Source organism: Hevea brasiliensis, unplaced genomic scaffold (assembly GCF_030052815.1).
Source record: "Hevea brasiliensis isolate MT/VB/25A 57/8 unplaced genomic scaffold, ASM3005281v1 Scaf81, whole genome shotgun sequence".
NCBI lineage: Eukaryota > Viridiplantae > Streptophyta > Magnoliopsida > Malpighiales > Euphorbiaceae > Hevea > Hevea brasiliensis.
This window is the reverse complement of record NW_026615301.1, coordinates 1-72,089: the sequence shown is the minus strand read 5'-3', so window position 1 is coordinate 72,089 and position 72,089 is coordinate 1. Positions and strand designations below refer to the sequence as shown.

Sequence of the window (72,089 nt, the reverse complement as noted above, 5' to 3'; positions counted from 1 at the left end):
ATCACCTGTATACATCTGTCAGGCACGAGGCCAGCTGTCGGGCACGAGACCCGCTGTCAGGCTTGTAAAGCCAGAAATAAAGTAGGCACAATGGCCAGTAAATAGGCATATAGCCTGTAGAACAATCATATCAGACATATATTGTCAGTTCATGATTTGCTCTGTAAGCAGTACTGCTATCTGTGGTCCCTAATTGGTATACCAATTTATCCAAACTAAATAAATAAGTCTAGGTATACTATGGGCAATTAAACATTTTTAATTATTTTAGCACTATTCACTATTACTATTTTCTAGTACTGTTCATTGGTACCATTAATTTCATATTAATGAGACATTAGTCCCAATTTACATATTCATATCATTTTTAATATTTAATTATCCTTATGAGTATTTTAATTATCATATATAGCATTTTTCCCATGAACCTTTCTTTAGGTTCATGTTGATGTGTTATCTTTATCTAGGAATTTGACTAGGTTAGGATGTCTATTTAGTCACACTTCCTTCATAACAATTGTTCCTCTATGTTTAAACTTGAATTTCAGTTTTGAATCACTGAATTTGGAGTTATAGAACTCAAGTTATGGTCAAAATACCATAACTGGTCCCTTTGCCTCTAAGCTGTCCAGAATTTACAATTTCTAGTCAATAAACTTTGACCAGTCATTTGATCATTTTATTGTCATTTTTAGACTTAGGTTCCTCCACAAGATATGTTCCTCTATGTCTTAGGGACTCTCAGGTACAATTTCATAATTTTTCAAGCTTGGTATAGTGAGTTATGGTCAATGTATTAACCTGGACTCTCAGTCCTATAAGGGCAAAAATCAACTTCAGGGCAGTATGTTTGACCCTCTTTTTAGGGTCTTTACACTTAGAATTTGGCAAAGGTGTCTAAATCAATATTGTAGCCCTAAGTATCATGTTTCTAGATCATATTGGCAAATCTCAAATGGAATTTCCTAGTGGGAGTTATGGCCAAATGAACACACAGGTATCAAATGGCATTCTGGGTTCAACTTAACATTTTCTAGATTTCAATTCCTAAATTTGGCTAATATTTTCCCTAGGATGCAATGGTTTCTAGAGCTTGGTCAAAACATAAAAATTGTTGTGCTATGTCTTATAAAACTTTTGGCACTAGTTTCACTCAATTTGCAGCTTTGGAGACCAAGTTATGGCATTTTTGCCAAAACTGGTCAAGCATACCAAAGGAACAGTATTTTAGACAATTTCTGGGTTGGCAGTTTTAGTGACTCAACTTGTGCTAACAATTTGATTTGGTTAAAAGCCAAACTGAGTTAAGTGGTCTTCATGAAAAATGTAGCCCTATGTCTAAACTTTCCATGGTTAAAATTTTAGGTCAATTGGACCAGTATAGAGAGAGTTATGACCAAATGAACACGTACTGTTCATTTGGTCATTTTCTGGGTTGGCAGTTTCAGTGACCCAACTTGTGCTAACAATTTGAATTTGTTAAAGGCAAAACTGGGTTAAGTGGTCTTCATGAAAAATGTAGCCCTATGTCTAAACTTTCCATGGTTAAAATTTTAGGTCAATTGGACCAGTATAGAGATAGTTATGACCAAATGAACACGTACTGTTCATTTGGTCATTTTTCTGGGTTGCCAGTTTCAGTGACCCAACTTGTGCTAACAATTTGAATTTGTTAAAGGCAAAACTGGGTTAAGTGGTCTTCATGAAAAATGTAGCCCTATGTCTAAACTTTCCATGGTTAAAATTTTACGTCAATTGGACCAGTATAGAGAGAGTTATGACCAAATGAACATGTACTGTTCATTTGGTCATTTTCTAGGTTGGGTTGCAGGGAAATCCGAATTTGGGCAGTATTTAGGTCAAGTTTTGGACAGAATTTGGGCATGGTTTCTTCATGGAAAATGGGCTATTTTGGGTCTAGTTTCACCTCCAATTGGCCTCATACCAATTGGGGTCACACAATTTTATTTATGGCCTAAAATGTACACTGCCCTCAACAAACACAACCTGCAGAAAATTGACACTTCCAAAACTCAATCTCCTCCAACTTCCTTACTTCAATTTGCATGCAATACACTTCTATAAGCAACAATCTCATCCCAATAGGTCAATTTCAACATTTTACATAAAGTTCTCAACATTTACACAAACCCTAGTTTTCAAAGTTTCAAATTTACAAAAACACTACACAATCAAACACCCAAACATTTCAACTAATTACACATTCTCATGGAACCATTTTTCATCACTTAAAAGCAATAAACTTCAAGTTCCATGGCTGCCAAAAATTCAAGGGTTCTTTCCTCTAGATTTTCTTTTTGTTTTAATGGTATTTATGCTTAGCTAAACATGCTTTTCATGTTTAATAAAGAGAAGAAGAGGGATTAGTGCACTAACCTCTTGTGACCCACTTCAAACTTTAATCTTTCTTCTTCTTATGGGTATCTAAAGCTTCCTTATGGTGTGGGCTAAATTTTTTGTGAAGGGGTCTATGGGTTTTGGTGAGGAGAAAGCTTGGAAAATCAAGCTTTAAGAAGAACAAAAATGGAGGGAGAGAGCTCCCATGGTGGACGGTTTCCAAGAGAGGGAGAGAGAGAGAGAAGAGGGAAGAAGAAGATGGAAGCTTGGGGTTGGTGGGGTTTGTCTTCTTGTGTCTATTTATATACTTTTTTTTTTTTTGAATTTTCCTAAGCCTTTCCTTTCCTTTTCTTTTCTTTTCCTTTCCTTTCTTTTCCTTTCTTTCCTTTTCTCTTTTTCCTAATCTATTTCATAAATTTTAATTAATGTTAATTATTCTATTTTCAAATTTTAATTTGACATTTAAGTCAAAATTCACCTCTAGGGGTGAAATGACCAAAATGCCTTTCATGGTGCTCATCGGGTTATTTTTTTATTATTTTATACCAATTTATAAATTCTCTAAACTTTAATTTATTTTTTTTTCTATTATTCCTATGTTTTTTTAATATTTATTTCATTAATTTATGTCTCCTCACTATAGTTTAAGTGTAGTTCCAGACATCCTGACTGTCCGAACAGACATTAGTCGTCAGAACAGTAAAATGTACGGACTACCTACGGTGAGGGCGTTACAATTCTTCCCCTCTAAATAAAATTTCGTCCTCGAAATTTACTCAGTGTAATTAATCGAGGGACCGCTATCTCCTTGTCTTTTCACCTTTTTGTGTTATAATACTTTACTTTTTTTTTTTTTTTGTCTATCTTATTAATCCTAGTTCTACAATCTTATCCTTATCTCGATTTACTATTGGAAATACGTAGCTCTACACAATAGTCCCAAGTCGATACTGTAATCTGCAGCTTACAGCACAAACATCAAGAGCATTGCATAGTCACCACGGTATAATCCCAATAGACTAACTCTTTTTTTCAACCAGTTCTGTACTCATCTTCTTTCATCTCATATAGAACTTCCTTCTCATTTCCATCTGTTATCTTTAACACAATCCTTTTTTGTTGATAATCTATAATTCACCTGGTGACCTAAAGGGTTGGTGGTGGCATAGCTCCAGTGACTTGATGGAGCAATTGAGTCATTTGCTCTAGGAAGGCCTGTTGTGTCCTTACTAAAGTACCCAACGATGGTTCTGCTCTACTGCTACTGTGCCCCTGACTAAACGCAAGTGCAGGTGCATGACTCTCTACTTCCTCCTCTATCGGTCCTGGAGGTCCGTGCTCTGAAGGATCAGATGCCATCGATCCTATAAAACAGATAAAGAACAAATCTACATTAATGTCACCTCAACTCTATCTAAAGGCCCATGCATGTGATGCAACTATTTCTTTCTATCTATCTAGGTCTAGGACCGCCTAAACCTCTGCTCTGATACCACTAAATGTGACGCCCCTTACCCGTCTATTGTATAGCCGAGCAAGAAGTGCCACATTCGGTGCCGGAGCACCCTATCTTGTCTTGTCATGTCTATTATAAATTTTAATGTCATTTAAATCAGGTAATTTCTGTGTAGAAATTTTTTTTTTTTTTTTATATCTTATTTCTGTGGAGACCCGGACAGAGCCTTCCCTATTTTATTAGCATCATGCGGGTTCCACTATCACCTATTAACATGTCCATATTCATTTCACACATTTCCATATCATATTCTCTTGTATCATATCATTTTCAATTATTTATGAGATCTAAAAATGAAGTATTATCTATTGCATTCATATAGAAATTCATAGATAATAAATTACAAGTTTTCATTTCAATCTCAAAGTTTAATTACAAGTCCAAAATAAAATACATCATGACTAGACATAATGAACCAAAATACTAGTCTATACATGGGCCCTACCAAAATACAAAAGACTGGTGAGGTGACTCTGATCGGTGGCAGATCTGGTCGGAACTCTGTCCGAATACTACTGTGGCGGCTGCTGATCTTCAGTACCTACGCGATGGAAAACCAACGCGCTAAGCATAACGCTTAGTGGTGCATAATTTATAATAACAATAATTAAACAATTGAATTAATATTTACAAATCATAAATTTTGGGTCTTTTACATTTTTTTTTTATTACACTTTGGAATCAATTAAAATTATTGAGATCTTTCCTATTTACTTATTGTATATTCAGTATTAATTAATTATTATCAATGCCCAAGAAACCTATAACAAATTATAAAAGCTGGATACACGGGAGTATACGGGTTAGACAGCCATATGTCTACCCTGTATACATCTGTCAGGCACGAGGCCAGCTGTCGGGCACGAGACCCGCTGTCAGGCTTGTAAAGCCAGAAATAAAGTAGGCACAATGGCCAGTAAATAGGCATATAGCCTGTAGAACAATCATATCAGACATATATTGTCAGTTCATGATTTGCTCTGTAAGCAGTACTGCTATCTGTGGTCCCTAATTGGTATACCAATTTATCCAAACTAAATAAATAAGTCTAGGTATACTATGGGCAATTAAACATTTTTAATTATTTTAGCACTATTCACTGTTACTATTTTCTAGTACTGTTCATTGGTACCATTAATTTCATATTAATGAGACATTAGTCCCAATTTACATATTCATATCATTTTTAATATTTAATTATCCTTATGAGTATTTTAATTATCATATATAGCATTTTTCCCATGAACCTTTCTTTAGGTTCATGTTGATGTGTTATCTTTATCTAGGAATTTGACTAGGTTAGGATGTCTATTTAGTCACACTTCCTTCATAACAATTGTTCCTCTATGTTTAAACTTGAATTTCAGTTTTTGAATCACTGAATTTGGAGTTATAGAACTCAAGTTATGGTCAAAATACCATAACTGGTCCCTTTGCCTCTAAGCTGTCCAGAATTTACAATTTCTAGTCAATAAACTTTGACCAGTCATTTGATCATTTTATTGTCATTTTTAGACTTAGGTTCCTCCACAAGATATGTTCCTCTATGTCTTAGGGACTCTCAGGTACAATTTCATAATTTTTCAAGCTTGGTATAGTGAGTTATGGTCAATGTATTAACCTGGACTCTCAGTCCTATAAGGGCAAAAATCAACTTCAGGGCAGTATGTTTGACCCTCTTTTTAGGGTCTTTACACTTAGAATTTGGCAAAGGTGTCTAAATCAATATTGTAGCCCTAAGTATCATGTTTCTAGATCATATTGGCAAATCTCAAATGGAATTTCCTAGTGGGAGTTATGGCCAAATGAACACACAGGTATCAAATGGCATTCTGGGTTCAACTTAACATTTTCTAGATTTCAATTCCTAAATTTGGCTAATATTTTCCCTAGGATGCAATGGTTTCTAGAGCTTGGTCAAAACATAAAAATTGTTGTGCTATGTCTTATAAAACTTTTGGCACTAGTTTCACTCAATTTGCAGCTTTGGAGACCAAGTTATGGCATTTTTGCCAAAACTGGTCAAGCATACCAAAGGAACAGTATTTTAGACAATTTATGGGTTGGCAGTTTTAGTGACTCAACTTGTGCTAGCAATTTGATTTGGTTAAAAGCCAAACTGAGTTAAGTGGTCCTCATGAAAAATGTAGCCCTATGTCTAAACTTTCCATGGTTAAAATTTTACGTCAATTGGACCAGTATAGAGAGAGTTATGACCAAATGAACACGTACTGTTCATTTGGTCATTTTCTGGGTTGGCAGTTTCAGTGACCCAACTTGTGCTAACAATTTGAATTTGTTAAAGGCAAAACTGGGTTAAGTGGTCCTCATGAAAAATGTAGCCCTATGTCTAAACTTTCCATGGTTAAAATTTTAGGTCAATTGGACCAGTATAGAGAGAGTTATGACCAAATGAACACGTACTGTTCATTTGGTCATTTTTCTGGGTTGGCAGTTTCAGTGACCCAACTTGTGCTAACAATTTGAATTTGTTAAAGGAAAAACTGGGTTAAGTGGTCTTCATGAAAAATGTAGCCCTATGTCTAAGCTTTCCATGGTTAAAATTTTACGTCAATTGGACCAGTATAGAGAGAGTTATGACCAAATGAACATGTACTGTTCATTTGGTCATTTTCTGGGTTGGGTTGCAGGGAAATCCGAATTTGGGCAGTATTTAGGTCAAGTTTTGGACAGAATTTGGGCATGGTTTCTTCATGGAAAATGGGCTATTTTGGGTCTAGTTTCACCTCCAATTGGCCTCATACCAATTGGGGTCACACAATTTTATTTATGGCCTAAAATGTACACTGCCCTCAACAAACACAACCTGCAGAAAATTGACACTTCCAAAACTCAATCTCCTCCAACTTCCTTACTTCAATTTGCATGCAATACACTTCTATAAGCAACAATCTCATCCCAATAGGTCAATTTCAACATTTTACACAAAGTCCTCAACATTTACACAAACCCTAGTTTTCAAAGTTTCAAATTTACAAAAACACTACACAATCAAACACCCAAACATTTCAACTAATTACACATTCTCATGGAACCATTTTTCATCACTTAAAAGCAATAAACTTCAAGTTCCATGGCTGCCAAAAATTCAAGGGTTCTTTCCTCTAGATTTTCTTTTTGTTTTAATGGTATTTATGCTTAGCTAAACATGCTTTTCATGTTTAATAAAGAGAAGAAGAGGGATTAGTGCACTAACCTCTTGTGACCCACTTCAAACTTTAATCTTTCTTCTTCTTATGGGTATCTAAAGCTTCCTTATGGTGTGGGCTAAATTTTTTGTGAAGGGGTCTATGGGTTTTGGGGAGGAGAAAGCTTGGAAAATCAAGCTTTAAGAAGAACAAAAATGGAGGGAGAGAGCTCCCACGGTGGACGGTTTCCAAGAGAGGGAGAGAGAGAGAGAAGAGGGAAGAAGAAGATGGAAGCTTGGGGTTGGTGGGGTTTGTCTTCTTGTGTCTATTTATATACTTTTTTTTTTTTGAATTTTCCTAAGCCTTTCCTTTCCTTTTCTTTTCTTTTCCTTTCCTTTCTTTTCCTTTCTTTCCTTTTCTCTTTTTCCTAATCTATTTCATAAATTTTAATTAATGTTAATTATTCTATTTTCAAATTTTAATTTGACATTTAAGTCAAAATTCACCTCTAGGGGTGAAATGACCAAAATGCCTTTCATGGTGCTCATCGGGTTATTTTTTTATTATTTTATACCAATTTATAAATTCTCTAAACTTTAATTTATTTTTTTTTCTATTATTCCTATGTTTTTTTAATATTTATTTCATTAATTTATGTCTCCACACTATAGTTTAAGTTTAGTTCGGACATCCCGGTGTCCGAAACAGGACATTAGTCGTCAGAACAGTAAAATGTACGGACTACCTACGGTGAGGGCGTTACATGTTCACCTATTTTTCTAGGCTACAGGAGGAGTTCCTTTACAGAGCAACCTGCTTTCTTCCTTGCAGGTTTAACGTCGGCTATTTAATTGTTTTATTATTTTTCAAAATTTGAAATCTAGAACTCCGCATGTGTTAGTAATAGTGTGAACCTTATTAGAAATCGTGTTAATTTAAAATTTTGAGATTAATAAATGAAGATTTGTGTGGTAATTAAACAATTTGTAAGTAGTGGTAACAGGGTTGAGCGAGGCTCCCCTTATTTCAGTTTTTGATGGTTATCGGGTTGGGTTGACCCGAATAAAAATATTTTATTTTATTTACATGTTGGGCCTAAGTTTTTGGGCCTTGGTTATAGATTTAAGAACAGTAAGGCTTACTACGGGCCTCGAGGGCTTTATGCCGGCCCAGGTCCTAGTGCCGGTCCGGCCCATAGGTTGGGTCGTGACAATTAATAAAATTACAATGAACCCACAATTATACAAAATTGGTTTGATTCCTAAAAAAATCATAAAATGAATTTTAATATTAGTGATTATTGTGGTTTGATTCTTTTTATAATACAAGTTGGACCTCACCCGCAAATATAAAATATATACTACGATTTTAAACATATAAAATATAAAAAATATTAAAATTATGTTATTAAAATAAAAAATAATGCAAAACAACTAGTTAATTTTATAAATTTAATGATGATATGTAATAAATATATTTCTATTATTATTATTGCTATAATGAGATGAGATATACACGAAACTATTGTACATATAATAAATATATTTTTATTATTATCATGATAAAATTTACATAAAATTCGTGATAATCAATTGTCAATATTAATTGTTTTAATTTTATAAATTTAAAATTGATAAATTACATGCTAAAATTTTTAACATAATTAATAGTTAATTTTACAAAATTGTATAAATTGTATTCATGTTTTATCTTATATAAGGATAAATTTGTAATTAAGAAAAATATAAGAATCTTAAAGTAATTAATTCATACTTTAATAATTATAACTATTTAAAAACTAATCCTTATATGTTTATTAATTATCAAAAATATTAGGGCTTATTTGTAAATAATTAAATATTTAAGAATTATTTTGTGAAATATTTGGATAATTTTATAATTAATTAAAATTTTTAAGGGCCTTAAAATAATTAATCTATATTTTTAATGATTATAATTTATAGAGATTAACATGTAAATTTTATCAAATTTCAAAAATTAAATTATTTTACATAAAAAATATAATAAAAGGCATTTTAATCACTTTCATTAAAATTAATGGTGACTTAACTATAATTTTAATAGTATAGACTAACTTGTAAATTTATTAAAAAATTAAAAATTAAATAAATAAATTTTAAAATTATAAAAGTTAATTTATAAATTTTACTAAATTTTAAAAATTAAATTATAATTTAATCAACCCATCATCTTTTTATCTGTTTCTTTTTTGTCTATGGATCTTTGTACAAGTCATCCCAAGCCAATTATAAAAGCAGAATATTGACACCGATAAATAATTACAAATACTTAAATTTTCTTGTCCAATAACTAATTAAAAAAATAGAAATACTTTAACTGGGCAGGGTAGGTAGGTAAGCTGTCCATTGTTTCTCTTTATAATAATAATAATAATAATAATAATAATAATAATTTATAACAATAATAATAATGATGTCTCTGTATCTATAATATATTTAAAAATGAAAAAGACGGAGAATAGTGGAATGAACAAAAAAGACAGAATTGAACCTCAAATTTTATCAATTTAACCTCAAACTTTCACATACTAGTTTTAATTTTAATAATTAGTTTAATTTGATTATTGAATTCACAAAAATAATTTAAATTTTTGCCCACATTATTAATGTTAGCCAATATTTTTTTATATCAATTTTAATTAACATCTATTCTCAAATCAATAAAAATATCATTTTAATTAATTTCTCTATCATTTTGAAAGTTGTAATTACATCTATTTTATTTTGATTATATTATTTATTTATATTTTATGTTTAACATTTGATTTTTTTTTCTTTAAATTTGAATTAAAATAATGAAAAAGAAGTGAATTGAAAAGTATAAATAGAAAGGGACAGAAGAAAATAAAAATTAAGTTAATAATATTAAATTTATTATTCATTTATTATATTTTTTTAGTTCATTGAAATTAATGAAAATACTAAAGTGATTGAATAAATTAATAAATTTAAAAAGAGTAGCTAAAATTAATAATAAATAAAAAATTTGTATTATTTCTATCAATTAAAAAATTTAATTATTTTTAATTAAATTTATTGTTAAAATTAAAAACAATTAGTTAAAGATTTATAATTAAATTGATAAAATTAAAAGTTTGGCTAAAATTAATAATTGACATAAGGATTTTTTTTCTCATTTAACCAAATAAATTTGGCTACTAAAATTACCTACTATTTTGGGAGGATTTTAGTTAGTAATTTTATTTACTGATGAAATACTGACTAATTAAGTTGTAAGTCAATTTTATCTACACACAATTATACTTGGTAAATTTACCTACGAAATTATAAATTAATTTATTAGTTATTAAAATTATTGACTAAATTTTTAGTAGTTACTTGGTGGAGATATGGTTTATATTACTGCAGGCAAATTGTACAAAATTAGAGATTTAATGACCATTTATCAGTAATTACCGACTAATATATTTTAGTCAATAACTGCCGTCTAAATACAAAGTAGATAATTTTTTTATATAATTTTATTTTAAATAATATAATATTAAAATAAAATACATACCATACAATTTGGTTGGTATTTTTTTATGATTTTTAATTAATTATTGAACAATTTAAATGGTTAATATTTTTTTTTTGGTAATTTCTTTTAAAAATTTTAAAATTAGGATTAATTGACTTGAAAGTTAAAAATTCATTAAAAATACTAATAGTATCCATGTAATAATAATAATAATAATAATAATAATAATAATAATAATAATACTTCATGTCACCTTTGCTCTGGTTAGCAACTCCCAAATTATGCTTAGCTGAAGTTTTGACTTGATCTTCAACGGTTTGGACCTGAAAATAATTGAATTAATTCACAATAAAATGTCAAGAAAACATACATCACATATTAAGGAAAAATTTAGATTTAACGATCATAACAGAATGAAACAACACTGCATCTAATGAACTATCTCAGTGTCACAAATTTATATCCTTCACCAATCTTACTTGTTTACTCCAACTTCCAATTATTCAAAATGCTGAATTCTAATCTTGAAATCAAGATTTTATTCTTTAAAGCTCATTATAAATATGCAAAATTCTCAAATTGTTATACATAAAAAAAAAAATCTCAATGGAACTAAAAAATAATTATAAATCCACAGGTTAAAAAAAGTTTAGTTCAAAAACAAAAGCTTAAAAAGAGAAGAAAAATAACGAGGCAAATCACATCTCACACACAACAGTCCAAAGACAATGTGAGCAATGAGTGTAATTTTGTGAGTGATGGCAGAGCTGAGAAGGAATGAGCGCAAATGGGGCAGAGCAAGCAGCAGAAGCGTTGAGCTGCTATTCGAAGAAATCTATGTGGGTTTGCAGGGACCAGTGGAGATGGTTACTTGGTTCTGTTCGTGGGTCTTGCGAAGATTTTGGAGAAAAAGGCTTTTTGTGTAGACGTATTGAGTTGGGTTTTAATGGAGAAAAGGGGAACACTAAAATGAAGAAATGGGTGAAGAGTGAGGAGCTGAAGCTGGGGTGTTGTCTGTGCAGGTTATGCTTTGCGGCGAGGAAACGTGAAGACGAAAAATGAATCAGCGAAAGGCTTTTAGAAAGCTAGAAAAATGTTGATTTAATGGAGGGATAATTGAATTTTTTTGAAGGGAAATGAAAATGAAATTTAACAGAAAAATTGCATCGCGTGTTTAGATCAGATTACCTTTTTGCATTAAAAAAATTTAAAAATTTATTTTTTTAACAAATTAAATCAAATTACACTAAATTAATAAATTTAAATTAAATTGAATTAAATTGATTTGGTTTAATTTGATTTAACTTCATCTTAAGTTTTTTACTTACTTCAAATATATTTAAGACCTAATATTAATAATATTTTTTAATCTCAATTTTAAGAAATTAACAAGGAATTTGATAACTTTGGCTTATGGTTGCAGAAAAGCTTCTGAAGGAGATAAAAATTTATACATATAAATATTTATTTATATAATTCATCAAAATTATAATTTTTTTATATTCTCATTCACTTTTCTAAGAGATAAAAATTAATTATAATTAGTAAGACTAACTGCACTCCTAAGAGAAATACATAAATTTAATTATTTAAGAAAATATTATTAGGAGAGACAGTTATAAATCTCAAAAGGATTAATTTTTTATAGACAGTAAAATTGATATATGAATATTTAATTAAAAAAAAAATTGTTGTTAAAATAATAACTTTATCTTCCTTTTCTATTAAATTATTGCTAAAAATAAATTTGAATTTTAGATAAGGATTTGGTAAAAATATTTCATTTACTATTTTTGTATTATTAATTATGTCAAACTCACTTTATTATGAATTCGTTGAGCTACTTATCTAATGTTTATGCATATTTGTATACAAAAATATTCATGTTAAGAAAAGACATTTTTCCCTTAGTCCTTTTTTTCTTTTTTATTTTTTTAAAAAACCTCTTTAATTAAGAAATCAATAATTATTTTACTAATTAAAACATATTCTTTTTAAATTGGTTTATTGTTTTCTGATATTCTACTAATTATGTATTTTTTTTTCTCTTCTAATTTTTATATTGTTTGATCTTAACAACATATAATAGTTGCAAACATGCTCATCTTAAATTGGCTTTTCTTTTTAATAAAATCCTTCAATTAACAATTAAATTTTCTGTAACATCCTGAATTTTTAAATAATTATTTTATGTGGGAATTGATTGTTTTGACAAGTCCATGAGGGGTATTGTATAATTGTTGCATTATGGGCCTGAGGCCTTTTGAATTGAGAAGTGTTAGTTAAGTTATTTTGCAGGTTAGATAAATCCTAAATGTTGGAAAAACTCTAATGAATTTTCGGCATAAATCTAAGGTGTCTTAGACTTTTTAGTTCTTTGTTTTGAATTAATATTGACAATTTTCTTGAATATGATTGTTTAGGTGATCCGAGTCAATCTTCCTCATCTTCTCAACCGCTCCAGCGACATTTGGCTAATCTATGAGTATATATTGATTTTATTTATAATTTCAATATTATTATATATTCAAGACATACCCATGTATTCACTTATAAATATATGTACATAGTTAAATACTAGGCACGCCTTGTATTACATATTTATTTGATGAAATTATTGTGGATGTCGCCTTAAGGTAATTTGGAGTTGTGTGGGTGTTGTGTTATTATGGATATGGGTAGGATGGGTAGACGCAGCTAGAACTTGACTCGCTGGGACTCAATCCTTGTATATAGATAAGTCGGGATGAGTATGGTTTTAAGTTGATCTCGCTGACTACCTCATTTGGATTATTAAGAGAAAATTCGGCTAGAATTGATCTCACTGGTAGGTGTTAGAATCTAAGAGAGCTATATAGAGGATTAGCATAATATATATATATATATATATATATATATATATATATATATTGATGTGACACATAGGTGTGTGAGTGTTTCAAATTATCTTTTGTGCAAATATTGTTTGAATTATTTGAAAGTATATGCGTATGTTGCATTTTATACATAGGAATGCATTAGGCTTAGATAGTTATAAAAATTATATTTAAAATCAATATTTTACTCTATGAGTCGAACACTCACTCCTGTTCAACTATTTTTTCTCAGGTAATAAGAGGGCTCTTTGAGATTAACCTGCTTTCTTTCTCACAGGTTTACCAGAAGCAGATTAATTATGTTTTTATTTCCTTGTTCTATATTCTAGAACTCCGCATGTACTAGTAGTGTGTTAAAATTTTCTAGAACTGTAATAACCTATTTTGTTGGATGTTGTAAAAGTTATTATGTGATTGTGTTTGGATGAGGGAGCTAAGCTCCCATTAGATTATTTGGATTTGTTTGAGGATTATGAGGGTGAGCTGAGTTTCTCAATTTGATGTATATTTTGTGATTACAGGTCGAGTGAACTACTCCTCTCTATTGGATAGTCCAATTTATGGCCGAACTTTATTTGCTTATTTTCTTAAAATTAGACTGTCGTGTTGGGCTTTACAGTTGAGCTAAGAATAATTAGGCTTACCATGGGCTTTGGGGGCCTTATACTGATCCATGTCCTAGTGTCGGTCCGGCCTAGATTTTGGGTCATGACAAAGTTAGTATCAGAGCTTAGGCTCTAGATTCATGAGAAAGTGTACATTTAAGATTTTAAAAAGAGTCTTGTTAGGAGGTCACATAAGGAGTATAAGATCTTGTTTTGTCTTCTTCTGTAATTCCTTATTTCTAGTCTCTACGTTATTCCTTGGATAGTATAAGAGTGCTTTAGTTTAGTGTCTCGATTTTTGTGGAGTACATGGTGATGTGAACTACAACTAGCAGACGTGTTGAGGTCTGCCATGGGGATACATATTCCTAAAAGTTCTGTGTTTTTATCAGTATGGGGCTAGGTGGCGTATCTATCTAGCACAAGGCATGAGTACATAAAGGTGCTCCCTATTGGATAGTCTAATTTATGGCCAAACTTTATCTGCTTATTTTCTTAAAATTAGACTGTCGTGTTGGGCTTTACAGTTGAGCTAAGAATAATTAGGCTTACCACGGGCTTTGAGAGCCTTATACTGACCCATGTCCTAGTGTCGATCCGGCCTAGATTTTGGATCATGACAAAGTTGGTATCAGAGCTTAGGCTCTAGATTCATGAGAAAGTGTACATTTAAGATTTTAAAAAGAGTCTTATTAGGAGGTCACATGAGGAGTATAGGATCCTGTTTCATCTTCTTCTGTAATTCCTTATTTCTAGTCTTTGCGCTATTTCTTAGATAGTATAAGAGTGCTTTAGTTTAGCGTCTTGATTTTTATGGAGTACATGGTGATGTGAACTACAGCTAGAAGACGTGTTGAGGTCTTCCATGGGGATACATATTCCTAAAAGTTCTGTGTTTTTATCAGTATGAGGCTAGGTGGCGTATCTATCTAGCACAAGGCATGAGTACATGAAAGTGAGTTATAGCAGTACAGCTACTCTAGATAGGGGTGAGGATATTATTTCTAGCAGTTGTTAGGGGATAGCCCAGTTAGAGTAAGTTTCTGGTATCTGTGGGTTCAAAAGAGAAAAGAGATTGAGAGACCTAGTCTGTTGGGATGTACTGTAGTAACTATACAATATTCTCAATATTTGTGCTGTAACCTGTAGATTACAGTACCGACATGGGATTATTGTGTAGGGCTGCATGTATCCCCGTGTTGCTCTATGATAAAGGTGGTTATAGACAGCCTCTGTTTTGGTGCAGTTATGCTAGAACAGAGTTATATTTTTGCAGAAGAGTTTGAAACTCCTAGTTAGGGGTTTAAATCCTTGAGCTAAAGTATCAAAGATCACAACTGGGTGGTAGCTAAAGTCAATGACTTAGTTACTCTCACATGAGCTAGAGTTATATCAGGAGTTACCATAAGACTAAAGGTTTCAATTTAGTTGCAAAGTAAAGATAACATCTATAGAGTGAGACCAGATATGGGATCTTGAACAGTTTTTGCATTATAATAGATGTTTTGCCTAAAGTTTAGTAAGAATAGTATATCCTTTGTGTATCAACGAGGTACAAAATACAACCTTGTTGCCTAAAGGAGATCAAAGGCTAGGAATAATGTTCATAGCCCATGAGATGATGTTTTAGGAAATTTTAAAATATGATAAGAGAGCAGATAGCCTTATATAATTGTGCTAATAAAGTTCATGTAATACCTCTCTTGCTGTCAAATGTGTAACAAAGTATGATAATGTCCCTCAAGTGAGATAGTAGATTGCTATTGGTGTTGGTGACTAACTAAATGGCATCCTAGTTAGGACTGTAAGCTGTGATAGAGAGTTGTTAGTTCAGATACCATAAAGAGGACACAAATCCCACTATGGGAATCATAAGTGATAAGATCATGAAGTACGTAAAGCTTTTGAGTTAATGATAGGTTTGGGTACATAGTACCTTAAGTTGGCTATTTAAGTTGAAATGAGAAAATAGAATCCCTGCAAATCTCCATCTCGAGGTAGTAGATGATAGTCTATAGTCTAATGGGCAGGAATAGAGATTACACAGTGAATGTTCAACTACTATTCCTTAAGTTTCTTCTTAGCTTCTTATTGCTCAAGAAAAGAGTATACTCTAAATAGAATAATGTTAAGGGCAGTAAGTCAGCAAAGACAAATTACAAAATACCAATAAATATAGGAAGTATGTAAATGAAAATTTTGATAGTTGGTTGCAAATATAACATAACTCGAATGCTAGTGGAAGTACTAGCTGGAGTGGTTAAAGGACCAATTCTGAGTAACATCGAAGTGTAGATAAGTTGGTAGAGACAGTGAAAAGGTATAAGTTTCTAACATGATAGCCAGGTCAAGAAAAATAATAGAGCTAAAGAATAAAATAGTTAAAGTTCGAATTTGGGTAAGATAAAAGGAGTTGGCTAAAAAACAAATTGAAAGGCCCAAATTATGATAAGATTAGGAAGAGTAAAGTCAAAATATAGAGGAGACAAAATGCAATTCTAGGAAAGGTAAACGAGGTAATCAGAAAAGTAAAGATAGAGAGCTTAGAAAAGGATAATATTAAGGAGAACGTTTGTCACGGTATAGAATCTAGAAATGCAAAACTCAAAGTAAGTCGTAGTTGGTGCAGTGTTAAGAGCCAAAACATGAAGCTCAAAGTTATAGGATTTGGAATAGACTTTGTCTGTTTTCTGTCCCAAAGGTAGAATAAGGGACAATGTGACAAGGACTTTTTAAATTGTTAATAGCATAAGAAAAATTAGGTGAGGTATGCAACCAAAGTAGGTAGTAACCAAAGAGTGTATAATGGTAACTTGAATTGTCTTATCAGACAAAGAAGAGAAGTTAGTACATTATAAGTTGAATAAAACTCAACCTAATGGATTCAAATATGCCTGATGAGAGAAAGGAATGAGGGATAATGGCACAGAAATTTGATGCTAAAATTCAGAATGATGACACCTAGAGTTTGTAATTGAGAGTTAGGCAAATGTTTTTAGTATGACCAACTGGGTAACTTTGTGAGGAAACATGAGTAACAGTTTGATAATAGATAATAAAACAATAGTAGAGGATAGGATAGGACAGGTGCCAATGTTACTCACAAGTTACTAAGAAGTACAAAGATCAAAGTAATAAATGTAAGACTAGAGATAGTTCTGGAAGGATTTGATAGTGAGAGGTATCTTCTATAATACCGCAGAAGACAGGAACACAGGATAATGATACTAAGTATGAAATTTAAATGAAGTGTAAACAGATATAGTAAATTATGAGATTATATGCCAGGCAAAGCAGTGGTACAATAAGGAGTTAGTGCAGTAGAATCCTATAGGTAGAGCATAATAATTGCAAAGAGATGATGAAAATTGAAGAAGAGGATCAAGAGATATGGATAAATTTGAGGCTAAAGTTTGAAAAGCTGTAGGCAATAGATGTGGCTATATTAAGAAGAATGAATGCATAAAGTATCTTATCTAGGATTATGGTACAACACCCATTTCTCACTACTATGATAGTTCAAGTAGAAATTATAGGCTCAAGGATACCTATCTAATCATGAAGAGTAATTCCCTACAAAGAATATTAGAAATCAATAATGTTTTGATGGTCATGTTAAAAAGGAGATAAAGGAAGAATCATCCATGGTGAATAGCCTATGATCCATAAAATGAGTAATAAGTTACTACTATAGTATGATACTATATGGTGGCTGTGCGGGTGGAAACCAATCGTAGAGTTAGAATTTTAGAAGTAATAGAGTTAGCAATCAAGTTAGGGTTAAAAAATAATAAAAAGGTGTATTTCCATATTCCTGGAGTGAAAGAGTTTAGTTTTAATGGTGACAGGAGTGTAGCTCTATACAATTTAGTGTCAGTCATAAATGCCAAAAAGATGTTAAGGCGTGGCTATTAAGGTTATATGGCACTAATGAGGGACACATTTATTGAATAAATTTTTATGGAAAATGTACCTTTTGTTAGGAAATTTATGGATATTTTTCCTGAGGAGCTTCCTGGGATGCCACTTGATAGGGAGATTGAATTTTGCATAGACATTGTGCAGGTACAAACCCCATTTCTGTACCACCCTACAGGATGGTGCCAACAAAGTTAAAAGAATTGAAAGAATAGCTGCAGGAGCTTCTGGACAAGGGTTTTATTCGGCCAATGGATCATTGATGTTGTGCATTGACTATAGACAAGCTAAACAAGGTGACAGTTAAGAATAAGTATATGTTCCCTCGGATTGATGACTTATTTTATCAGCTACAAATAGCAAGATACTTCTCTAATATAGAGCTATGATTGGGCTATCATTAGCAGAGAATAAAGAGTAAGAATGTGCTAAATATAGCATTTAGGACTAAGTATGGTCATTATAAGTTCTTAATGATGTCGTTTGGACTCACTAATACACCAACAACGTTTATGAATTTAATGAACAGTGTGTTTAGGCCATTCCTAGATCACTTTGTCATTGTTTTCATAGATGATATTTTAGTATTTTCTCGGATTGAGGAAGAACATGCTTGGTATTTAAGGATGGTGTTGCAGACCTTAAAGAAATATCAGCTGTATGCCAAGTTTTTGACGTGTGACTTCTAGCTAAAAAGAATTTCATTCTTGTAACATGTGATTTCTAGTGAAAGCATTCAAATGGATCCTAAGAAAATTAAAGCAGTAACTAATTGGCTTAAGCCTACTACAGTCACTAAGGTGCAAAGTTTTCTAGGCCTAGTAAGTTATTACAGGTGCTTTGTACAGATCTTCTCCAGGATAGTAGCTCCTCTGACACAGTTTTCTTGAAAAAATGTCCCATTTTTTCTAGTCAAATGAGTGTGAGAAAAGTTTCCAGAAGCTTAAGGATTGTTTAACTTCAACTTCTGTGTTAACTTTGCCTATGAGTAGAGCAGAGTATATGGTATGCTTCTAGAGATGGATTAGGGTGTATTTTGATATAGCATAGCAAAGTGCTAGCTTATGCTTCTCAACAGTTGAAGAAGTTCGAGCAGAATTATCCTACTCATGATCTAGAAATGGTGGTTGTTGTCTTTGCACCAAAAATTTAGAGATACTACCTGTATGGCAAAACGTGCGAGATATACACCTTATAGTATTCACCCAAGATCTATAAAGATTTACCATGATGTGAAGGATAGGTATTGGTAGAATAGTATGAAGAGGATCATAGCAGACTTTGTGTCCAAGTGCTTGACTTATTAGAAAATAAAGTTTGAGCATTAGAGGCCGTAAGGGAAGTTGTAGGAGATTTCCATTCTAGAGTGAAAGTGAAAAATGATCACTATGAATTTTGTGATTGGGTTGTCTCGTACTACCCGAGGGTATAATTCCATATGGGTGATTATGGATCGTTTGACTAATTCAGCTCATGCTTTGCCCACACGGACCACTTATCTGTTGCTCAATATGCAAGATTGTATATTTGTGAGATATTCAGACTACATGGGGTTTCTGTTTCTATAATATCTGATAGAGGACTCGAGTTCACTTCTTGATTCTGGAGAAAGTTACAGAAAGTACTTGGCACACAGTTGAATTTTAGCATAGCATTCCACCTATAGACAAATGGACAGTTTGAGAGAACAATACAGACATTGGAGGATATGCTTCATATATGTGTCATAGATTTTGGAGGTCAGTGGGATGATCAACTACCGTTGGTGGAGTTTGCTTATAATATTAGGTATCATTCCAATATTAAAATGGCACCTTATGAGGCATTGTATGGCAAGAAGGGTAGATCCCTTCTGTGTTAGATAGAAGTTATAGAGGCGAGAATTCATAATGTAGATTTGGTGCAATACACTTCAGATATGACTTCTTTGATAAGAAAATGTTTAAAAATAGCTTTTAGTAGATAGAAGAGTTATACAGATGTAGAATTTACAGTGGGTGATTATGTATTCTTAAAAGTGTCTCCTATGAAGGGGATAATGACATTTGAAAATAAAGGCAAGATAATACCCCGTTATATAGGACCTTTTGAGATCATGGACAGAGTGAGAACAGTTGCCTATCGATTGGAGTTATCATCAAATCTTTCTCATGTCTACCCAGTGTTTCATATTTTCATGCTTAGAAAATATATTCCCAGCCCTGCTCATGTGCTGCGACTAGACACAGTAGAGTTAAAAGAGAACTTGACTTTTAAGGAACAACCAGTAGCCGTAGTGGATTATCAGATAAGGCAACTTCGATCAAAACAGATCTTTATGGTTAAAGTCCTGTGAAAAAGTCCATCTGTAGAGAAATGCTCCTAGGAGTCAAAATAGGATATGCGCAACGCAACAAGTACCTATACTTGTTTAGTATGTAACTCAATGTATTTGTTTCTACCTTGTATAAAAATTTGAGGATCAATTTTCTATAAGAAGGGAAAAATGTAACATCCTAAATTTTTAAATAATTATTTTATGTAGGAATTGATTGGTTTGACAAGCCCAGGAGGGTATTGTATAGTTATTGTGTTGTGGACCTGAGGCCTTTTAAATTAAGAAGTGTTAGTTGAGTTATTTTATAGGTTGGGTAGTTCTTAGGTGTAGTGAAAACTCTACCAAATTTTCAATATAAACTTAGGGTGTCTTAGGCTCTTTAGTTCTTTATTTTGAATTAATATTGACAAATTTCTTGAATATGATTATTTTGGTGATTCGAGTCAACACTCCTCATCTTCTCAGCCGCCCCAGTGACATTTGGATAATCTGTGAGTAAATATTGATTTTATTTATAATTTCAATATTATTATATATTCAAGGCATGCCCATGCATTCACTTATAAATATATGTACATAGTTAACTACTAAGCACGCTTTGTATTGCATATTTATTTGATGAAATTATTGTGGATGTCACCTTAAGTGTAACGCCCTCACTTTAGGTAGTTTGTACATTCTACTATTTCGATTATTAACATCTATTTGGATAGCTAGAATATATGGAATTATACTTAAACTATAGTGAGGAGACATAAAATGATGAAATAAAGACTAAGAAAAATTAAGAGAAAATAAAAGAAATGAAGTGCCAATGGGCTAAATGAGCCGAGGTTCCGGTGATGGGTGATCATACCGAGAAGCGACTGTGAAGATAGTTACTGACTCTAGACCCGCGAGGAACTCTGTGAAATAAATATTTTAGATTAATTTAAGGCTCTATGAGGTTTAAATAACATTAAAAATGTCAAAAATGATTCAAGAAAATTAGCTAATTGGTAAAGGGAAATTATAACCCGATTAGCATAGAGAATGGCATTTTTTGTCATTTCAACTCTAGAGTTGAATTTTGACCTAAATGTCAATTAAAATGAGAGAGAATAAAACCTTAAAAATAAATTAAAAATCAAGAATTTGTGCAGTAGAAATGATTAGAGAAAATAAGAAAAGAAAAGAAATTTAAATAACCTTTATTACATACACATGATATCAAGATGATGCAATTAAAATTTGTAATCAATTGAAATTTAACAACCAAATAAAAGGGATAAGAAGAGAATTAATAAGAGACAAAATTGTATTAAAAAGAAATCATTTTATCTTCTTCTTCCTCATGTGGCCGAAACTCCATGGGAGTTTGCTTCCAAGCTTTTCCACACTTTCAAGCTCAAATTCTCTCCCTTTCTCACCATAAAATCCATACCTCCCTTCATTAAAAACTCACCCCACATCTTGGATAAGATATTGGCAGCCAAGAAAGAAGAGATTAATGAGGTTTTGGCAAAGTGAAGAAGTGGTCCATCAAGGTTAGTGCACTATCCATATTTCCTCTCTTCTCTAAGTGTAGTAAGCACGCTAAACTAGGTTGAAATTTCATGAAATCAAAAGAAAAACATAAACATATGGGAACCTTAAATTTCAGCAGCCTTGGGAAACATAGGGGTGTGATGAATTCATGAACATAATTGTGATTTGTGATGTTGATTAACAAGTAGAGATGAGTTATATATGGATTTGCAACTGTTATGTTTGAGATTGAAATTTTGAGTTAGGGTTTTGACCTAACTTTGAGAACTTTGTATATAGCTTGAAATTGGCATCATTGAGATGATTTATTGACCATTAGAATTGCTATATTTGTTAATTGAAGTTTGAGAGTTGGAGGAAAAGAAATTGGGAGTGTTACATTTTTATATAGGTTTGGGGACTTGTGAGTTCAGTGTGATCATTGAGTCATAAGTTGAATTGTGTTGCTCTAATTAGTATGTGGTCAAATGGCAATGAAACTAGGGTCAAAATGCCCCATTTTTCATGAAGAGATCATACCCAAAAACTGTCCCTAACTTGACATAAATACTACTTGAATTCGGGTAACCCTAACCTAAATCCAGAAAAATGACCAAATGAACAATACATGTTCAAATGGTCATATCTCACTCTAGGAAGGTTAGAATGACCTGATTTTTAAACTATTAGAAAGGTTAGACATAGGAGCACATTTCTCATGAAGAACATAGAGCCTAATTCTACCTCTAACTAAACTAAATTGCTAGCATAAATTAGGTCAACAAAACTGTCTAGAACCAAATTGCCCTGAAATTCTGGACTTAGGCCTATTCTACTAGTTTTGGAAAAAATACTATAACTTAGTCCACAAAATTTCAAATGTAGTGAAACCAAAACTAAAATCTCTATAAGACATAAAACTACAACTTTGATATTTTGACCAAGACCCAGAACCAAATAGAACTTGGTCAATTGGCTAGGTTAAGTCAGCATGCAAAACCTGGAATTTAACTAAGTGACTACCTGATCCTAGAATAGTGTTTAGGTCATATCTCCCACTAGGAAATTCCAATTGGGATGAGCCAAACTGTTTTGAAAAATTGAGAAACAAGGCTCCAACTTTGATTTAGGGACTTGCCTCAAAATTTGAATGTAAGAACCCTAAAATGGAGGCCAAATTTACTGACCTAAACCTGAACCCTGAAGACAGGCTAGTTAATTGACTATAACTCATTCCATATAACTTGGAAAATTGTAATTCAAAAATCTAAGAAATATTAAGACATAGGGTAACAACTCCTATGAAGAACATTAGGCCTAAAAATGGCTGTAACATGCCCAAATAATTAGCCAAATTTGGACTCCAGAATCTGCCTAATTCTGGACCCAGAAAGAAATAGTGAACTAGTTGTGGTTATTTGATCATAACTTGAGTTCTAAAATTCCAAATGACATGAGTCAAAAAGAAAAACAAAGATAAGACATAAAGGAACAACTTCCATGGAGGAAGTGTGGCCAAACAATAGCCACATCCTGACCAATTTGGTAGGTGAACTTAAGATACCAAAACTGAACCTAAAGAAAGGTTCAAGAAATTGTTTAATACATGATATGTAAATTAACTAAATGAATTGCCAAAGGCATAAATTACATCAAAATATATGTGGGACCTACTTACCCACTATAAATTGACATGAAATTTGTGACACCCCTCACCCGACTACAGTGTAGCCGAGCGAAGTGTGTCACACTCGGTGCCGGAGCACCGATTTTATCTTAATTCATTTTTATTCTTCCTTTTGAATATAACTTGTGAAATATAATTCATTTAAGCCATTTATCGAAATTATAATTTCTTTGAGGTTCCGAGAATTTTATAGAAAATCCGGCGGAGTACCGGCTAAAAATAGAGAAAACAGTTTTTCGGAACCTGTGAAAAACACTTCCTATATTCTTATTCATTCATCTCAACTCCATTTATCAAAATCTCAATATTTTTCAGTTCACATTCATTTCTCAATCATTCACCTCATTTGATAATCATGTACCAGTTACAGATCAATATTCACTTTTCCATTTACAAACACAAATTTGCATTATTTACATGAAAATCAAAATACATTACATAAGTTTCATTACATATGAGAAAATCAAAATTTATTACAGAATGCCAAAATGACACCTAGTGTCCTACCAATGCACTGCAGAAGTTGAGGTGACACGGACACTATGCGTAATCGTGAACGCCTTACCGAACTGTGGTCTACGGGCCCTCTGTCCAAATCTTGATCACGCAGCGGTAAAAGCGACGTGCTAAGCATAAAGCTTAGTGGTGCCAATAATACAAGAAAATATAATATGCAAATAAAAATCATAATTTCTTAGCCATTGTGTTCATAAGAACTGAATAATTACCAACTTAATGTTTAGTCGAGGGCTAATTACGTTTTATGATATTAACTTCTTCATGCATTTTGTTAATTATTTTCTTCATGATCTTGAGTTTCTTTGTATTTTTGGTAATCATTCCTGATACTTAATTTTCGTATTTTCTTTAATGATCGGTTCAATCACGTTATACTTTTCCATGCCCAAGTAACCTATCCGACGATCGGATCGATAACGGTCGTTGGCACCGACACCGCGGTGCCTCGGGTCATTATACCATGGGACGCAGAACGCCAACCATGTATGCGATCAAGATGACTAAAAAGCCATGATATCACATAATCGGGCATAAAAGCCATGAATACGGGCATAAAAGCCATGAATACGGGCATAAAGCCATGAATACAGGCATAAAGCCTTTCGCAGTACTGCTAAAACAATACCCTATTGGCATGCCAAACTATCCAAACCAATCACATTAGGCCTACTAGGGCATTTTGCATTTTTAAGTTTCACATTTTTGAATTTCAAGTTTTGGTGTCACTATTCACTTCATTAGTCAAACAAAAAGTTGACTTTTGCATAGAAAGTAGGTACATTGGCTTTGGCACTTCAAACATACCACATTTTTCATTTAAAACTTGTTGGAAGTGATCACCATTACCATTTCTAGGCTTAAACCAAGGGAAACAAAATTTTCAGTTTTTGAAGCTTAACTTTACTATTCCATTAAGCACTGTTACAGTGGGAATTTGAGGAAATGGTAAACATGAAAGTTGTTCCTTATTTTGTCTAGTTGAATTTCCTTTTTTGAATCACTCCATTTGGAGTTTTGTAGCTCAAGTTATGGCCAAAATAAGTTTACTGTTCACGTGTACTGTTCATGCTGCAATTTTGGGTTTTGGCAGATTTTGGTCCAACTTTGGTCAGTAATTTGACCAAGTTAAGTTCATAATTTGGTCTAACTTTCTTCATATGAAATGTTCTACCATGCCTTAGGTTTCTATCGGTTCAAGAATCGCCTAAATCCGAGTTTTCTAGAGAGAGTTATAGCCATCCAAACATTACTGTTCAAATATAAATCTGCAGAGTTGCAGGTTTGATAACTCAACTTTGTTCAATAATTTGAATGGGTTAATGGCATAATTTGGGGTAGGTTTCTTCATGAAAGTTGTTTGTCTATATCATATCTTGTTACTGTAAAAATTTCAGGTCAATTGACCATATCTACAGTGAGTTATGGCCAAATGAACAGTTACTGTTCATTTGGTCATTTCTGCAGGTGCTGTTGCAGGGTATCCGGATTGGGGCCAACTTTTGGTCCTCTTGCTTTGGTCTTTTGGGCATGGTTTCTTCAGAAAAAATGTGCCATTATAAGCCTAGTTTCATGTCCAATTGGCCAAACACCAATTGGACCTACACAGCCAAAGTTATGGCTGTCTAAGTGGACTGAAATTTCAGTCACCCTGCTGCACTTACAAGGCAGCCTACTCATTCCCTTTGCCATGCTACATTTCAGTCCAAATTATGGTCAACTTACCTAAAATGGTCACTAATTGACCCTTATAATGTTCTTTCACAATTTCATAAGCTAAATCCAAGTTTCACACCTCAAAACCCTAATTTCCATTATAAATTTTCACAACATGCTTTAATTAACTAACTAATCCATTATACTTATATTTACATACTTTAAACATAATCCCTAGCGCACTCCAAGTCCATCAAAACACTCAATCTTGTTCCTTACTTAGGGGCAGCCGAAATCCATGGGCTACATACACTTAACTTTTATTCATTTGGTTCACAAATTCATACTTATTTTAAGTCATTAACATGGAATAAGAAAATTTTTTGTATAAATAGGCACTAACCTTTTTGAAACCAACCTTGAGCTTGTTATTCTTCAAGATTTCTCCTAGAATCATAATAATCATAATCAATTATAAATTTACTTTCCTAAATTAAATATCCAATAAAAATTCAACAACATTTCCCCTTAAATTGGACTAAACTCCTATCATAAATCTTAAATCCACAACCCATTAATACCCAATCTGGCAGCTTGTTCATTCAAATTTATATATAATGATCTAACCGTTAGATAAATCCCAAATTTATATCATATATTCAAGACATCCCTATACAATATCAGTAAAAATTTCAGCATCAAATCATCTCTATATCATGAGATATCAAACATTCATTCAACCCTTCAAAATCTGAATTGTTGCAGAAATCAGTCTTACTCAGACAGCTCATGCAAAACAATTTATATCTCATAAACCACAAGTCTAAAATTCACCAAATTTTAACCCAGAAGCCTCAACATCCCAAATATCATTTGTACCAAATTTCATAATTTTATAAGCATCCTAACTATTTATTTTTCTCAAATTTCAGTAGCCAAAATTCAGAATTCAACCTACAGACAGCCTGTGTTCAACAATATGTTTCTCCAAATCCAACCGTTGAACAATCACCATATTTTAACCATAACTTCCACACATACTTACCTCAAACATATCCAAAAATCAGCCATAGATGTTGAGCCAAACTCACCTAGACGGAAGAGAAACATGCTGCCCTGCTGAACCCCTTTTTCTGCTACTATTCATCTCCTTCTCCTTCTTCCTTTCTTTCTTTCTTTTCCTTTTCTCTCTTTCTCTCTTATTCCAGCCCGTATGAAGAAGGAAACTGCTGGTTTCCTTTGTTTTTTTATCTCATTTTAAGTCATTTTTATCTCTTTTTATTGGTTTGTCAAATGGTGATTGGTTGGAGAGTGTTGGATGACATCATATGATGTCATAATTTGCTTTTTATTTCATTTTTCTTTTCTTTTCATCACTACTCATTTTCAATTCAATTTTTAGCAATATTTATTCATATTTTAGATCATAATAATTATTTACTCAACTGAACAAGTCGGCCAAAAATCACCTCTGAAGGCGAAATGACCAAAATGCCCTTCGTTTGGCTTAACGGGTCAAAATTGGCTGTACCGATTGAAAAATTTTTCTAAATATTTTCTTGGCATTCTAATGCCATAAGAACCTCAATGACCCTTCTCTGGAGTCCCAAAAATTATTTTATGAATTTTTTTCCCGGGTCTAGGGCTCCTCGTTGCGAGAACCGCAACTTACCTCTGGTTACCCATCGCTTGGGCACCGGCTCATTTGACTTGGTTGTATTTTATTTCTAAAATTTTTTCTAAATTTTTCTTATTAATATTTGAGTTAATTATGGTCCCTCACTTTGATTTAAATATTTTTCCGGACATTCTAGCTGTCCGGACCGACACCGATCACCGGAATAGTAGAATGTACGGAGTTGCTACCGGGAGGGTGTTACAAAATTGCTAATAAGTAATAAATAATATTAATTTGCCCAAAATATACCTAGACTTAAGTATATAGTTTGGATCAATTGGTATACCAATTGGGGATTATAGATTGCTGGACTGCCCATATGAATAATCATTTATAGACAATATCTGTCTGATGTGATTGTTCTACAGGTTTTATGCCTGCCCATTGGCCATTGTGCCTAATATTATTTATGGCTTTAATGCCTGTTCGCTGGCCTTATACCTGACATGATAGATGTATACATGATAGATATACGGATGTCTAATTAGTATACTCCCGTGTATCCAGTCTTTATAGTCTGTATAGGTTATTTGGACACTGATATGAGTTTAAAAAGACTGAGAATAGAATAAATGAACAGAAAAGATCCCGATGACTTTAATTATTCCAAAGTTCAATAAATATGTAGACAACTCAAAATTTATGAAATTATACCTAGAATAATTATTTTAATTATTCTACTATTTTTATTTTAGTTTATGCACCACTAAGCAATTCGCTTAGGGCATTGATTTTCCATCGCGTAGGTACTAGAGACCAGCCACAGTAGCAGTAGCAGTCGCAGCCTTAGTTCTCTAACAGAGTTTCGAGTAGATCTGCTAGTCACCTCTGCAGTTTATATTTTGGTAGGGCCCACATAATTAGATTTTGTATTTTATTTATTGTACATAAGTGAATGATGTACATCATTTTGATTGTAAATAAAGTTGTAAATTATTGTGTATAAATTTTTATATGAATGAAATGAATGCATTTATTTGAAATGAATATGAGTAATGATGACATGACATGATATATGGATAAATGAAATATATATATATGAAATTACCTTTAACAGATAAATAGTGAAACCCGCCATATGTTAATAAAACAAAGGGAATTCTGTTCGGGTTTCCATGAAAATAATTACGATATAAAAGAAAATTCTACACTTGGAATAAAATAAATAAATGGGCATTAAGTTAACAAGGGATATGACAACACAATATAGGATGCTCCGGCATCGAATGCGGCACACTTTGCTCGGCTACACTGTAGATGGGTAAGGGGCGTCACATTAAGGTAATTTGGAGCTATGTGCATATGGTGTAATTATAAATATGGGTAGGACGGGTAGACACGACTAGAGCTTGACTCGCTGGGACTCGATCCTTATATGTAGATAAGTTGGAATGAGTACGACTTTGAGTTGATCTTGTTGACCCCCACATTTAGATTATTGAGGGAAAGTTCGACTCGAATTGATCTTGCTAAAAGATGTTGGAATTTAACAAAGCTGTATAGGGGATCAACTTTCATATTAATTTGGAGTACTTACGTTCGAATGTTGTTTGAATTGTTTGGAAGTATCTGCGTATATTGTATTTCATACATAGGAATGCATTAGGTTTAGATAATTATAAAAATTATATTTAAAATTAATATTTTATTCTATGAGTCGAACGCTCACTCTTGTTTAACTATTTTTCCCCAGGTGACAGGAGGGCTCTTTGAGATTAACCTGCTTTCTTTCTCGCAGGTTCACAAGAAGCAGTTTAATTGTATTTTTATTTCCTTATTTTATATTCTAAAACTCCGCATTTACCAGTAGTGTGTTAAACTTTTCTGGGACTATAATAACTTATTTTGTTGGATGTTGTAAAAGTTATTGTGTGACTATTTTTGGATGAGGGAATTGAGCTCCCATTGGATTATTGGATTTGTTTGAGGATTGTGAGGGTGAGCTGAGCTTCCCAATTTGATATATATTTTGTGATTACAGGTTGGGTGAGCTACTACTCGTTGTTGGCTAGTCCAATTTATGGCCGAACTCTATCCTTTTGTTTTCTTGAAATTGGACCGCCGTGCTGGGCTTGACAGTTGAGCTAAGAATAGTTAGGCTTACTACAGGCTTTGAGGGTCTTATGTTGACCCAAGTCCTATTGCCGGTCCAACCTAGATTTTGGATTGTGACAAAGTTGGTATCAAAGCTTAGGCTCAAGATTCATGGGAAAGTATACATTTAAGATTTTAAAAAGACTCTTGTTAGGAGGTCACATATGGAGTATAGGATCCTGTTTCATCTTCTTCTGTAATTCCTTATTTCTAGTCTCTGTGTTATTCCTTGGTAGTATAAGAGTGCTTTAGTTTAGTGTCTCGATTTTCATAAAGTACATAGTAATGTGAACTAGAGCTAGTAGACATGTTGAGGTCAGCCATGGGAATACGTATTCCAAGAAGTTCTGTGTTTTTGTCAGTATGAGGCTAGGTGGCATTTCTATCTAGCACAAGGCATGAGTACATAAGGTTGAGTTATGGCAGTACAATTACTCTAGATAGGGGTGAGGATAGTACTTCCGGCAGTCATCAAGGAATAGCCCATTTAGAGTAAGTTTATGGTATCTGTGGGTTCAAAAGAGATAAGAGATTACGAGACCTAATTCATTGGGACGCACTATAGTAACTATGCAATGTTCTCGATTTTTGTGCTGTAAACTGCAGATTACAGTATCGACATGGAATCATTGTGTAGGGCTACATGCATCCCTGTGGTGCTCCGTGATGAAGGTGGTTGTAGACAGCCTCTTTTTTTGTGCAGTTATGCCAAAACAGAGTTGTATTTCTACAAAAGAGTTTGGAACTCCTAGTTAGGGGTTTAAATCCTTGAGCTAAAGTATCAAAGATCACAATTGAGTGGTAGCTAAAGTCAATGACTAGAGTTATATCAGGAGTTGTCATAAGACTAGAGTTTTCAGTTTAGTTGAGAAGTAAAGATAACACTTACAGAGTGAGACCATCTGGTTTTTGGTATGGGATCTTGAACATTTTTTGCATTACGATTGATGTTTTGCCTAAAGTTTGGTAAGAATATTATATCTTTTGTGTATCAGCGAGGTACAAAGTACAGCCTTGCTGCCTAAAAGAGATCGGAGGCTAGGAATAATGTTCATTGCCTATGAGATGATGTTTTAGGGAATTTTAAGTTGGCTTTTCTTTTTAATAAAATCCTTCAATTAACAATTAAAATTTCAATGGTAAATCATATTTATTTTAAGGTATTATATTTTGATAAGCTTCATAGGCAATATATATTTCTTAGAATAGGTATATGAGAAGACCCAAACTTAAGACGTCCCCACTCTTTGCACATTAAAAATGTAGAAAAATCAATCAGAGTATCTTTTAATTAGCCTTGATAGACAATATTTGCATATTAAATTGCAATTTCATTATATAAAAAACTCATAATTTTTGAATAAGAGCAATAAAAATAATAAATGTTAATTTTATACATCAATTCTATCTGAAATTTTTTTATCACATAAAATTTAAAATAATTTGAACTCAAATGCTTCATAAATTTGAAAATTTAGTTAAGGATTAATATGATAATTAGTATAACCCGAACTAAAGTGAATCCATTTAGTTCGATAAAATCAATTTAAATTTTGATTCAATAAATTGAATGAATATTTAAAATAATAATAATAATAATATATTCACACAAAATAATTGGTAAATTAATTCTAATGACTTAAAAACCTTTTCTTAGATAACATGAATTAATCTACAATCTAAACTAACTTAGTCCATTAATCTTCACTAGAAAACGACACATTAAATGGCTAGTAAATCAAAATAATATGAAATTGAATTTACCTAACCGCCAGATTTGCCACCTATAGAGAGTGCACTTAAAACAAAAAATTATATAATATTGATGAAAGTTTCAATTTTTTAAATTTGAGTCTTTTAATTTTAATTTTTGAGATAAATTGAATTTAAATTAAAAATTTTAAATTAATAAAAAATTAAAAATAAAATAAATAAACTTATCAAATAAATAAAGAGACCATATTTAACATTTTGCCATTTTAATGTAGAGCTTATGCAATTAGAAGTGCAAGATTGAAGAATTTTCCTTCCAGGCGTACGTGTTGCATGATGAGTTTTTTTGAGCCGTATCCAAAATGCCGTGGATAGAGAGAATTACGGAGACCAAGCCGTGGCAGATACTGAAGGAATTGCAGCAGGTGGGGAAGAGCTTAAATAGAGAGAACCTAAGCAAAGCATGATTTATTGCACGGGAACTGTATTGATTGAGTGGATGTCAGAATTTGTTGTTGAAATTGAGTATCCTAATTCATCATTTCAATACAAGCTCTTCTGTTTTTCAATTCCATTTCCCTTCTTTCATTATTTTATTTTAGTTAATTTGCATCTACGTGTTGTAGTGAGTGAAAATTGGGAGACATAAAAGGGTATTTTCCATTATTATCTGATTACAAGTTTCAGAACTCCATTTTCAACCCATCAGTTTAAGGTTCAATTGTTCCTAATATCTTATTGAAATTGTTTTAAGCAACTCAATCCGAGCCAGAAGGAAAGAAAAAAAAAAAGAAACAAACAAACAACACCATTGAAAGGAAGTATAGGGGAGAAAAAGGACAACAACGGTGGTGAGCATTAGTGATCTGCAAGAGATCATTGCATGATTTTGCGGATGACAGCAGGAATTACACAACTGAATCATTTATTAAAATTTGTCCTCCATCCTTATTTTAAAAGCAGCTTTCTCCATCCCATATGTCAATTATTTAACAAATCCTGGAACAAATATTTAACAATCAAATAAATTGGGTTACTAATCAAGAAGTTGATATTTTAGTTTTATAAACAGAGTAATTCATAATTCCACTGAATTGATGCACCAAATGAAAAATCATAACTAGAGGGTATGATTTAAATGGATTTGGCCAGGAGCATTAAAATATAATAATCAGAGATTGATCTCAAAACAGTCCAATACAAGTCAAATAAAAGTAAATAAAAAGCATTCTGTTTCTGACTTTATCACGAAAAAGCAATTTCTTGGTTCCTTCTTGGAGTTTTATAAAAAGCCCCATATTCATACTCCAATTTCTTAATTCCTTCTTGAAGTTTTACAAAAGGATTTATTAGAATTGTAAAATGAATCCAAATAGGCAATAGAATCTTTACATGAGATTGCGTTATCAATGCAATTAACTATACATATCAAAGAGAATTATATGTAAATGTGGAATACTGACACAAATAGATAATTAGAAATTGTCAAGTTTTCCCTTCCAAGATAGACGAATGAAACTAAAAAGAAAAAAAAATAGAAATACTTTAACTGGGCAGGTCAGGTGATTTCACAAACTTGAGATGTTCATTGCATCACTTTTGTGGCAATTATATATATATATATATATATATATATATATATATATATATATATATATATATATATATATATATATATATATATGTTTTAAAAACAAAAGGAAATTGCATTAAGATAAATCATCATAAGAAATCATGAGTGACAGGACCTCACTTCTGGAGATTAAACTAGAATTTAAATTATGTGCTAAGCAGTGGACAACAGTGTAAGCCCCCACTCCCGGAGATTTGACTAAAAACTAAATTGTACCCTAAATTGTATGTGTTAAGTAATGGACAACAGTGTTCACTGACGTAAACACCAATATGAGCGAGTTGAATCTTTAGATTTCAGAGTTGGAAAACATGTTTTAAATTAATTTGTGGATTTGGACTAGCTAATTCCATATTTTATACAAATATGAGTTTTGATTCTTTCCTTGTATGCCTAATTTACTTGCCTAATATTGGTACCCATTGGGTATTGTATTAATCTTTGATTGAAGGACCGAAAGGTGAAAATCACTTATAGATAATAAAGGATTAGAACTTAAAATTACCTAGATTTAGAAAAAAACTAGGATTTTAAGAGGATTTATTGATTGGTTGCAAAACTTAATGGGTTTTAAGTTAATCAAATATTGTACGAAAGTAGGTTTGGTTATCTTAAAACACACTTTGGTTTGCTTGAAAAAGATATCAAAGAAATTTAGAATCAATCACCTTCAAATTCTATTTTCCCTTAAAATTGGAATAGCCAAGACAAATCTCAATTAATCTATACATAAGCCCCCAACTCTGAAATCATTTTTATTATAATTAGATTTTAATTTAAATTACCCGTTATTAATTTAGTTCAATTGCATCTAGATTTAAAATTTATTTGTTTGCTCTTTATCCATTTTAGTTAGATTTATCAATTTTACTTTGCTTATTTACATTTACCATTTATTCATCAATCATTAGCCCAAATAATCATTTCATTCATAGTTTGGTACTCAAACGACAAATCCTCGTGGAAACGATATTTTACTTATTATTTTATTACTTGATACGACCTGTATACTTGCGGACTCACACACCAGACAACATTAGATAGGGCCTACATTTATAAAGTGTCAAAATGGATTCTATAATAAAAGCTAAAACAAGGAAGTTCATAAACAAGTTAAGGTATAAATATGCAACATGAAAATTAAATTAATTAGTTGGCGTATCAAATTGGTATCCTAGGTGTCATTATATACACATATATCTAGTTGGGTATGTTTAGAGCATTGGAACAAGAGCTCGTATTGATGGTCCACTACAAATCTAAGTGCTTAGTATCATTTAGTCACATTTTTCAACTTTGCTTGAACCATAACAATTCGTTTGAAAAAATGTTAAATGGTTCAGCTTAGCAAAGCAACACATGAAATCCATTTAGACGGATACTTGAGCTAGTTGATTTTATCATTTTAGACATGCACTTTTTTTCTAAGGGATTGATTGCATGTTATGTTAGATAGCAAGTTTTTTCTTCTAATACCATTACCAAATTAACACCATCAAAGATAATTAAACTAAAATGTATCCATTGATATCTTCTTGGCTCTTATATTTGTTTAAAGATTTCGTAGGAATTTGTTTCATGCGCTCAGAACAATCCACTTCATCTTTATTTAAATTTGAAGTTGAAAAAATATGGGTTATTCAATGTCACTTCAAATCTTCCATACCATTATATGACTTATGCTTATCAAACACGTTTCCCTGTGAAATATATAAATTTTGCTAATGTATGTGTTATGGGGACTGCGAATTACAGATCTTGGTTCATGGGCTGTGCATAGTTTGGGTTTTGTTCTTTCCAATTTGTAGGAAATAGGAAGCTTTAGCTAGCTACACTTACATTTTCCATTGGTTGAATTTGAAAAGTTGAGATTTGGATGATGTAGCAAAGAGAAAATTGGTTATTTGCTAGTGCTTTTGTTTGGGAAGGTAGAGTCCGGTTGTTTCATATTTAAATATTTCTTTGTTCCATTATTATTTCTATTAATACTCTCTTAGTGTGATGTTATATTTACGTTTAATTACTCTCATTTACAAAAGTATTTAAACTTTAGACTCAACATAGATGAGGTGGGAACTTGGAGGAAGCCTCCTGATAAGCTGTTCGTTGGACACGGTTGTTGAGATATTGATTTATGAAAGAATATAGAATAATAGAATCTTGGACTAAATTACGTAATCGTTACAAGATTTTAAAGATATCCATCCTGCAATACATGATCAAGGTATGCGTCTAACTAATCTATATTACTCTTTTTTTTTTTTTTTTCCTTTTCTTTCCTGAAATAGGAACAGAAGAATTTTTTTCCTTTTTTTCCGAATAAATAGTTTCCTATCATGCCTGTAAGAAGGCAGAATACAGTGAAGGGTTTGCAAAAAAAAAAAAAGTAGTAACAGAATAATCTCCTAACTATTAGATCCAACAAACAAATCCAATCAGAAATAAGCCTAAAGCCTAAAAAACAAAAGAGAGCTAAGAAATTGGGTCATGAACCCAGAATAAGATGGCCTGCATCACAAGGAACACGCTGCGCCACCTCAACAAGGATGGCACAGCACGGCTGTGCCTCCGCACAGCGATGCTCATGCTCAGACGGCAATTAAAACCTTAAGGGTCAATCATGAAAGGTGAAGCCGGCATAGACCCATAAGATACGTTTATCTCAAAAATTTTGATCCCTTCCCAAAGCAAATAGATGCAAGAACAAAGATGAAGTAGTAACAGAACCTACATGCTAACAATGGTGAAACTTCAACTTGCTATCTCTGGGCACCAAGGCAAGCTCATATTGAGGCAACAAGCATTCAGTACACCAACTCAATTTACTTTATTTAATTATCATAACAAACCATTATAATTAAAAAAAAAAAACTTTAAAATTATGTGTGACAATATTGTTTTGCACTCATTTATAATGATGTAGACGTGTTCCACCGAAAATTAGTGAACTTGCACTTAATATTAAGTGGTGTCCTTATATTTAATATCCATAATATATTTCTAGAATAAAAAAAATAACAATATAAACTAACTTATAATTAATTAAGGGTGATGATATTAAAACTCATTAAAAGGTTTTTGGCACTTCAATTATAAATTTTATTCTTAAAATTAAATTGCCCATATATATAAAGTACTTTCCTTTAATCATAAAAAGTTATTTTTCAGCTAGTTTTTGGCACTCCTATAATAATTAAAATAAATTTTATTTTTGTGAATTCAGTTATCTTAACCAGAAAAATTAAATTATCAAATAAAAAATAAACTTTGTAAAGGAAGAAAAATTTTAAAAAATACAAACTATATAAAGTTTCTATTTTTAATTTTTAAAATATAATTTTAATAGTCAAAACTAAAAATAAAAACTAATTAGTTCATAATTGTATAGAAAATAATATCATAAAAATTTAATTTTAATTAAAATTATATTATTATTATTATTATTATTATTATTAATTTAAACACACTATTTTGTTATTATTAAATATATTTTTATAATATATTTATAAAAATAAAAAATATATGCTTGAAAACTTAAAATATTTTAATTTTTTTTTCTAAAAATAGTAAAATATATATATTTTATACATTGACATTTTGACTCAACCTATTAAATTTAAAGATTCTAATTTATTTTATAAGAAAAAAACTTAAACAAATATTGTAAAATATTAAAGAAATTAAAATTTTATAAAGAGTTTATAGAACTGCTAGGAAGAGAAAGACTTACGAAAGAGAGCAACAGCTGCAACTGCACCACTTACCAATAGGTTTTTAAATATAGCAAAATCTCAATTTAAATTATTTTAATCATGATTGTTATGATAATATGTAAATGATGATTAAAACTTTAATACCAATATAAACAAACTTATTAAGACTTTTAAAGTTAAGAAAACAAAGAGACATATTTATACACTTTATAAACCAAATAAATAAAAAATAAAATTGTTCACCTCCTAATGCATACAGTGCCCGACCAAGATTTTCTCTCAAACCTTCCAAATGATGTTTTGGCTATTATAATAATCAAAGCATTAGAAGAAGAAGAGGAGCAATTTACAAAAATATCACTAAGGTAAATTGCATAAAAACTCCAAAATATCCACAATTTCATTTCAATTCTATGAATTTTGGTCTTGCAAAGCTGAATTCTGTGTTTGTGTAGTTAATAGAAACCTTAAAATAGATAAGGAAAAAAGAAATTGCAAACCCGAGGTAGTTTTAATAAATTTATAGATATGTTCTCTCAAATGAATTTTTGATGGTCAAAATAAAAATTCTAAAAAATTCATGGCTAAAACTACCATTTATCCATAGAAGATAAATGGTATAATCAAGACGACTATGTAAACTCATTTCAGTATTGCGATTTTCTGCATGGTTTCCATGCCTTGAATGGCTCCTAGCATGAGATTGATTAATCTAGATTGAGAAATTTACATGCGCATTGTGAAATTGTTTTCTTGTTGGGCAGCAAATGGCATCAAAAGCAATATTGGATGAGGAAAGATTGCAAGAAAGAATATGATTTACGAAACTGAGGTGGACCCCCAAAGCAGAAGAAAATAAGATTTTGATTAAAAAAAAAAATTAAATGACCTACCTCAAAGCCAGCAGACGGATGTGTTGAATCTGTTGGAGAACAGAAGTTGAAGAAGTGTGATCTTGAGCACCGTTTTACACCTCCTGAACAAAATGAAGTTTTCAGGACATTACCCCAACCCCACCTCCCTATCTTAACACTTTCTTCTATAAGTGAGGTGAACCATTATCCGGGTTAAATGACATACCAAATGTAATTAATGAAGGCTAAAATCTTACCGGTAACTTTTAACTCTCATTACCCTCAAAACAAACACATCCATAGTTGAGTTGAGAGGATATATTTATTCAAGAAGTCTCTATAGTGTGTATATATGTATATACACCAAAAAAAAAAAAGAAAAGAGGATGCATTTTTCTTTGGAAACAAAGAGAGATAAATCAAGAGAACCATCTGCTTTTCCAGCCAAAAGCCCACCCCTCTGACTGTTCTCTGTCGTGGAACCATTGCCATGTCCTTCTTTTCTTCTTAAACCAACTAGATTATTGATTTTTCCCAAGCCTAGCATCCTTTTCAAACAAAAATTGATAGGAAAGGACAAATGGAGAAATTTAAATCCGAAATTCCAGGCCTTGATTTGCACGGCTCCGACGTCTGCATCACGCTTTGCAGCTTCCATGGTGATCAGTGGCACCTCACGCAGCCAAAGCCATGCTTGACAGCGCCGTCCATCAACTGCAAGCGGTCTACATGCGTTGAGAGTAGAAGGGATGAGTGTATTTAAGTTAGGCAATTGGATACCACCAACCTACTTTCCATTCTCTAATATTCTAAAGCAATTTGATTTGTAAAAATCCCAGCTGGTTATTCTACCTCACCCAACAGATAATGAAATTGAAGAAGAAAATAGTGCAGCAACTGTCTATTTCTCGCTCCCCATGGCATTTGCAATAGTAGCAATTTCACTTACGGGTCCTTATTTTTTCAGGTACAGATTGCTAGATTATTTTGCTGGCTTTACTTATTTATTTATTTGAAATAGGCAATATATCTAGTCGTGTGTTCTTTTCACTTTCATGTAAGGCATATCTTTTTGGCATGTAGGTTTTCTTTTAAGGATGTAAATATGATTTTTTCATATGGGTTGGGCTATCAGCTTTCCTTTCCTCACATTACAAATTATATTGTATGTGCTTTATTATCCTGTCACATTTCTAAACAGGAAACATCTTCATTTTCTTTATTAATCAAAGTGTTTAAAAGCTGCAGATTTATTTTCCTAGCAACAGGCCTGTAGCTTCATTTGATTCTGTTATGTGTTATTACTACTACTAGGTGGTGATTATATTCCTTGTGAATGTCAAATTATAAAGACCCTTCAAATTTATAAATATATCTCAACTATACAGCTTATCTACAAGTAATTTTGTGTGTTCATGTATACAAAATGATGGAGATGGGGAATAGTCAAGGAAATCAATTATAAGGGACATGCCATTATTTTGTGATGTGATAGGAGAGGTGGTAGGACTTTGGGTAAGAAGATAGGAGGTTGAGGTGTTGACTAGTGAGGATGACACGGGTAAAGGGGTACCATGATTCGGACTTGGTAGTGTGAATTTGGAGGAGGGATGTGAAATTAGAGTGTTGGGTGGTGTGTTTTGTGGTGCAATAACAAGGTAGTAATGGTGAAGGTGGGGCGAAAATTTCAACCATAAATATAGACTGAGGGACGGTAGGAGATGTTTGTGATAGTTCATGCATGGGTACGAGTATAGGTGGAAGAATGATTAGTCTATTATCATGAGCACAGGAACTAGAGCTTTTATCATTATTTACAGAAAATGCGAACACCTGTTCAAAAAAGACAACATGTCTTGAGATATAAAATTTGCCAGAGATATGATCCAAGCAGATATAACCTTTATGTAATTTACTATACCCCATAAAAACACATGGAGATGAGCGAGGTGCCAATTTATTGTTGGTATAAGGTTTAAACCAAGGATAGCATAAACAACCAAATACTTTTAAATCATTATATTTTGGTGATGTGTGAAATAATAATTCAAAAGGTGTGGATGGTGCGGTGTGAACAGATGGGAATTTATTGATGGTATAAACTGTTGTTTCAAAAGCATAATTCCAATATTTCATAGGCATTTATGAGTGATGAAGTAAATCATGGCCAGTTTCTACTATATGTCTGTGCCTATGTTCTACACATCCATTCTGTTCTAGGGTATAGGGACAGGAAATTCATTGGGTTATTCCATTTTCTGAAAGATATTTAGAAAGAGCTTGATATTCACCTCCCTAGTCTGCTTGAAAACATTTTATAGGCAAGTCAAAATATTTCTCAACTATATGCCTAAATTTGATGAAAATATTAAACACCTCAGATTTCTGCTTAAGAAAATAAATCCATACATATTTGCTATAGTGATCAAAGGAAATCACATAGTAACGATGACCTTCAACTTAGGGTACCAGAGAAGGGCCCCAAACATGAAAGCAAATCAATTCCGAAGGTTTGCTCACTTAAGAGCCAAAATCACTGAAAGGTAATTTATGAGTTTTGCTAATTTAACAAGCATTACATGGATTTGAAAAAGAATAAACTTTATTGAATGATAACTTATTTGAATGAAGAACATGAGTAACAATCCTAGAATTAGCATGTCCTAAACGAGCATGCCAAGTACTTATTGTACTAGTATTAGCAATAGGAGGAGTAGAACCAGTGGAGCGCAATGACATGGGGTATAAGCCATCCTTACTCTGGCCTTGATGAAGAACTTGCCTTGTGGGGATATCCTTAATAAGAAAGCCATTAGGGAAAAATTCAATAGAGACTTTGTTAGTTGCTATAAAGGCATGAATAGATAAAAGATTATTTTGAATAGAGGGTGAGCAAAGAATATCACTAAGAAGACAATGACAATTATTGGAAGACATATAAGAAGACCCTTGAGTTATGGGAAGAGAAGTACCATTACCAATAGTGACAACATCAGTGCCATGATAAGGGGTAGAGTTGGAGATATTCCCATGATTAGCAGTGACATGATAATTCACTCCAAAGTCAAGTGTCCAAGATTAAGCGGACCCTAGTTGTGCGACGATAAAATTGGTGGTTGGCCTTTTAGTGGAAGGCATGGAAGAGGATGATATGGGCGATGGGCATGGATGTGCTATATGACCTGTACCATTATTATTATAGCAAGTAAGTTGAGATGGAGAGGAAGTTGGAGTATTGTATGAAGAACGATTGCCCCTGTTATTATAATGACGTCCTCATCCACGGCCGCCCCTGTTAGGCCTATAATTCTATGTCCTTGTGATAACTTGTGTAGTTAGGGGAATACTATTATCCATTGTTAATGCATCTAGATTCAATTGTGCTTTTCTGCTTAAAAGGAGAGCATATAAGTCATCGAAGTTTATTGGTGCATGATGAGCTTCAAGTGCCCTTGTAAAGGGATGATAAACAGAACCCAGTCCTTCAATAATGTCTCCAACCAATACATCCTCAGATATTGGAGGTTGCAAGGTTGCAAGTTGATCGTAAATGGACTTTACCTTTTGCATTTAAGAATCAATGCAGTCTATCCCTTTAATTAAATGTTTTAATTGTGTTTGAAGCTGTTGGATTTGGGTCCTTGAGCCTGAGGAAAAGATAGCTTGCAGTTTCATCCAAGCTTCCTTCGCAATGTTAACATTGATTAAGTGAGGAAGCAAAGTCTCAAAGATTGAGCAAAAGTACCAGCTTAACACTAGCTGATCCTTCTGAAACCAAGCAATATATTGTGGATTTATGGTACCATCTTCAAGGTTTGGTGTGGGTGATGTATAGGTGGCTAATATATGGTCAACCAAGTTAATCATGTTGAGTAATGGCAAGATTTGTGCATGCCATAACAAATAGTTGTTGGAGGTTAACTTGACCAAGAGGAAGTGAGAAACATTGGATGGCGGTGGAGTGAAGGTTTTATCAAGAGTAGTTGAAGAAGAGGCTAGAACAATTTCTTAAGACATGGCACTGTTAGGCTGAAGGAGATTTGCTCTGATACCATATAGAGTTTGGTACCACTTGAAGGTTATCTTTTATTAAATAATGGTGCTATATATATAACATGTACAAGCTAATCATGATAAGGATTGATATCAGAAGGTATCCTAGCTAAGGTATACAAGTAATACGTACATAGATACAATCTCTATCATCTTCCACTTGGGTTTTTCTATTTTTAGTCTATTTTCACGTTTCTTTCTTCTTCATCATCATTTTCTCCTGTATATATTAACATGAGTGAGTAAAAGCTCTAGATCTCAGAGTTGAGATCTATGCTTTAGATTAATTTGTGAGTTTGAACTGGTTTATTCTAGATTTTATACAAATATCAGTTTTGATTCTTCTCTTTGTGTGCCTATTTTACTTATCTAATATTGATACCCATTAGTTATTTTTTAAAATTTTTTATTGAATGACCGAAAGATAAAAATCATTGATAGATAATCAAGGATTAGAATTTGGAAACACCTAGATTTAGAAATAAACTAGAAATTTAAGAGGATTCATTGATTGATTACAAAACTTAATGGGTTTTAAGTGAATCAAATATAGTATGAAAGTAGGTTTGGTTTTCTCAAAATACTCTTTGATTTGCTTGAAAAAGATATCAAAAGATTTAAGAATTAATCACTTTTAAACTCTATTTCTCTTAAAATTGAATAAACTATGATAAATCCCATTTAATTTATGCATAAACTCCAACTCTTGAATCATTTTCACAATTAATTAGTATTTGATTTTAATTACTCATTGTTATTTTAGTTTAATTTCATCTAGTTTAAGAGTCTATTTGCTTGGCTATTTACTTACTTTTCTTAGATTTATTAATTTTACCAAGTTTATTTATATTTGCACTTTACTTTTATTATCATTAGCCCAAATAATATCTTCATTCATAGTTTGGTTTTTAAACACAAATCCTCGTGAGAACGATACTTGACTTATCATAGCTCATACACTTGCAGAATAACATATCATGTACTTGATCTCATAAAGAAAATGTCCAATTTTAAGAGAGACGCTATCTAGTTTTTGTTAGAATTTGGGTATAGCTGATGTTTTTGTTGTATGATAATTAGAAAATATAAAGTTATATTATTCTTTGTAAATAATTTAAGAGCAACATGGACCTGATCCTCTATTTTATAATAAAGGCAGCCTTCGGGTGTGGTCCAAAATTAGTAAATTTGTTTTCTTTGTTTTCAACATTTTCATTCCAACTTCTTTTGTCAGTTCCCTCCTATATATTATGATTGGAGACACAATTTGCTTTTGAGTTCTGCCTCTAGTAACTTCGTATGGTATTGAAATATTACTGCTTGTCTATTATGCATATTATTTGTTTTATTGTTTTTATATGCTTAATGGTTGATTCTGACATATATATATATATATATATATATAGAGAGAGAGAGAGAGAGAGAGAGAGAGAGAGAGAGAGAGAGAGAGAGAGTTTGACTAGAGAACAGTAATAGGTTTAATAGCGTATGTTGATCATCCTCCAATTAGTATCAAAAACAGGTCCTTAGTATAGATTGATTTATGTTTAGGTAAATTAATTATTTGAATTGAAACTTACATTACTCAATGAATTGTTTGCCAATCCTTTTGACCTTATATGAGAAGACACATGTGAGTATAATTTTAAATCATAAATGAATTGGTTAGCTTGATACCGTGTGATAGGATTTGTAATATAGATTTATTAGGTTTTTCATGTCACAAATGTTTCTTGATATAGCAAGGTTGGTTGTGACAATCATAGTAGCAACTACTGATCAATCTCATCCTGAGCATTTGAAGAGTAAACAAATCAAAATTCTTTAAATCTTTTATCAGATCTACCATCTGCAATGATATTGGCCTGATTAGAGCTTCTCTTCTTGTTGCTGGTATCTGTGGCTCCTATCACTTTCCCTTTTTTCTCTTTTTTTATTTTTCATTGATAAGCAGAAATTTTATTAATAGAAATCCAGCAAAAACTTACCATAGACACCGGCCAAGTCAATAGGCTACCCAATGCACTCAACCTAAATAATAAAGAAAAAGATACATAACACCAAGATGAAAAAAAAAAAAAAAAAAAAAAAAAACCAAAATTGCTGAATCGAATTACAGCAGAACCAAATGATAGACTGAATAAAAAGCACAAACAGCAAAAACCCACAATTGCTAGACCACAGCAGAACCAAAAGATAGACTGAACAAACAGAGACAAAGAAAAGCATCAGCAACCCCATCCGAGTGTCAACAGTAACCAGAGACAAAAAGCAACTGAAGTACAACAATGGAGACCCGAAACAAGCTGAATGCAGAGATCAAATTAGCGATACCTGAAACTCAATAATCTTAGAGATGATAAAGAGAAAATATCACTAGGGATTTCTGAAACTGCAGTGTCATCTAGGTATAAATGTGTTAAAGAGCACAAACCATATAACGAAGGCAATCTACCAAGTTTTGAGCGGCCCAAGAGAAAAAGCCTTTCAAGGCATTTCAACTCACAAATGCTGCCTGAGAGACTCTCTAGCTTATTGCACTTCTCCGGTTTCAACTCAACAAGTGAAGAGAGACATCCGATAGTTGAGGGTAATTCTTCTATTGCAACCTCTTCTAACAGTATTCTTTTTAGATATCCAGTAACATTAGGGAACTTGTTTAAATTTGAACATCTAAAGAGTTCAAGTTTCTCAACAAAAGTCAAATGCAAACTGCTTGGAAGGCTTCTAAGGTTGTAGCACATCGAGATACACATGTATTTAAGAGTGTCAAAAGATTGAACAGATGCGGACCATTCTTCCACTCCGCAGCCTATTAGATGTAACTGTTTAATGCCACTCGGAATTTCTGACATTTTCTTCAAATTTATGCAGAAAGACAGAGAAAGTTCCTTCATATGTTTCAAATGAAGGAGACTGGGAAGACTCCTTAGCTTTATGCAGTCATCAAGATTAAGATAAACAAGTTTGTGGAGAAACAGAATTGAAGAGGGAATCTCAAGCAAACTCTCACACCCCTTAAGATTTATTCGCTCTAAGTTTGTAGCCGAGGAGAGATTTGGGAGTGTGGCTAGTTTGTTGGATCCAGAAAGATAGAGATACTTCAACTTTTGAGGACACTGCACATGATAAAACAGAAAAGTATATATACACACTTTCAAGGAAAACAATAAATAAAAGAAAAACCTCATATATAATTTCATCAGTAATAATTATGTTAGAACTACTAGTACTTTTTATTTTTCAATCAATTTCTAATTGTTAGCATAATTACAGCAATTAGCATGATTATAGGAGATTTGTGTAGCATAATTACAGCAATTATTATTCTTGTCTAAATTAGCTCATATTCTCATGTATAAATAGATGTAATATCTCTGTAAATAAAATACAGACAAATACAGAATCATTTCCCTCATTACTTGTATTCTTTCTTCTAACGTGGTATCAGAGCCGTAAAGCTTTTATTTCTAGTTTCTAGGGTCTCTCTTCTCTCTCTACAACCTGTTCTGGTTCATTCTTTCATTCCTGTTATTATACCATTTTTTTTTTATCCTCATATTGTTATCAATGGAGAAATCTGATATTTCAAAACCTATTGCAACAGTTCTGACTGGTTCCAACTATAATCTTTGGGTTCAAGGAATGAAAAATTTTCTGATAGGTCGCAAGCTTTGGCGTATTGTTATCGGAGATATCACTACGCCGATAAGAGAGAACGATGAAACTGATGTAAAATTTGCTGACCGTCTTAAGGATTGGGATAGTAAAAATCATCAGATCATCACCTGGTTTCGCAATACCTCTGTCTCGTCCATCCACATCCAATTTGCTAATTATGACTCTGCAAAAGAAATCTGGGATTTTTTGGCTAATCGATATCAGACCACTGGACTTGCCCACTATTATCAGTTGTGGACTACTCTTCATAATCTGAAACAAGAAGCAGGTCAATCTGTGAATGATTTTCTTGCCCAGGTCCAACCCATTTGGAATCAAATATCTCAGGCCAAAATCAGTGAAGATCATCTTCATCTCATTCAAGTTCTAATGGCTCTTCGATCAGAATATGAGGCTGTTCAAGCGTCCCTGACTTCAATCTGTAATTATGCTACACAAATCTCCTGTATTCATGCTAATTACTGTAATTATGCTACACAAATCTCCTGTAATCATGCTAATTGCTGTAATTATGCTAACACTAATAATTTTATTAACTAAATATTTACCATTTTAAAATTTATAAAATTAATTTTAAATGATTGTAGCATTAATCGTTACTGAACAGTTTTATGTAAAAGAGTCATTCTAGCTTAGATCATAAAATATAATCTTTTTAAAATGAATTTTTGCTCAATAAACATAATGTTTACATAAAATCTAGTGAAAAAAATTCCAACAAAATAAATCTATGAACAAAAGAAAAACATGTAAAAAGTTGTACTTTCCATTAAATGAGATTTTAAAGTTGTGGCATGCACATTGGCACAAAAAATTCAACTTTCAAGTCAGTATTTATCCCCTTTTTCTATCGGTCAAATTGAAAAATCAATACTTTAAAGTATACCTTATCTCCATTCCAAAGTCATTTAACCTTGCTATCTTCCAAATTGAGTAAAACAAGGTTCTCCATGGAAAAACATAAAGGCATAGAACTATAAGGATATTCCTCCCAATGGGATAAATTTTAACAACTGTCCCTGAACATATATGTTGTAACATTATAATCCTTTAACTTTAAAATGTAACATAAAACCCCCTAAACTTTCAAATTTTGCATAGTAAAATCCCTCTGACTTTTAATTACTACTTTTTCTGTTAGAAACTGATGTGAATAGCTCCCGCGTGACGCTTAATCAACATATCTCTCTCCTTTTTTATGCAAAGCGTAAAATTATTCTCTTTATGTATGAAAAATTATTCTGTCTATAGAGAGAAAAATGATTTAATTTACACATGACTTGAGAGAGAAAAGAGAAATATTGACTAAGCTCCATGTTGAAACTGTCCAGATCAGCGTCTAACTGAAAAACTAGTAATTGGATGTTAGAGAGATTTTATTGTGTAAAATTTGAAAGTTGATGGAGTTTTATGTTACATTTTTAAGTTAAAGGACTGTAATGTTACAACTAGATAAGTTTAGGAACATTTGTCAAAATTTATCCCTCCCAATGTAGTAAACTCAACTTGTTAGGAAGATGTTGCAGATGATTCTTTTTAGCATATTCAAATATGAAGGTTTCAGGAGTCGAGTCCTTTTTATTTGAATGCCAAAAAATTTTAGTAATCTTAAGTTAGGCATTTGTGAGAAGGTTGCAGAATTCAAGCGTATCATTCCCATTTTAGAAGTATCCAAGCATATCCGTTCTACTGCTTTGTTCACCTAATACAAAGAATAAAAAGCTATGAGTATACAAGACAAATGAATAAAAAAAAAGATTTTTCTTGTCTTACCTTCTTAGTTGCCAAGATATCACAAATTTTTGTGAATTCCCATAATCTACTATGTTCATGCCGAGCAATATGTTGACCCATTTGTTGTATCAAATCATGCATCCAACTTATTATTAACAACAATTACGAGGCACTTTTCCACTAAACGAATTATTCCCAAACTTGGAGTAAGATCACATCCGTCTAGTATATCTTCTACACAGTCTTTATCTTGGCCCTTGAAAAAGCATGCTATATCAAGAAATATAGCCTTTTCTGTTTGCTCTAGCGAATCATAACTTATTTTTAATATTTTATGAATTTTGGATAGAGGAACTTTTTTAGTTCTTTCAATACAATTTCCCATTCCTTTGGAGATCTTTTGCATAGATGTGAACCCAAAACTTTTAGGGCTAAAGGAACACCTTTAGCATAGTTTACCACCCTTTCTGCTAACTTCATAAACTCCTCTGGAGGATGCTCTTGTTTAAAGGTTTTCACACTCAATAATTGAAGAGCATCACAATAATTTAATCCCTCAACCTTATATATTTGATTAACTCCACCAACAAGTACTTCTTTTTAAAAAAAAATAAAGTGAATTAAAAAAGTATATTTAAAAAAAAAAATCATAAAAAATAGATTTTAAACAAATGATATATTTTACATAAAAGTAATATGATTTCTTTGTTCCTTCTTAAAGTCTTATAAAAGGACCTATGCTCATGTCTTACAAAAGGACCTAACTACATTCCTGCTCTAATTTTTTGTTTACTTCTTGGAGTTTTACAAAAGGACCTACAGTTCCTTTTAATTTCTTAGTTCCTTCTTGAAGGCTACCAAAAGAACCTACACTCATCCTCTAATTTCTCAGTTTCCTTTTGGAATCTTACAAATGGACTTACACCTTTGCTCTAATTTTTTTAATTCTTTCTTGGAGCGGTACAAAAAGATCTACACTTTGCCCTACTCTGATTTCTCAATTTCTTATTGGAGTTTTACAAAAGAACCTATAATCTGCTCTATTTTTTTTTTTTTATTTTGTTCCTTCTTATAATCCTACAAAAAAGACTTACGCCCATGCTATAATTTTTTGGTTCCTTCTTAGAGCTTTACAAAAAGACTTGCATTCATACTCTAATTTCTTTACATGAGATTGCGTTATCAATGCAATTAACTATACTAACCTACGCCTTGTACCTTCTTCAAATTTTTTTTCTACCTTTTAAATACCAACGAGAAAAGGTATATATATATATATATATATAACAAAAGGAAATTGCATTAAGATAAATTATCGTAAGAAATCGTGAGTGACAAGACCTCACTTCTGGAGATTAAACTAAAAACTAAATTATGTGTTACGTAATGGACAACAGTGTTCTGATTTACAAATAAGAAAATTTACAATCAGTGACAATAGAATCAACAATAAGAGAGATAAGGCTGTTCGGAGTGGGGAGCCTATACCAGCAGCAAAGAATCAGACTCTTAAAATTACATTGCGAAAGCCATTACAATTACGTGTGCCACACCATACACCTGATTATCAAATAATCAAAGCTCCTCCAATACAATCGAAGCATCTTCCAAGGAATCTCAGCGACTGCATCCAGAGACAAATCAAAACATATCCCTATTCAACGTTAAATATCTTAGAAGTATCTAAAACAAGCTTCATGATACAAAGCGGGCAGAAAGGTGACAGGCAAGAAATATATTAGCACTTCAAAAATCTGATAATCTCAATTCTTGACCTGCTTTTACCCATAAATATGTGCTACAAGAAACTTTATAAGAGATCCACTAAAAGGATATTTGCAATTCTGCTAGTCATTGTTGACAAGAAATACTAGCATAGTGAACTGCTTGATTTGTTTCTAATGCTAATGGTTTACGGTCAAGGTATAAGTGAACAGAGAGCAAAGGAAACGCCACAAGAGGGTCATCAAATCTTAGAAACATGAACTATGCATTGACTGTTTATATTTCTTGATTGAGCATTGACCACGAGCCACATGCATCATTCCTTTTACGCAACTGCAAGTATTTAAGATGGACAAAATTTCCTGCTTGCCACTGTAATATTCTTGAGTGGCCTTATAAGTGACAACATTAGGCTTGATTCCCTACTTAGTTATCTCATCAAATAAAGTCATAGCAGATTTCACTAATCCATTCTTGCACAGGGCATCTATAAGTGCAGTATAAGGAACAACATCAGCATTCAATCAAGCTTGAATAAGTTAATAAATTAGGTAATATGCATGCCCCTTTCATCAATCAAGCTAAGAACTTCTTGGAGAGAGAGCTTCAGCGATTTTCGGATCAGGTGGACCAAGAAGCTCAATTTAGCAAGCCTTAATCAGCTGTCATCTCTAATCACAAAGAACCCAACCAGCTCAATTTTGTTATGATCCTGACGGGGAGAAGCATCTGTATTGCATTTCAAGAATCCCGAAGCAGGCTTGTGCCATTTCAACAAATCAGCCACAGAAACTGTCGAAGAGTAGTCAAAATGGGATGGATGGTCACTAACTTTGGTAGCTAACCACTGACTCAAGAAGGAGGAAGCAGAGCTTGTAATCTGATTAGAATTCCAAAGCACTTCGTTCCTGTTTTTCCAAAGAGACCAAATTAGAGTGCATCTTCTGTGAGGAAACTCAATTATAGTCACACGAATAGGCTCACAACCTGAGTTAACACAGAGTCACTACCACTGCATCTGTTGTGAGGAAACCCACATCTCATTTGGAGGATCAGACCAGAATTGAACGTCATGAGCTACAGAATGCAATTTCACATAAGGGCCTTAATTTCAATGCCACAAGTTTCAATTTGCTAAAGAATCAGCAATACAATTCTTCTCCTGAAAACATAAACTAAGTACACTCCATCAATAAAGGAAATCATGTTAGAGATGAAACTTTAGCTTTAAAAAGTTGAATAGACATACACATATTTCATGATCCATGCAAGAAATTGAATATAAATGCGAATAAAAAGGATTTCATGAACTCTTTTATTCTCCTATACCATTCCATGAACTCCATACCATCCATATCCATGTGAAGATTATTTGTCAATAAGTTTTAATGTCTATAAATTATTTTTAGGACTATAAGCAGCAGTGATATTGAAATTGTTTTAAGGACCTCAATCAAGCCAAAAGGAAAGAAAAAACAAACAAAAAACACCACTGAAGGGAAGCATAGGGAAAAAAGGGACAACAATGATGGTGAGCATTAGTGATCAGCAAAAGCAGAACCTGAGATTTGGCGAATGATTGCATGGTTTTGCAACTGACAGCGGGAATTACACGACTGAATTATTTATTAAAATTTGTCATTCATCCTTATGTTAAAACCACCTTTCTCCATCCCATATGTCAATTATTCAACAAATTCTGGAATAAATCACTTCACAATTAGGACAAATAGAACACAAATTTAGCAATCAAATAAATTGGTTTACTAATTAAGAAGTTGATGATTTTAGCTTTATAAACAGAGTAATTCATAATCCCACTGAATTAATGCACCAAATAAAAAATCATGGCTAGAGGGTATGATTAAAATGGATTTGGCCAAGAGCACTAAAATATAATAATCAGAGATTGGTCCTCAAAGAGTCCAACAAAAATCAAATAGAAGTAAAAAAAAATTGCAATATGTAAAAAAAAAATGCAATATGAATTTTTTTTTTCTTTCTTTTTTTGTGGATCCTTACCCTAAATAAAGCAAAGATCTTAAAAGAAGGCACACACTCCCTTTAAAGTTGGTTTTGATGAAAGAAAGAGCTACATAAAATCAGTTAACAGCTGCCTAAAGGAAGGTTTATAATTCAATAGCTAGCAAAAGGTTTGGAATCTTCATCAAAGAAAAAAAAAAAAAAAAAGAAATCATCAAATACAAAACAAAGATTTTTTACTTGTTTTTTCTTTAACTAGCATACAAAGCAAAGGACTAGATTTTTGTTTCTAAGGTAACACAAACCCAAGAGCTGCTTCTACTTTGCAGTTCATTCTTTCCCCACTTACCAACTTAATCTCAGAAAGAGTGTTAGAAAATTTTCATGGTCCTACGAACTTAACTAGCATAACCATCAAGAGCAAAATCACGAAGCACTATGTTGAAACTTACTAGAGGAGGTAACAACCTTAACAAGTGTCAAAATGGGTTTGTGAGTTTATTTTTCCTCTTCATTTTCAGCCACCCAAAATTTTCCACAAAAGAGGGTGAAGCATAATAAACATACATTAAACATTCTCTAATGGTAAAAAGAGATCTACATGATAAACAATAACATGGACAAACATAGAAAGAAACATCACAGCACAGGCACGTACACCAATTTAAATACTATATACGCATAGGAAGAGCAAGGAAGAACAGAGTCAAGGAATCAACTCTACGTATAAAACTCCTTTCTTCCAAATGCGTAATATTATGACTATGGACAGTTGGACAATAATTGAGGTGTTATTGGTGCCAGCTACAAATTTTAAAAAATTTATAATTGTAGACAAATTGCCTGGAAAGAGATCATGTAATTTTCTCTCAAAGAGGTGAAGGAACAAAAAGAAAAAAGGTCAAAGAAAAAGTAGAGGGTGAACCAAAAGAAGAAAGTAACGTTGACATATGGGTTCAATCATACACAACATAGCAAATGTTCAGCATAACATATTATGAAGATTTTAAATAATAGAATCAAGATTCAAATACCTAAGTTTCTGCAACTAGCGATTCAAACTTCTTTTGAGAAGCAAATTTTACAAATAAGGAATAGATTGTGCAGCATTAGATCATAAAAGCAAATCACCTGAAATGGAAAACTCATAGTCGCTAATTAAGTTTGCGCAAGAGAGGGAGAAATTGGAGGCTACAAAAACCGTAGAGCTTCTGAATCATTGAGTGGAGAAGAGAAATGAAAGCTGAGAGTCAAAAAAATGTGGTATAAGAGAAGCAGTTCTTGAGAAAAGAAAAACGAAAAGGAAAAATAAATCACAAGCGGTAGAAATTGTTAATTAGTATCTTGGGATTTCTTTCACTGGAGGATGAAGAGACTGGTTCATATAGAATTCCAAATAAAATCAATTACAAAGCAGCAAATGAGTTTTCATTGCAAGTGTGGGATAAACTGAGAAACACAGTTCCCATTGTCTCTGAGGAAGAATTAATGAATTACAAATAGAAGTGATGTGATTTCTATATCAATATATGCATCTTTACCACTTTATGTGACATGCAAAATATTTCTACTCATAAGATTACTATTTGTTCGTAATTTCACCAAAAGGACATGTAATCATAATTTTGGAAATCTAAGTCAATATAATCAAAGACAGAATAAGAAATAAATTCACATTTTACAAAACTACTTTACAGACCAAGAAAATTAATTGAACTAAAATTACTCTCTGAAAGAAAAAGGAACCGGACAAACCAAAATTCGAAATTATCTTCTTTTGAAAAATAAAATCGAACCAAAGTAAAGAACTAATTGAATTGAATTAAACCGAAATAATTGGTTTTATTCATTTCAATCCATTGGTTCTTCAAATCTCAATAACCAAAACAAAACAAATCCGATATTACAGATCACAAGAGTTGAAACAAATAAAAAATAAATCTTTAGATTTCAAAGCAAATCCAACACTACAGATCAGAATAAATTACTAATATCATCCAAAAATAACAAAATCACAAGAGAGAGAAGGGTTGGCATCAGAAACGACTCTGGAAACGTACTGGCGAGATGGAGAAGGCCGAGGTTGGCGTAGAGTGAGTCTGGAAGACGCCACTGAAGTCGCGACAGATGGGCTCGTGAGACTCGCCAGATCAGAAAGTTGATGCCCAAAACAAATGAGACTCGACAGATCAGATAGTTGATGCCCAGATTTGGAAGACGTCGATGCAGCTTGCTGGTGGTGATAGGGACAAAAGAGCCAAGATCAAAGAAAAAGAAAGTAAAGAAGAAGAAATAGAATGCGAATTAGAGACGTATGCGAAGATTTCAGTTTTTTAATTTAATAATATAACCAAATCAAAATACCGAAATTTTTTTTAATTTTAATTAAAACTGAAAAAATAGAATAAAATCAATTTGGTTTAATTTTTTATTTAAACCGAAGAATCTCATTCAAATTTCAAATCATCATTAATAGCATTTTAATTAGATTAGATATGTAAGAGTTTGAATGCCAAAACATTGTCATATATCAAAAGAATGTAAAAATACAAAAATGGAGGTGACTTACAGGGAAAGAGAGCCGCAAACCCTAGTTTTCCACAATTAGTAGGGACGGATTTCAAAGAAATTTGTAGAATTTGGGAGCAAATTCACATGAAGAACTTGAAGGAACCATAGTAGCGTCGTAGTTAATCCCATCCTGAGCATTTGAAAAGTAATCTTCCATAGAGGACTTTTGCCTCAATCTTTTACTGTGTGTTTCCACCTCCTGGTTGCCATTGATATTACTGGAGTAGAAGTCTTTCCTGCTTCTCTTATTGTTGGCATTTGTTGTTTCTTTGAATTGCTCCAGAAATTTGGCTTCTCTGCATTTGTAAGGACTGCATTTGTTTAGCTCAACCTTGTCATATAACAAGTGGAACCCAAACCTTTTCACTTTCCACTTTGTCATATAGTTGGAGTACATATTCTCAGCGTAGAGGTGGAATGATGCCTTGTTCTCCATGTCACAATTTTGTTTGAGCCAATCTAAACAGGAAATGTCATGACCATCGTACCAAAAGAACAAATGATCTGATTCTATGGTATTTTCCAAACAGAAATATTCACTTGTAAAATTGGCCTCTTTGTAGCCATTATTGTTTTTGAAACTGGTTCGACATCTTAAGGGTCCATCCTCATGAAAAACAGGAGCCTTGAATTCTATAATAGCACAAAAAAACAAAACCAAGGAAAATATTATTGAAGCAACCAGGAGGGAATGAAGTTGCTATTGAATTTCCTGGGCCTTCACAGCTCAACCAATCAGGAATTTTGCTTCCAGGTAAACCAACAAAAAAATGAGGATAAAATGTTCCATAACTTCTAGCAATGGCTAATTCTTTAATTCTCCGGATAGCATCTGCCATAATTGTGCCACGTGCATTTTGGTCCAAATTTAAGCTATTACAAAAATTCAAACCATAACCATAGTCCCTGCATCCTTCACGATATTTTATTGGTGCAATATATGAAGTTGATACTGACTTTTGGAGTCTGTTGCAGTTTTGTAAACTCAGTCGTCTTAATGATGACAAAGAGGCAGTGTCAGGGGGAATTTCTAACAGTGCAGTGCCATTTAGAAATAGCTTTTGTAAAGAGCATAAGCCATATAAAGGAGGCAATTTCTCAAGATTTGAACAGCCACTGAGATCTAACCTCTGAAGGCCTTTCAATTCAAAAATGCTATTTGGTAGACTCTTTAGCCTTTCACATCTCATCAAATACAACTTAGTATGCGAAAAGCCAAAACCAATTGATGACGGCAATTCTTCTATTGGAGTATCATTTAGAAACAATACTCCCAATGATGATAAAGAGAAAATGTCAGGGGGAATTTCTACGAGTGCAGTGCCATCTAGATATAGATCTCGTAAAGAGCATAAACCATATAAAGGAGGCAATTTCTCTAGATTTGAGCAGCCACTGAGATATAGAGTCTCAAGACATTTCAATTCACAAATGCTGTTTGGGAGATTCTTAAGCTTTTTACATCTCTTCAAATTCAAACTAACAAGTGAAGAGAGACATCCAATTGATGACGGCAATTCTTCCATTGGAGTATCACTTAGAGACAGTAATTCTAATGATGACAAAGAAACAATGTCAGGGGGAATTTCTACAAGTGCAGTGCCATCAAGAAATAGCTTCTTTAAGGAGCATAAACCATATAAGGGAGGCAATTTCTCAAGATATGAACAGCCATGAAGATGCAGAATCTCAAGGCGTTTCAATTCACAAGTGCTATTTGGGAGACTGTTGAGCATTTTACATCCTCTCAAATCTAATTCAACAATACCATTTTTTGATGAGGGCAATACTTCTGAACTTTCCATAATCTGCGGAGACATGATGAGATTTGGGCAGAGACTGATATCAAGTCTTATAAAAGTATTGCAATATATAATTCTTGGAAGACTTCTAAGATTTTTGCAATGGGCGATATCTAAGACCAAAAGATTGTCAAGAAATTGGATAGATGACGGAGACCACTCTTCCACTCCAGAATTAGCGAGTTCTAAATATTTTATGCCTCTCGGCATTTGTGGAAGACTTCTCAACTTTTTGCAATAAGTTAGATCAAGAGAATCGAGTCTTTTCAAGCACTGAATGGATGATGGAATCTCAATCAAACTCTCACAACCATCAAAAATTATCTTTTCCAGGTTTGTCATCATAGAAAAATCAGGGACTATTTTCAGATGCTTTGAGCAAGTAAGATCAAGAGATTTTAAATTTGGCAAACACTGCATAACACAAATACACAAAATAATTTTTAACTATAAATTCTCAGAAAGCCTGTATATAGACAGTCAGTGGCAAGCAAGGAGGGGCAGCTCATAATTTTTTTATCATTCATAATAACATAAAAATATTATATCATTTTTTCTTATCCATTTTTCATATTTTTCATAATTTTAATCTGCACTTTTGAAGTAAAATTTATCTATAGTTAAAATAAAAATTTTAATTAAGTAAATAAAAAGCCTAACTATATTTTAACTGGTATATTTTTTTAGCTACAAATATTTACATTTATTATAAGAAATAAAATAATCAATTTACAAAAACGTAATGAAATTATTTATTTCTATTATATTTTAACTTGTATTTTTTTTTAGCCACAAATATTTCCGTTCTATCTAAGTCTTCCAGGTTTGTCATCATAGAAAAATCAGGGAGTATTTTCAGCTGCTCTGAAAAACTAAGATGAAGTGATTTTAACTTTGGCAAACACTGCATAACACAAATACAGAAAATATTTTTTAACTATAAATGCTCGCAAAGCCCATATATAGACACTCAGTGGCATGCAAGGAGGGGTAGCTCATAATTTTTATATCATTCAAAATAACATAAAAATATTATATCATTCATTCCTATCCGTTTATTATATTTTTCATAATTTTATTCTGTACTTTTGAAGTAAAATTTATCTTTTAATTAAGAAAATAAAAAGCCTTAAGAAATAAATAATCAATTTACAAAAACGTAATGAAATTATTTATTTTTATTATAATTTTTAGTCTATATAGATGGCAACTCAACTCAACTAAGTCTTTATCTCAAAAATTTTAGTCAATATAGGTGGCAACAATACATTAATTTAATGTTAGAAAACATTTTGATATTTGTAAATGAATTTTTTCTTGAAAATTTCTCTAAATAAAAAAAAAAGTGTTATATTTAAAAGTTCAGTAATTATTATTATTATTATTATTATTATGTGTAAAGATAAATATGTTCTTTTATATTTTTCAATTAAATATTAGAATTAAATTATATTAATTATTTTATATAAATATATTTTCCTTTAAAGTCTAAATCCAACGCTGTGGTATATATACTAGATTTTGCATTAGATTAGATTTGTAGCAGAGAAACTTTTTAATACCTACTTTAAATAACTAGCCCTTCTAAACCATATGATATGATCAGCCTTTTACTGAAAAAAAAGAAAAAAGAAATTATATTAACTACATATGCAAATGAAAGACAAATAGGAGTTTGATATGGAAAAATGATTAACAAAAGTATTTTTATTGTTTCTCATATAGAATTTCTTAACAAAAATTTTACTCAATAATATAGAATTATGACTATAATACAGTTAATCCTAAGATTTTCTATTCAATAAATTCAGTAAGTTATTTACAAAATGATAAAAAAAAAATTACTTAAAATATCTTGAAATTTTTAGATTGGTGAACTCTAAAATTGTTTTTTTTTTTTTCTTTAATTTAGGAGCTTAACAATAAAATTTTTAATTGATGAAATTATAAAGGAAAAAAAAAATAAAAACAAATACAGATATATATGTAAAACTTACCTTAACTCCATTCCAGAGCTTTTCAACTTTGCTATTTCGCACGTTGAGGTGGACAAGGTTTTCCATGGAAAAATTTAATGGCAAAGACTTGAAAGGGTATTCTTCCCAATGAAATAAACTCAACGTGTTAGGAAGACTTTCTAGATAATTTGATTCAACTATCAAGCCAGTACCTTCCTTCTTTAACCAGGGAGTCCAGTAAAATTTGAGCAATCTCAAGTTGGGTATTCGTGAGAAGACAGCACTATTCAAATATACCCTTTCAATTTCAGACATGTCCAAAGATAGGCCTTCAACTTTCTTTGCCTAACAATCAACAATATCAATATTTAGTAAAATTTTCTTTCAAATGATATCATATTGTTTTATAGGATTAATAAATTTTCTTTTATAAGAAAAAAAAAAAAGAAAAAAAAACTCCTTGTCCGACTTACCTTATTATTAGTTGTGGCCAACATACGACAAATGTCATTAGAATTGCATAATATGATACCCTTCCGCCGAGCAATGTCTTGACCCATCTCCACTATCAAATCGTGCATCTTTAACATGTTATTCACAACAGTTACGAGACACTTATCCACTAGACGAATTATTCCCCAACGTGTAGGAAAATCACAACCATTTAGTATATCTTCTACCCAGCTTTTGCAATCTCCGTTGAAGAAACAAGCAATATATAAAAATATTTTCTTTTCCATTTCATCTAAATCATTATAACTTATTTCTAAGACTTTCATAATATTGCAGTCAGGAAATCTCTTCAATTTATTCAATTCACTTTCCCATTCTTCAGGAGTCTTATTGCACAAATGGGAACCCAAAACTTCGAGAGCTAATGGAACACCTTTACAATAAGCTTGCACACTTTTGGACAACTCTATATATTCCATCGGAGGATCCTTTTGTTTGAAGGCTTTCATACTTAACAACTGAAAAGCATCACTACAATCCAATCCCTTAACCTCATAGATTTTGTCAACACTGCTAAGAACTTGTTTGTCTCTGCTTGTTATTATGACTCTACTTCCTGAACCAAACCAACCATGATCTCCAGCCAAAGCCTTTAATTGCTTTGAATCGTTGACATCATCAAGAACAATGAAAATCTTCTTTCTTCTCAATATATCCAAAACAATAGTGGGAAGTACACGGGGCGTTTGTATGCTCAAATGTTCATCCCCTACAAGTTTGGAAAAAAGATTTTGTCGTAAATGCAGTAATCCATGCTTTTCTGTACTTTCCCTAACGTTGTTTAGAAAGTAACAAGCATCAAATTCATCAGAGATTTGACCGAAAAGCGCTTCAGCAATGGTTGTCTTTCCTATGCCCCCTATTCCCCAAATTCCAATAAAACGAACATCTGCCATCTCAATACATAGGAATGACAGAATTTCGTTGAGGTGAGCATCAATCCCAACTAAATCATCACAAGCACTAAAGGAGACGGGATATAGTTTCTTCATGATATGTTTGACAACTTTGTCAATTAATTCCGATTCATGCCTAGCAAAACATGATAAAAAAAGCTAAGTAATAATGAATCAGAGATACAAACAAACTTAAAACTTTAAAGGCATTTGAATCCTGATTTAATTTCAGTGCTCAAAATTTGGTTCGAGAACATCTTTATTATAAATAAAAAAAGAAATTTTATATATCAATTGAAATATAAATCAAGATTTATACTTATTTTAGCAAATATATCTATCTAAAGGACCCACAATACTACATTTTCGTATAAACAAGGTACCTTGCACATTATTAACCAAAGGCATACCTGTTATGAGGAGTTTAAAATCATACTGGTCATTCAATCGATTTACTAACCATTTGGATTTGAAAGGTTAAAGCAATTTGACTAAGTAAAAAGAATGGTTAAAAATAATTTAAAATTCGAAAATTTTTATTTTTCTTGTGGTAATTAAAAATAAATAAAAGAAATAAACCGAATTAGATCAAACCAGTTGCCTGGTTAGTTGGATCTAATTCTGAAAATAATAACCTGTAGATGCTGGAATCCCATCCAGACAGATTGGCTACTTCCGTCAAAGCAGTGCTCCACTTCTCCACAATGTCTAAGCTTTGCTTAAATTTTTCTTTAACTTTTCCAAATGCTTCTCCAAATTTCCCAGTCTGTTTTCTAACATCAGAAGGATCTACATGATAGAAAATGGGTAAAATCTTTCGCCCCATTTCTTTCTGGCAGTCAATGATCTTCACCAGTTCATCTAGGCACCACCGAGAGGATGCATAATTTTCTGAGAAAATTACTACTGAAATCATGGATTCTTCAATCGCCTTCAAAAGCGCTGGCGAGATCCGTTCTCCTCTCTCAAGATCATCGTCTATGAATGTTGGGATACTTTTCCGACATAAAGCAGAATAAAGATGACTAGTAAAAGTTGGACGAGTATCAATACCTCTAAAACTAAGGAAAACATCGTAGGTAGTTTTAGAGGAGAAGGCTAAAGATGAAGTAGAAGCCATACATGACAAGCAGGGTTTTGTTTGGTAGAAAAGAAACTAGAGGAATTGCAGAGAAAGATGGAAGAATGGTGAAGCTGGGAACTATTTATAGTTGATCTGAATCCCCTTTTATTTTTTGATACTAACTGGACATCACGCGAAAATGTTTTATTTTTTAATCAATTTATTTTAATGATATAAAATTATTATATATAAAAGTTTTCTTGACATAAGAAAAATAAAAAATTAATATAAGAGTTTATTATTATTTAAAATTTTTTAGTTTAATTGGCTAGATAAGTATTAATATTTGATTAATCTCTTTTATTTATTTAATTTTCAATGAATTTAAAACCAATTTATAATAATTAATTAATAAATTTTTTAATACTGATAAATTATATCATATGTTCTTTAATTGAAATTTTTATTTTTTATGATTGAGTTTTAATTTTATTTGACCATCCCTAACCTTTTGCAAATCACAAGTGAGTATTTCATATTTGTGAAAGAGACTAGCAATTATATGCTGTAGCTAGTTTTCTTTTAGTCGCAATGATGATTAGTTCCTATTGGACTACAAATAAAATAATAAAGACATCAACAACAACCAACCACATTTTGACATTTAACTTTCAAAAGTCAATTTAATTCATTTTTATTCATTTATTTTCTGCAATGGTTAACTGATCATTGACATTGTTTAGCGCATACCTAACCCCAGGCATTGCACGTTGCTTGCAAGAAAACATTGTGGACTTATCGATCAATATTTAATATTGGTTTAAAGCTATGTTGAGTAGAGGGTTTAGCGGGAATCACATCTTTGTTTAATTTGAAATTCATTTAATTTAAAAGGTAAATAGATAAAGTATTTCAAATTTTTTCATAATGGGTGAGGGTAGGAAAGGATCTTTTCGTATAAATAAGAGAGCGAATTTCTCTAATAAGGGAATCAAATCGTCTATAAATATTGTATGAACTAAAAAGAGAGAGAAGAGATTTTTTCAGGCTACAGGATGAGACTTTTTTCAGAATAACCTGTTCCTTTCCTCGCAGGTTATGAAAAAATTACTTAACTGTATTATTATTATCTAAATTTGTAATTTAGAACTCCGCATGTACTAGTAGTAGCATTAATCCTGTCAGGAACTGCATGAATTTAAGTTTTGTATTAATAAATGAAAAATTTTTATGAGTTTTAAATAGTTTGTAAATGATGTAACAGAGTTGAGCAAGGCTTCCCTAATTTTAGTTTCTGATAATTACTGGATTAAGTTGGCCTAAAATAAAATTATAATTGTTTAATTTAAATTATTTTATATGCATATTGGGCCTAAATTGTGGGCCTGGTCATGGATTTGAGAACAGTAAGGTTTATTACGGGCCTCGTAGACTTTATGCCGGCCCAGGTCTTAGTGCCTGCCCGGTCCATAGGTTAGGTCGTGACATATTTCATATAATTAATCCCAAATTACTTTCATCCATGGGCCAATGTAAATTCTTGGCACCTTCTTAGCCAAGTGTTTGCATCCAACGTTGAATATATTAATATCATTATTATTACTATATTTATATTTATCTTTATATCTATAATATATTATTTTAATTGATTAAAAGAAATATAAAAATTTATTATTATTTATTTTTTATTTTAAATGACTAGATTGATTTTTTATTTAAATTTAAATTCCATTATATTAAGCAATATAATTCTATTACAAAATTATTTTAATCCAAAATCAAATAAAATAAAAAATTTTATATAATTAATGAAAAATACTAATGTAATATTTATATAAAGGACTCTTATATAAATAAAATTTCATTTCTTTTCATAAGTAAAAGACATTATTTTTCTAATTATTTTTTTGAGAGAATTTAATATAAATTTTTTTGTTATTTATCTCATTGTATAAATTTAAATTATAACAGATTTAGCATCTAACTTTTTGATCTGAGAATTATATGGCCTCACCTCTATCTTACAACCCCATACATGAAAATGTTTCAAAGTGCGCTCAAATCACTTTCATCTAAAGGCCAATGTAAATTCTTCGCAACCTTTGCCAAGTGTTTGCATCCAACGTTGAATTTATTAATATCATTATTATTATATATTTATATTTGCATTCAAGTTCTAATTCATAATATTGACATTTAAAAATAAATAAACCGAATCACATCGGACAATTAATGTAACAACCACAAAAAAAAAGGGACTCAAAAATCGTGAGGAGGACACCCCCCCCCCCCCCATTTTCTCTTCTCTCCTCTCCTCCCCTCTCTTCTTCTTCTTTCTTTCTCCGGTGATCGGCCGGAGACCTCCCAAGCGGCTCCCTACCCGGCCGGCGACCCTCTGACGACGGCCAGACCACCAGAAACGGCGGCAAGAGAGGGAGAAGAGAAAGAAAACGCCCGCACAGTGGGCGGCGGCTTTCCGGCGTGATTCCGGCTTCATCCGACGTCCGATTGACGCGATTCAGGTGGCGTTGGAAAGCTTGTTCCGAGAGCTTTCTTTTGATACCAATTTTGCAGCAAATGGAGGTCGGATTAGTGAGATATGGAGGAGAGAAGTTTCGGGTTTTTCAAGTTTTTTCATCAGATCTAGGACGATCCGACCGTTGGATCGATGACCCGAAAACACCTATGGACTGAGGAAGGGGGGAGGAACATGGTGGTATGATCAGATCTGGCAAATATCGCCGGCGGCCGGCCACTGTGCGCGATGGTTCCGGAGGTGGCTCCGGTGGGCTATGGAGATGATTCAACTTCCGGAGGCTTCCTCATAAATTTTTGGAATTTTTGAGACACAGATAAACTTCGGGTAAGACTATTTTTATTATTTCTCTGTCTGTGGAGCATAAATACAGTGTTTCTTAAACAGAAAAAATTGGAGAAAATTCTAAGAATAATATATGATGAAAGTAAAATTATTTGGAGATATTCTATGGTGTTTGTTGAATTTTTGAGTGATTGTAGAATATTTTTGAAAAATATAGATGGATTTTAGTTAGATTTTTAGCATATGGGCATATAAGATTATTTGAAATTAAGATATCTAAATTTTATATAATTGGTTGAAGCTTGAGGATGGAGGTTTAAATATATGAATATTGAATTGGGTTGAATTAAGAATATGTTAGCTGTTGGAAACTTATGGAATCGAGTAAAATTCTTGAATAAAATATTCATGGGTGATTAGAAAATTACAATTTATTTTGCAATAGCCTTATAATATTATTAAGGACCACGGGGCAAACTTTTGGAATTTTTAGAGCATGTTTGAGTGGATTTTTACAAAATGTCAATTATAGGAATTAAAACGTAATTTTTAAGGTTTTGAGTATTTCTTGGTTTGGAGGGCCCAGGAGGGGCCATATAATGATGATGAGATATGAGTTGAATTTAGAAGTATTATTTGAGCGTTTTTGCAGGTTAGGTAGGTCCCAGGTATAGGGGAAACTCTGCCGGATTTCCGGCATAAATTAGGCTGTCTATTGCCTCTTTAGAGTTTTATTCTAACTTAGTACTAATAAATTTATAATTTAATTATTAGGTGATCGAGGTCAGCTATTTTTCTGCATCCAGCAGCCACAATAGTCATCGGTGTACTGTGAGTAAAATATTAATTTTAATTGTAATTTCGATATTATTATATGTTCAAGCATGCCCATGCATCACTTATATGTATATATCTATGTAGTTAAACTCTAGGCACGTTTTATGTTGCATTCACAACTGTTAAAGTGCCATGGATGTTGTTGTGGTAATTTGGAGCAGTGTGCGTGAGTTGGCGTGCGTGTGATGTGGTGTGGACTATGGATAGGACGGGTAGACACGGCTTGAGATCTTCGCTGGGACCCGGTCCTTCGGGGTAGACACGGCTTGAGTTCTTCGCTGGGACCCCGATTTGGTTATTAAGTGGAAGCCCGAGCTGAGTTCTTCGCTGGCACAGGTTGGATTTAAGAGAGCTGTATAGGGAATCAGCTCCCATATATTATGATTGATATTACTGGGTGTGTGAGTGCTCCAAATTACCTTTTTGTTGTTATGATGTGAAAATATTGCTGATGTTGCATTTCACTCTACAGGGTGCATTAGCTTTAGATAGTTATAGAGATTATGGTTAAAATTGATATTTTACTCTCTGAGTCGAACGCTCACTCCTGTTCACCTATTTTTCCAGGCTACAGGAGGAGTTCCTTTACAGAGCAACCTGCTTTCTTCCTTGCAGGTTTAACGTCGGCTATTTAATTGTTTTATTATTTTTCAAAATTTGAAATCTAGAACTCCGCATGTGTTAGTAATAGTATGAACCTTATTAGAAATCGTGTTAATTTAAAATTTTGAGATAAATAAATGAAGATTTGTGTGGTAATTAAACAATTTGTAAGTAGTGGTAACAGGGTTGAGCGAGGCTCCCCTTATTTCAGTTTTTGATGGTTATCGGGTTGGGTTGACCCGAATAAAAATATTTTATTTTATGTACATGTTGGGCCTTGGTTATGGATTTAAGAATAGTAAGGCTTACTACGGGCCTTGAGGGCTTTATGCCGGCCCAGGTCCTAGTGCCGGTCCGGCCCATAGGTTGGGTCGTGACAAAGTTGGTATCAGAGCTTAGGCTCTAGATTCATGGGAAATAATATAATTGGGAGTGTAAAAGGAGTCTTGTTAGGATGTTACATGCGGAGTATATGATTCTGTTTCGTCTTTTTCTATAATTCCTTGTTTCTAGATTCTGTGTTATACCTCGGGAAATATAAGAGTACCTCAGTTAGTGTCTTGATTTTCATGAAGTACATAGAAAGATGAAATAGATTTAGCAAACTTATTGAGGTCTACCATAGAAACACGTACTCCAATAAATACTATATTTTTGTCAGTATGGGTTTAAAGGGTGTGCCCATTTCGTGCAAGGCACGAGTACATAAAAGTGAGTCTTGAAAGTACAGTTGCCCTAGATAAGGATGAGGATACCATCTTGGCGATCATCGATTGATGACCGGTCGAATAAGTTTTTGATAATAGAAGATTCAAGAGAGACAAGAAATTGGGAGACCTAGTCTGTCAGGACGTATCGTAGTAACTATACAATGTTCTCGATGTCTGCTCTGTAAGCTGCAGATTACAGTACCGACATTAGATTATTGTGTAGAGCTGCGTGCATCCCCGTGGTGCTCCATAATGAGGGTGTTTGAGATGGCTTCTGTTTTGGTATAGTTATGCCAGAACAGAGTTCTACATTTGCAGAGGAGTTGGGAACTCCTGGTTAAGAGTCTAGAAGTTAGAATATTGAAAGGTCACAGTTGGGTGATAACTAGAGTCAGTGACTCAGTTACCCTAGCAAGAGCTAGAGTTACATCAAGAGTTGCCATCAGACTAGAGGTTTCGAATTAGTTGCAAGGTAAAGGTGACACCTATAGGGTGAGATCATCTAGTATTCAGTATAGAATTTTGGATGGTTTTTGCAGTACGACAGATGCTTTGCTTAGAGCTTAGTGATAATAGTATACCTTGTGTGTATTAGCAAGATGTAAAGTACAACCCTACTATCTAGGGAAGGTTAGAACTATGAATTGATGATTTACAGAGCTATGATATGATAAGAGAGTCATTAATTTGACATGGTTTTGGTAAGGTGGTAAATGTAGCACCTTTGTTGCAGTAAGTTAGGGTATAGTCCTATCTTTTCAGAAGGGATCGAAGTTTGTTACTAATAATGGTGACCAACAAAATAGTGCCCCAGATGGGATTGTAGAGTGTGGTAGAGAGTAGTTGGCTCAGGTATCTTGGAGAGGATACAAGTTCCATTATAGGAATCATATATAATCAGATTACGATGGATGTAAATCCTTTGAATGGGATGACGGGTTTGGTGTTACACTCATTTCATATAGGCATTTTAGGGTAGTTTTGCATCTATTTTGCCCTTATATTTTAGTAGATTTTATGTTTTTAGCTTTATTTTAGCTTATTTGTTAATTTTAGATACTTTATATTTGATTTTCGTAATTTTGTTGTTTTTGATAGGATTTTGTGGCAAATCGAAGATCAATGAGTGCAATAGGAAATAATTTGAAGAGATTTGAAGTTCTTTAAGCATGGAGGAAAGTTGAAGAAATCAAGCCTTGAAAGAGCAAACTAGCCAAAATTTGCTTGAGACTTTGCTTAAGATCATGCTTTGGGTAAAGCGGCAGTGCTTAAGGTGCAGCACAAGTCAAGCATGAGCAGAAAAGTCCATTTTACTCTAAGTCTGCCAAGATTTGCTGAAGGTCTGCTTAACCTTAAGCAGACAGTGCGACCAGAAGCTGAAATCTGCTAAAAAGCTGCTTAGGGTTAAGCCGAACCTTAAGCAAACTGCCCAGAACGTGAATAGTGCTGCTGACTTGGATAATTTTACATCTCATTTCCTATCCACTCCTTGTCTTTTATTTGCTTTTAGGGCAACTTTTAGGGACCATATAAATTCATCATTTCCTTATTTTTGCCATAAGAGGAAGGGGAGGAAAAACAAAAAAAGAAAAGAAAAATTTAATAGAAAGAGAGAGGAGGCGCCATTTTCTCTTGGAGGAGGAGCTGCTGCACGAGTTTTGGAGCTCCAGAAACCAGAGACCTTGGTTCTTCCACCTGGGTTTTTCTATTTCAGTCCTCTTATCATGTTTTCCTTTACTTTTCCATCAATATTTCTTGTAAATACCATCATGAGTGAGTAATTTCTTTAGATTTCAGAGTTGGGAAATATGTTTTAGATTAATTTGTGGATTTGGACTGGGTATTTCCTTATTTTATATGAATATGAGTTTTGATTCCTTCCTTGTGTGCTTGATTTACTTGCCTAATGTTGGTACCCATTGGGTATTGTGTTAATCTTTGATTGAAGGACCGAAAGGTGAAAGTCATTGATAGTTAATCAAGGATTGGAACTTAAAATCACCTAGATTTAGAAATAAACTAGGACTTTAAGAGGAATTAATTATTGGTTACAAAACTTAATGGGTTTTAAAATAATCAAATACATACGAAAGTAGGTTTGGTTATTTTAGAATACGCTTTGATTTGCTTGAAAAAGATATCAAAGGGATTTAGAATCAATTTCCTTCAAACTCTATTTTCTTTTAAAAATTGGAATGCCCAAGACAAATCCCAATTAATTTATGCATAAACCCCCAACTCTGGAATCACTTTTACCATAATTAGACTTTTGCTTAAATTACCCATTGTTAATTTTAGTTTAATTGCGAGCTAGAATTAGAATTTATTTGTTTGCTCTTTACCCATTTCAATTGGATTAATCAATTTACCTTGCTCATTTACATTTACCATTTATTCATTAATCATTAGCCCAAATAATCGCTTCATTCATAGTTTAGTAATCAAACAGCAAATCCTCGTGGGAACGATACTTTACTTATCACTCTATTACTTGATACGACCCGTATACTTGCGGATTCGCCAACATCAAGTTTTTGGCGCCGTTGCCGGGGATTTGATTTTTGTTTGATATTGAACAATTGCTTGTTTGGTTAATTTGGGTATTTTATTTTATTTCTTTTTACCATTTTACTTTGAGAATTTGTTTATTTTTGTTTTTTCAGGTGCTTTATTTTATGAGAAGGACAAAAAGTGAAGAAATCAATCTATTCTTTGACCCAGAAATAGAGAAGACAGCAAAAGCTTTAAGAGCAGAATCTAAGAGGAGAAAAGCTGAAATTAAAGCTCAACAACAACAAGAAAGAGCACAAGAGCAAGAGCAATTACAAGAAGAAATGGCTGACAACAACAACAACAACAATAACAACCGCTCTGTGAAGGATCATGCCTATCCTAACATTGGAGATTTCATGCCAAGTATCACAAGACCAAGGGTAGAAGCTAATAATTTTGAATCAAGCACACTCACAAATGGTACAACAAGCACAATTTGGAGGAAATCCAAGTGAAAGTCCACATGTGCATCTGGCACACTTTCTTGAGATCAGTGATATGTTGAAGATAAATGGAGTTTCTGATGATGCAATTCGACTCAGATTATTTCCTTTTTCTCTGAAGGACCGAGCTAGAGAGTGGTTACATTCTTTGCCATCGGGTTCTATCACAACATGGGATGAACTTTCTCAAGCATTTTGGCTCAATATTTTCCACCAAGCAAGGCAGCTAAGCTAAGAAATGAGTGACTTCTTTTAAACCTAGAGATGATGAGAGCTTGTATGAAGCATGGGAGAGGTACAAGGATTTGCAAAGGAGATGTCCACATCATGGGATTCCTAAGTGGATGCTTGTTCAGCACTTTTACAATGGAGTTTCACCAGCTATTAGGAGTACAATTGATGCATATTCTGTATTTGTCCTTATGGAGAAATCTTAAGATTAAGCTTTTTATGCTATTGATAAAATTTATTATAACAACTACCAATGTAGTTGTGAGAGGAATGAGATCAAGAAACCAGCTGGTATGTTTGAGCTTGATGCCATGAATATGATTAATGCTAAGTTTGATGCTTTGACAAGGAAGATGGACAAGTTAAGTATGAAAGTAGATTCTTCATAGGAGGTTCTAGTAATTCACTAGAAATTGGAGCCGCAAATGTCAATTGTGCGCAGATTTTTAATACTTAATCAAGATTTTCAAGTGAGCAAGTGGATTATGTGGGGAACTACAATCAAAGACCAGTGGTAACTCATTTTCGTAGAACTTATGATCCAAAGATGGAGAAACCACCCAAATTTCTCTTGGGAGGTAGACAAGGGCAAAATCGAATTTTCAAAGAACCTTACGGATATCAACAAAATCAGAATTTTCAGCAGAATAGAGGTCCCCTCCCGGAATTTCTAAACCTCAAAATGTACTGCTCCACCTCTACCACAACAAGCACAACTAGACAAGGCTAGATTGGAATCTATGATTGAAACTCTACTTGTGAGCCATCAAAGTCAACAAGAAATGATTTCTCAATTAGCATCTAAAGTGGATCAAATGGCAACACACAACAAGATGTTAGAGAATCAAATAGCTCAACAAGCTAGCTCTTCAAGTAACAAAGCATTTGGGAAGCTTCCTAGCCAACCAGAAAATTCAAGGGAGCATTGCAAGGCTATTACATTGAGAAGTGGAAAAATATTGAAGAATGGAGATAAATAGATTGAAGAGGAAGTTGAAGAAAAGAAAAGCAGAGAAGGAGATGAACAAACTGAAGTTGAAGTTAGAATTGAAACTGAGAAAGAAAATTCAATTGAAGAAAAAGGAAGTAAGGAGAGGGAGAGCAAAGAGGAAGAACCTAAATATGTTGCACCTAAAGCCTACATGCCACCTTTACCATTCCCACAAAGGTTTCAGAAAGCAAAATTAGATAAACAATTTGGGAAGTTTTTGGAGGTATTGAAGTCTTTGCATGTGACTATTCCTTTCACTGATGCTTTAGCACAAATGCCTTCTTATGCCAAATTTTTGAAGGATATTTTATCTAACAAGAAGAAATTGGAGGAATTTGAGACTGTAGCTCTCACGGAAGAAAGCAGTGCTATTTTGCAAAATAAGCTTCCACCCAAACTGAAAGATCTTGTAAGTTTCTCCATACCATGTCACATTGGGGATATCAGTATAGATAAGGCTTTATGCGATCTTGGAGCCAGTGTTAGTCTGATGCCATTGTCTATCTATGAGAAAGTGAAGATTGGAGAAATGAAGCCTACTACCATATCACTACAGTTAGCAGATAGATCTATTAAATTTCCAATTGGAATAGTTGAGAATGTTCCTCTGAAAGTTGGGAAATTTTTCATACCAGTGGATTTTGTGGTATTGGAGATGGAGGAGGATATACACATTCCTATTATTCTTGGTAGACCTTTCCTTGCTACTGCTTTGGAGTGATAGATGTAAAAATGGGAGGCTTACATTAGAAGTTGGGGAAGAAAGTAGAATTCAATTTGTTTCAAGCAATGAAATAGAAAGATGATTCAAACTCATGCTTGAGAGTTGATGTGATAGATGAAGAGGTTAAAGAAGTGCTTAAGAAGCAACATCCTAAAGATCCCTTAGAAGCTTGTTTGGTTCATAACATCAAAAAAGGGGATGAAATTGAAGAAGCTGCAGAATATGCTACAATTTTGGAAGGAAACCCACCATTGCCTATGGCTGATATTGAAAAAATTGGGGACTTGAAGCAAGAAACAACTTCATCATCAAAGCTTGAGAAAAGTGAAGCACCTAAGGTAGAGTTGAAACCTCTTCCAACAAATCTCAGGTATGCTTTTCTAGGGCAAAATTCTACATATCCTGTGATTGTTAATGCTAAATTGACTGATTGTGAGGTTGAAAAATTATTGAGAGTTCTTAGGAAGCATAGAAGGATAATTGGTTATACCATTGATGATATTAAAGGAATACATCCTTCTGTGTGCATGCATAGAATTTTCTTGGAAAATGACCATAAAGCCTCTCGAGAATCACAAAGGAGATTGAATCCAAACATGAAAGAGGTTGTGAAAAAGGAGATCTTGAAATTGCTTGATGCAGGTATTATTTACCCTGTTTCTGACAGCAATTGGGTAAGTCTAGTTCATGTTGTACCTAAGAAAGGGGGCATCACAGTGGTGAAAAATGAAAATGATGAACTAATACCTACAAGAACTGTAACTGGATGGAGAATGTGTATAGACTATAGGAAATTGAATAAGGCAACTAGAAAGGATCATTTTCCATTACCATTTATAAATCATATGCTTGAGAGACTAGCTTATCATTCTTATTTTTGCTATTTGGATGGCTATTCAGGGTTCTTTCAGATCCCTATTCACCCAGATGATCAGGATAAAACTACCTTCACATGTCCTTATGGTACCTTTGCATATAGAAGGATGCCATTTGGACTATGTAATGCCCCTGCTACATTTCAACTATGTATGATGTCCATATTTTCTGACATGATTGAGGAAATTATGGAAGTGTTCATGGATGATTTTTCTGTGTATGGTAAATCTTTTGATGAATGCTTATCTAACTTGTCTAAGGTTTTGCAGAGATGTGAAGAGTTCAATTTAGTTTTGAATTGGGAAAAGTGCCACTTTATGGTACAAGAAGGAATTGTTTTGGGACATCTTGTGTCAAACAAGGGTATTGAGGTGGATAAATCAAAGATAGAAATTATTGAGAAAATGCCACCCCCAACATCTGTGAAGGGAGTGAGGAGTTTCTTGGGGCATGCTAGATTTTATAGGAGATTCATCAAGGATTTCTCTAAGATTTCTAAACCTCTTACCAATTTATTGAGTAAAGATGTGGAATTTAATTTTGATACTAATTGTATGAATGCTTTTTGCAGGATAAAGGAAGCTTTGATATCTGCTCCTATTATGCAGCCACCCGATTGGTCATTACCTTTTGAGTTAATGTGCGATGCTAGTGATTATGCTATTGGGGCTGTTTTGGGACAAAGGAAAGATAAGAAGGTGTATGCAATATATTATGCAAGTAGGACCTTAGATGATGCTCAAATAAATTACTCTACTACAGAGAAAGAGTTTTTGGCAGTAGTATTTGCAATAGATAAATTCAGGTCTTATCTTGTGGGATCTAAGGTCATAGTATACACAGATCATGCAGCTATCAAGTATCTCCTTCAGAAAAAAGAGGCTAAACCTAGATTGATAAGGTGGGTGCTACTCCTTCAAGAGTTTGACTTGGAAATTAAAGATAAGAAAGGAGTAGAAAATGTGGTAGCAGATCATCTATCTAGATTGAGGCAAGAACAAGGAGACAATCTGGGAAAAGAACCCCCAATAGATGATTATTTTCCGATGAGCAAGCATTAGTAATCATGAATGCAAAAACACCTTGGTATGCAGATTTTGTGAACTATCTAGTGTGTGGAATCCTTCCACTGATTTAACATGGCAGCAAAAAGAAATTTCTTTTGATGTGAAGGATTATGATTGGGAGGAACCATTTTTGTTCAAGAGATGTGGAGATGGGCTGATTAGAAGATGTTTAGCTGATGAGGAGATAGGGAATGTTATCAAAGATTGCCATTCTTCACTTTATGGGGGTCATATGAGTGTGACAAAGGCAGAAAAAGTTCTTCAAGCAGGGTTCTTTTGGCCACACATGTTTAAGGATGTGAGGAAGTTTGTAAATGCATGTGATAGATGTCAAAGGATGGGTAATATCTCAAAGAGAGATGAAATGCCCCTCCAAAATATATTGGAAGTGGAACTATTTGATGTGTGGGGCATTGATTTCATGGGACCTTTTCCATCGTCCTTGGGACACAAATACATTTTAGTTGGAGTAGATTATGTGAGCAAATGGGTTGAAGCTATACCATCTCCAACTAATGATGTAAGAGTTGTGATTAAATTCCTTAAAAAGTTCATTTTTACAAGATTTGGAACTCCACGTGCCATTATAAGTGATGGAGGTTCTCATTTTTGCAACCATCAATTTGAAAGATTATTGCAAAAATATGGAGTGAAGCATAAGGTTGCAACACCCTACCATCCACAAACTAGTGGTCAAGTGGAGATCTCCAATAGAGAGTGAAAAGAATTCTTGAGAAAACAAGAATTGTTCGAGGAAAGATTGGTCACTAAAGTTAGATGATGCTCTTTGGGCCTATAGAATGACTTTTAAAACTCTATCGAACTACCCCATTTAGATTGGTTTATGGGAAGGCTTGTCATTTACCTTTGGAGTTAGAGCATAGAGCATATTGGGCCATAAGGACAGAACTTTGACTTAAAAGCTGCAGGAGAAAAAGAATCT

The 72,089-nt window shown here is 32.8% G+C and overlaps 1 protein-coding gene, 1 long non-coding RNA gene and 1 other non-coding gene across 10 annotated transcripts; all 3 read right to left on the bottom strand.

The window, feature by feature from the left end:
* Nucleotides 1–4,205: 4,205 nt before the first annotated feature.
* On the bottom strand, nucleotides 4,206–7,549 carry LOC131177757 (uncharacterized). Its single transcript, XR_009147069.1, has 2 exons — nucleotides 7,092–7,549; nucleotides 4,206–4,415 (listed from the first exon to the last, which is right to left on the bottom strand). It is a non-coding gene; the product is annotated as an uncharacterized LOC131177757 (long non-coding RNA).
* A 40,863-nt stretch (nucleotides 7,550–48,412) lies between these two features.
* LOC110670524 (disease resistance protein RPV1) lies at nucleotides 48,413–59,463 on the bottom strand. 8 transcript variants are annotated; one of them, XM_058142860.1, is made up of 7 exons: nucleotides 58,863–59,463; nucleotides 57,292–58,363; nucleotides 56,858–57,163; nucleotides 53,057–54,866; nucleotides 52,548–52,720; nucleotides 49,492–49,679; nucleotides 49,266–49,412 (listed from the first exon to the last, which is right to left on the bottom strand). In XM_058142860.1, the coding sequence occupies exons 1-4, from the start codon at nucleotides 59,345–59,347 to the stop codon at nucleotides 53,667–53,669; spliced, it is 3,063 nt and encodes a 1,020-aa protein (XP_057998843.1). In that variant the 5' UTR covers nucleotides 59,348–59,463; the 3' UTR covers nucleotides 49,266–49,412; nucleotides 49,492–49,679; nucleotides 52,548–52,720; nucleotides 53,057–53,666. The 8 variants fall into 8 exon arrangements, with proteins under 8 accessions (XP_057998846.1, XP_057998845.1, XP_057998843.1 ...); XM_058142857.1 differs by having other exon boundaries at nucleotides 49,492–49,666; XM_058142856.1 differs by lacking the exon at nucleotides 49,266–49,412 and adding an exon at nucleotides 51,619–51,730 and having other exon boundaries at nucleotides 49,496–49,581.
* Nucleotides 59,464–67,485: 8,022 nt separating this feature from the next.
* On the bottom strand, nucleotides 67,486–67,591 carry LOC131177765 (small nucleolar RNA R71). Its single transcript, XR_009147073.1, has one exon. It is a non-coding gene; the product is annotated as a small nucleolar RNA R71 (small nucleolar RNA).
* Between the last annotated feature and the right edge of the window lie 4,498 nt (nucleotides 67,592–72,089).

Coding starts and splice junctions, on each gene's coding strand:
- LOC110670524 (XM_058142860.1), bottom strand. CDS start 59,347: ATGGCTTCTACTTCATCTTTAGCCTTCTCCTCTAAAACTACCTACGAT. Junction 58,364..58,862: donor TGGGATTCCAGCATCTACAG/GTTATTATTTTC, acceptor ATGTTTTGCTAG/GCATGAATCGGAATTAATTG. Junction 57,164..57,291: donor TGGCCACAACTAATAATAAG/GTAAGTCGGACA, acceptor GTTGATTGTTAG/GCAAAGAAAGTTGAAGGCCT.